The 72089-nt window shown below is 40.6% G+C and overlaps 1 protein-coding gene across 3 annotated transcripts; it reads right to left on the bottom strand.

Annotated features, from left to right (window-relative positions):
• Positions 1 to 28359: 28359 nt before the first annotated feature.
• FAM204A (family with sequence similarity 204 member A) lies at positions 28360 to 60424 on the bottom strand. Of its 3 annotated transcripts, none has more exons than XM_036829435.1 (8): positions 60355 to 60424; positions 53930 to 54168; positions 53294 to 53381; positions 53132 to 53162; positions 52843 to 52942; positions 42686 to 42775; positions 28864 to 28970; positions 28360 to 28561 (listed from the first exon to the last, which is right to left on the bottom strand). In XM_036829435.1, the coding sequence occupies exons 2-8, from the start codon at positions 54161 to 54163 to the stop codon at positions 28510 to 28512; spliced, it is 702 nt and encodes a 233-aa protein (XP_036685330.1). In that variant the 5' UTR covers positions 54164 to 54168; positions 60355 to 60424; the 3' UTR covers positions 28360 to 28509. The 3 variants fall into 3 exon arrangements, with proteins under 3 accessions (XP_036685330.1, XP_036685329.1, XP_036685331.1); XM_036829434.1 differs by having other exon boundaries at positions 53930 to 54171; positions 60355 to 60406; XM_036829436.1 differs by lacking the exon at positions 60355 to 60424 and adding an exon at positions 59824 to 59961 and having other exon boundaries at positions 53930 to 54171.
• Positions 60425 to 72089: the final 11665 nt, after the last annotated feature.

Raw genomic sequence — 72089 nt, 5'->3', positions numbered from 1 at the left:
ATCCATGTTTGCTTCTAACACAGTAGGTGGACTTGTCCTGACCCTTCATTTAACAGCTCTCTTGCTTTCTGATAGACCCTTTCTTCCAGAGCTTGTGGGAGGTTGGTATCAGTTAGTTCTGCTGTGTAACAAACCACCCAACTTTCAGTGGCTTAAAGTATCAATGATTTATAATTGCTCACATCTGTGGATCTACTTGGATTTGGCTGATCTAGGCTGGGCTCAGCTGAGGCCTCTGCTTCAGACATCTTGGCAGCTCTCATTGCAGGACTGTTGGTTGGTTAGAGCAACCCCACTCCATATGTCTCTCATCCTCCTTTGACCTCCTGCCTAATGTAGGCATGTTTTTCTTACAGTGATGGTAGAGGTACCAAACAACATGTAGGAACACAAGCTCAGGATCAGAGCTGTCACACTGTCCTCTCACCTATATATAACAAAAACAGGTCACATGGCCAAACCAAACTTCAAGGAGCATGAAACTATATTTCCCCACTCTGTTCTTGGAGATGGCAGGAGAACTACAAAGTCACTAGGAAAGGATGAATGCAGGGAAGGGTAAGGAATCGGGGCCAACAGTGCAATCACCCACAGTGGTTCAAAGATAAACAAGAGATCTCTGGACTTGGGGTCCACCTTTAAGGATTCAACAGAAAAGACTAAAAAAGGATGGTCTGAGAGGAGGAAGGGTATCAAGGGGAAGACATCAGTGAAGAGCAGTCCAGCTGAGCTCCACCAATTCTCTCCTTGCTCGGGGCTTCATCCCATCCTCCCAGGATTGCTCAAGCCTGCTATTACCACAGCCTCTCATGGAACCAACCTGGTTCCAACCTACTGATTCTTTCTCTTGGAGTCTGCAAGGAAAAACCATGCAGTGTTGATTTCCAAGCCAGTCCAACCAAGCCCATTAGACCCTTCCATCTGCATGTGGATCAGCTCTTACACGTCTGAGCACATTTCTTGACTGTGACTTCCTGGAAGCTTCATTGTTTTTAATTGCAAATACGTGCTCCCCAACTGGTACAGTGAGCAACTCCCTAATGGGCTTCATTATGGCAATGGGCAGAATTTTTTGTACAGAAGAAAAATCATTTCCCTGGAGGACAGAGCTCAGCCTACATTCTGTATTCCAAGGATTTGGTCTCCACTCCCCATCATCCCAGAGAATGGCACTCACTGTCTGCTTGGGACACGCAGACTTTCGGCCTAGTTCTTCAAAGAAAACCACATCTAATGCGACTTGTGTGTTCTACCTGCTCAGGAAATCACGGAGAAAAATACAACGTTATCTAATCCAGGAGTCAGCAAACTTTTCTATAGGAGGCCAGGTAGTACATATTTCATGTTTTGTGGGCCATCCGGGCTCTGCTGCAACCTCTCAACTCTGCCCTTGTAGCATGAAAGCAGCTATGGACAACAGGTAAACAAGTGGGCATGGCTGTGTTCAATAAAAGTTTGTTTACACAAACAGATGGCTGGTCAAGCTAGCACTGGCTGACCTCTGCTCGAATCTAAGCCCTCATTTTATGTATGTGGAAACTGAGACCTTGGGGCTACTTTTTCCGTCATCACTGAATCTTGCGCATATCTACACCATGGCTGTGGGCTTTTGGTGCCATGCTTCTTGGAGGGGCGACACTCAGCTGGGATGCCCCCCTATGAGTGTGCTGAGTGGTGGATGCCCATACCTTCCTGGTGGTTAAATAGCTTAAATATCATGCTTGCTTGTGTTTTCTTTGTTTGTTTGTTTGTTTATAGTCAAGACTTCCTACAAAAGCAACCTGAGACTGGAGACCTTGAGTCACCCATCTTGTAACCCCAGTGACTTCCCAGCTCAGTCCTTGGTACAACAGAAAAGCAGTTGTAATAAATGAATGAGGCCCAGAGAACAGAAGTGACTTGACCAAGGTCATACAGTCTAATACAGAGGTCCAGTTCTCTCCCATTATGCTTGCAGTTCAGTGGAGGAGACAGACACAGAGCAAGGAATGACAGCAGAATATGCTAAGGCTCATGGTGGAGGTGGTGCAGGACCACATGGTGCACAGGACAGGGCACCCGGTCAGGACACTGAGTCAGGGAAGGCTTCTCAAGGGAGGGACATCTAATCTGAGTTCTGGAGGATGAGTAGGAGGAACCTAAGTCCCTGTGATTCCTTGGACCTTGTCATTGAGAAGGAAAGTGGAGAGAAGATGTTCAGGATAATAGGGTCTGAGCTCAAAAGGGTGAGGTCTGAGCGAAAGGTAGTGAGTTGGGCATCAGAAGCATGTAACAGGTAAATTAGGGAATTTTCCCTGGGCAAGGAGGCTTTCCCAAGGAACACTCACACCCTGGCCTTCCCCCACCCCAGATCAGATGCCGTTGCATGCCTCGAGGCCAGGGTTGCTATCTCTAAGGCTGGTGGTTGGACTCATGACCTAGAAGCTGCAGCTGCCCCTCCACTGTCTGACCACCCAATTCCGAGGGGATCTGGATGGAATCTCTCTACCCACACCCACCAGTGTGCAAGAGGTTCATCCCAGAGCCTCATGACTAGGGGACAGAGCCATTCTACATGACCTACACAGAGTCAGACCATGGCCTTGGCTGCTCTGGAGGCCCCGTAGTCCCAGGACGAGAAGAACAATTGCTGTGTCCTGCTGCACTTCCCACGGCATCAGTGCCCTGACATGATGCTGTCTTCTGGATCACACACCAGCAAACACTGTGGTGGTGCAGGTACCAACAGTTCAAGAGGCCTGAGTGAAGGGAAGAACATTCGCTGGCTGTAACAACAGGCACAGAACAGAGCCAGTCCTGACCAGATCCTAGAAGCCCTTTCAATCCTGAGATCCTTTTCTTGCTCTTGACCTGAAACATCATGTGAATAGCTTTTTTCTTGGGGCTAGAGAGGAGCAGTGGAGATGCAGAGGGTTCTGAACCACTTCTGACTTGGAAGATGGGAGTATTAACCTTCAACACTTGCTAGAACAGGAAGCAAGACGACCATATATATCCACATGGAAACAATCAAAGGCCAGTGGTATTTTTCCCTTAGGGTGAATCCAGCTTTAAGAGACACAGATCTGAGACAGGGGCAGATGAAAAAAACTTACCTGGCCTGGAAGAGAGAGGAAATGCTCTGCTGGACCATTTCTAGAAAATATACTGGAAATCTAATAAATATATATATATATATTTTTAAATCAGTCTATAACTGAGCTAGAACTCTTAATGTAATTTGGTTTTTAACAAGAGGAGTTGGAGTTCTGCTATTTGACCATACTTTTGGAATTCGCTTTTAAAGTTAGACATTAGCCCGTGTAGGGAATATGTCAGGATCCCCAGGGACACTAACACATTTCGAATTAACACCCTGATTGGGAAATCCCTAACTCCAGGTCAGTCCTTGACGGAGGGTCACAATTCTGTTTTCACATTCCATTTTGGCTTGCCGCGTGCAGAGCCACGGCTGTGTCCATAGTAATGACCCCTCGGCTGCTTCTCCAAAATGAGGAATCTGGCCATCTCTGACCCCAAGAGCCTGTGCTGCCGCTGTCCACCCAAGAGTTCAGACCCTCCCTTGGGAATCAGGCCACTGCTGTCAAAGTCTATGTAAAGAGAACAAGGTTCACAGACTCTGGACCACAGAGGAAAAGTTTCAACATACGCACTGCAAACATTGCAAACAGCACCGGGAGACAAAGCAGTGTGGGGCTGTCTCCCTCTACTACTGCACTCTGTGTTTGAAACTTTTCAAACAAGTGTTATTTTCTAGAGTATCCAAGTATATCAGAAAACTCAGCCAACATGGTCTCAAACATATGAGGATTTATGTGCCCCATGGAGCAACAGGTGTGGAGGAAATTCCTGGTGTAACTGCTCAAGGAATTCATCAAGGACCCACATCCCTCTGTCGTTCTGCTCCTTGGTCCTGTGGACATCAAACCAGCCATCGCTGTCACAAGATAGCCATGGCACTTTCCACATATAGGAGGAGAAGGATGAGAGGCTGAAGACCAAAAGCCTTCTCCATGGGAGGTGTGTTTCCCAACATTTTCTTTTGAAAAAAAAATTCTAACATATGGCAAAGTTGGAAATATTTTACAGGAAGCATTTGTATATCCAGCAGCTAGATTCCACCATTAACATTTTCCCATATTTGCTTTATCACATATCTTTCCAGCTCTCCAGCTCTCTAACCATCCATCAACTCACAGGATTGATTTTTGAGGCATTTCAAAGTAAACTACAGACATTGGTACACCTCCCTCTGATGAGGTTTTTCCCTGTCCATTCGTTGGCCAGAAATGCATCACACGGCCACCTGGCTGCAATGAAGGCTGGGAGATGATGTATTTAAAATCAGGTTATATAAGTAAGAAAGAAATGGCACTAGACATTGGGCAGGCAACTAGCAATGTCTGCACAGAAGGCACAGCTCTTTATATGGTTTGGCTTCACTAGAATTTTTACCTCTCTTACCTGAAGATGCACCCAGAGCTGAACACTGATGTGGAAGAACCGATGGGGAGCCCCTGGGGCTGAGCTCACACGATTTGATGGCTTAACCTCTGGCACATTCAGCAGCTGTCCTCTTTAGGGACACAGATGGACTGAGAAACAGCCTCTTTCCCCCTTTGACAGCTGTTGGTCCTGTTCTCAATCTTGTTATCTCAAAAAGTTCATTGGAAGGTGGCGAGATCCATATTGGTGAATATTTACATGATCAAATTACACCTATCCGATGGTGATGCTTCCAGAAACTCAGTCACCCAAAATGGAGGTATAAACCAGAGTAGAATTGTGTAACTCTACGTTATGTAAATAAATTGTGCAGAAAGAGTGAATCCTGGGACAAGAGTTAGGGAGCTTGGGTTCTGGTCTCAGCTCTGTAGCTAACCATCATGTCATCTCCATCAGTTCACTCCTTTCTGGGCCTCCTTTCCTTTGTTGGGGACGTAATCTATGTAAACTAACAAACAGCTCTCACTGCTGAGCCATTCTCTATTCTATGCCTGGGATGATTTTATTACAACCACATGATCGCCATCTTTAAGGACTGATAAGTCTATGCAGTGGAACAGACCCCATTTCTTTACCCTGCAGGCTATCATGTTGGTAATTACAAGTAACATAAGGCAGCAACTAGACAGTGTGTGGTAAGAAATGACAGCCTAATGGAGAAAGGAAATAAAAGTACAAAAGTGCAGCCATATGGGGACATTTAGTGAAGGTGTGAAAGCTCTATACACAGCTGCCCCGTGGACATCCTGCACCACCATACGAATCTATAAATGATGATTCTAGTGATTACTCTGAACCATTACAAGGTCTCAATTATGTTCAGTTAAATCTGGTTAAGAAGACAGAGGCGTTTGTAACTCATTTGAGAAATATTTCCATAAAATGTTTATTTTCAACGTTAATTACACTTAGGTCACCTGGATAACTCGTATGTTTTGTTTCATCTCCACGTGATGCAGGATACACCGCATCCTGTCGACTATGTCCTACATACAGAGTTATAAATGCACTCACTTGTTTACTCAGTAGGTAGAATGCCACCTCCGTGTGAAGTGCTGTGAGCCCATGAGAGGTATATAAAGGGTCATGGAGAATTAAAGGAGGGATAAACGGCCAACCTGAATTTCATGAAGGCAATGGCCCATCCTCCATACTTGTAATAGCTGCAGAGCAACTCATGAGCAGTGATGGGTGAGGCTCTCCTGGAAGAATAGGGGGAAGGTCCAGGAGTCCAGGAGTGTGAAGGGGGTTTCCGGATGAGAGTGGGTTTGGTGTGGCCAGAGGAAAGGTGGATTATGAGTGATGTGAAAAGATATGTGAATGTTCTTGGCAATAAAAGAATACTGACTTTTACTTATAGACTGTGAGACATCATGAAAGGTATGACAGGATCAGAGTTGTGCCTTGAGAAGAATGTTCTGGAAGCAATGTGTAGGCTGTACTGGCACAGGGAAAGGTTGGGACAGCAAGACCCAGTATGTGGCTATTGAAATAGTTAAATTAAAAATGAATGAGAGGGCTTCCCTGGTGGCGCAGTGGTTGAGAATCTGCCTGCCAATGCAGGGGACACGGGTTCGAGCCCTGATCTGGGAAGATCCCACATGCCGCGGAGCAACTGGGCCCGTGAGCAACAATTACTGAGCCTGCGCGTCTGGAGCCTGTGCTCTGCAACAAGAGAGGCCGCGATAGTGAGAGGCCCGCGCACCGCGATGAAGAGTGGCCCCCACTTGCCACAACTGGAGAAAGCCCTCGCACAGAAACGAAGACCCAACACAGCCATAAATAAATAAATAAAATTAAAAAAAAAAAATGAATGAGAGGTTCCATGCAAAGACTTGTGCAAAAATTTCATAGCAGTTTTAGTCACAATAGCCCCAAACTAGAAACGAAGCCCTTCAGCCGGAGAATGGTTAAACAAATTGTGGTATATCCACACAATGGAACACTACTTAGTAATACAAAGGAACAACAGTATGTGCAAAACATTTATGAATCTCAAAATCATTATGCTGAGCAAAAGAAGCCAGACAAAAAGAGTAAATTTTGTTTTTTAATAAATTTTTATTTATTTATTTTTGGCTGCATTGGGCCTTCATTGCTGCGCACGGGCTTCTCATTGTGGTGGCTTCTCTTGTTGCGGAGCACGGGCTCTAGGCACACAGCCTTCAGTAGTTGTGGCGCACGGGCTTAGTTGCTCTGCAGCATGTGGGATCTTCCCGAACCAGGGATCGAACCCATATCCCCTGCATTGGCAGGCAGATTCTTAACCATTGCACCACCAGGGAAGCCCAAAAAGAGTAAATATTGTATGATCCCATTTATATAAAGTTCTAGAAAATGCAAACTAATTTGTAGTGCTTTAAAACAAACTGGTGGTTGTTTGGGACGCTAGAAGGAGGCTTGGACTGCAAATGGAGCACAAGGAATATTGGGGGTAATGGAAATGTTTCGTATCTTAATTGTGGTCGAGGTTTCACAGGCATATACTTCTGTTAAAACTAATGGATGGCACATTTTAAACGGGTGCAGTTTATTATACATATATCACATTTCGTGAAGTTGATTTAAAAAACTAAGGGAGATTTCTGGACAAAAATGGTGGATGGAACTTATCTACTTTCGTTCCTTCCACCATAATACTAAAACCATCTTTTAAAGGCACATATCTACAAGGACAGTAAATAGAAAAAGAGTCATTAGCAACCAAGTTAATAGAAGCTGGAAACAATGAAGAAACCTGAGATGACTGGATCCTTAGGGGCTGATGGGAAAAGCCAAGACCCACTCACTGCACAAAGGGTAAGAAATTCTAATGGCTCCAGTTACCTCTAGATGTGGGGGTGAAGGGAGGTTGGAAAAGTAAGGAGAATTGATCGAAAATCTGTTTATAAGCATTTGGCTTTTAAGCTGATATCCTTCCCCACCCTCTCCCTGGAGAAGACGAACAGGATGTCTTTGGACTGAGAGATATTAGACATCGTAGAGGGAGGGAAAACATACCAGGCCAGGGTGATAAGGGAAGGTACACACACTGGAAGTTGAGATGCCCACCCATTTACTCATTTAGGTCCCAGAAAGCTGGTAGCCAAGACTTCAACCTTTAAGGAGAAAGTGGTGGCATCTTTGGAGAATTTGACTGGTCTGAAAGGCAAGACCTAAAACACTGTCATTGAAATCACAGCCCAGTTAGGTCATCCTACCATAGATAAGGCTGTGGTGTTTGAGCTCCCCTCATGCTTTCAGAGCTTTAAATCAGCATGTCATCTCTCCACTCTTAAATATAACCAGACAACCAAGGATTATAATGCAAAAGAAGAAAAGCAAACAAATGAACATAAATAAGCAATTTGATGGAAACAGATAATTTGCAATTAGAAGTAAACCTCTGAGACCTAAGATATTGCAACCATAAAACAAAAACAGATTACTATAAAAAGGGAAATTCTGAGAATTGTAAAAAGAGCTCCAAGAATTTAAAATAAAGCAGAAATGAAACCCTCAACTGAAAACTTCGAAGATAAGAATATTATCTTAAAAATAGAATGAAAGCAAAAACAAGAGATTCTAGAAAGAGAGGTGGATTTTTTCTGTAAGAAAGGGGAAAAAATCAATAAAATATTTTAAGAAAGTTTCCCATAATTGACAAACATTAGTTGGTAAAATTGAAAGGGCCCAGGACAATGAATGAAAAAGACCTTGCAAAGACATATCAACATGAGCTTCCAGAACACAGGAGACAGAGAGAAGAGATTACAAGCTTCCAGAGAGAATGAAAAAAGAAGAAAAATAAAAGCAGTTCACCCACAAGGAATCAAGAATCATGATGCCTTCAGATTTCTCAACAGCAATACCAGAAGATAGAAAGTAATGGAATAAGGCCTTCAAAATTCAGAAGGAAAATTAATACCAACTTATAATTTCAAACTCAGTCTATTATTCAATTACAGGGTAGAATAAGGCAATTTCAATCAGGCAAGTTCTCAGAAAAATTTTTCTTCTCTGCACCCTTTCTTAGAAATGTCTCGAAGATGAGTGCCACGAAAACAAGAGATTAAGAAAGAGGAAGATGTGGAGTACAGGTAATAAGAGCTCAACATGGGAGGGAGATAAGGGAAATTCCTAGGATGACGATGTGGGGAGAGTTCAGAATGATACCTCTGGTCTGCAATTAATAGTTGTTTTTCCTATTCGGAGCTTAGAGCCCAAATGGTATCTCTTGTTTATTAAAAGATCTTTTAAAAGCCCAACTCCAAAATCCTAACCTCTGAGGCATTTTTTGTGCAAAAAAAAATTACCCAAGAGCTTATTAGAAATGCAGATTCTATTGCTTCCATTCCAATGGGGCGCCAGGGAAATGCAGTTTGACCAGTTAACTTCAGTAAAGTACAGGTGGTCCATGACCACATCTGCAGAACACTTCTCTAAACAATAACACTAACAGCTGAGTACATGTAAACATGGTTATGGCCTGCCAGTATATCTACTCTTTTTTAAATTGAGATATAATTCACATAAATGAATTTCACCATTTTAAAGTTTAGAGAGAGTTCCGCGGTTTTTAGTGTATCCACAGAGTTGTACAACCATCACCACTGCCTAAATCCAGAACCTTGTCATCACCCCCAAAAGAAACCCTGTATCTCTTAGCAATTACTCCCCATACCCCCCTCCCTCCTTGGCAATTACTAATCTACTCTCTGTCTCCATGGATTTTCCTCTTGTGGATATTTCATATGAATGGAATCATATGTGGCCTTTTGTGTCTTGCTCCTTTGACTTAGCATAATGTTTTCAAGGTTCATCTATGTTGTTGCATGTATTAGTACTTGGCTGCCTTTTATAGCTGAATAATATTCCATTGTGTGGATCTATGACCTTTTGCTTATCCATTCATCAGTTGCTGGACATTTGGGCTGTTTCGTCTTTTGGCTATTGTGAATAATGCTGCAAGGAACATTCAATATTGATCTTCAGTGCCAAATTCTCAGGCTGCAAGATGTATTTACTGGCATTCTATTGTTTGGGTTATTATCCCCCTAAAATTCCCCTGGTCAAAAATGCTTTATCCTTTCCTAACAAAATATTATTTAATGAGATTATTATGACAATGTATCAAAGTTCTAAAACACCAAAAAATGACAGGGATTTGTGTTTAGATGTTTTTCATAGCAATGACTTTTTGATTAGAAGTTGAAACCAGAGGAAAATCTCAGCTCTAATGAAATGGCTCGATAGATACCCATGATCTGGGTGGTTTACTGTAGTGACCAAATTAATAATTTTTATATTTGCTGACAAGTATCATATTATTCTAAAATAATTTTGCTAATGGATCATCAACTGAACCATGCTTATAAAATACTGGGTTGGCCAAAAAGTGCCTTCATTTTTTTTTTTTTTTAATTTACTTATTTATTTATTTTTGGCTGCATTGGGTCTTCGTTGCTGTGCGGGGGCTTTCTCTAGTTGTGGCAAGCAGGGGCTACTCTTCATTGTGGTGCGCGGGCTTCTCATTGCGGTGGCTTCGCTTGTTGAAGAGCATGGGCTCTAGGCACGCGGGCTTCAGTAGTTGTGGCTCACGGGCTCTAGAGCACAGGGTCAGTAGTTGTGGCACACGGGCTTAGTTGCTCCACAGCATGTGGGATCTTCCTGGACCAGGGATCGAACCCACGTCCCCTGCATTGGCAGGCGGATTCTGAACCACTGTGCCACCAGGGAAGTCCCAATGCCTTTGGTTTTTTAAATAAAAATAAAAGACACATTCTTCATTTTCACCAAGAACTTTATTGAATAACGTATTCACCATTTTGTTCCACTACCTTCTGCCATTTTTCAGGCAACTTCTTAATTCCATCTTCCCAAAACTTTTTTATCTTTTTGAGCAAAGAACTGTTCCAGGTGCCTTTTACAGTCTTTCAGGGAATTGAAATTTTTTCCATTAAGAGAATTTTGTAAAGACTGAAATAAATGGAAATCTGAAGGTGCAATGTCTGGTGAATACGGCAGATGAATCAGAACTTCCCAGGCAAGGTGTAACAGTTTTCGCCTGGTCATCAAAGAAACATGCGATCTTGCCTTATCCTGATGGAAGATTATGCATTTTCTGTTGACTAATTCTGGATGCTTTTTGCCGAGTGCTGCCTTCAGTAGGTCTAACTGGGAGCAGTACTTGGAACTGTTAGGTTTCCGGAAGGAGCTCATAATCGAGGACTCCCTTCCAATCCCACCATATACACATCACCTTCTTTCACTGAAGACCGGCCTTTGGTGTGGTTGGTGGGGGTTCATTTCGCTTGCCCCACGATCTCTTCCGTTCCACATTATTGTACGGTATCCACTTTTCATTGCCTGTCACAATTTGTTTTAAAAACAGCAAGTTTTCATTATGTTTCAGTAGAGAATCGCATGTGGAAATACGGTCAAGAAGGTTTTTTTCGCTTAACTTATGTGGAACCCAAACATCAAAGCGATTCACATAACCAAGCTGGTGCAAATGATTTTCAACGCTTGATTTGGATATTTTGAGTATGTCGGCTATCTCCCGCGTGGTATAACATTGATTGTTCTCAATTATTGTTTCAATTTGATCGCTATCAACTTCAACTGGTCTACCCGACCGTGGAGCATCGTCCGGCAAGAAATCTCCAGCACGAAACTTCACAGACCACTTTTGACAGGTTCGATCAGTCACAGCACCTTCTCCATACACTGCATAAATCTCTTTTTGCATTTCGGTTGTGTTTTTACCTTTCTGGAAATAATAAAGTATAATATGCTGAAAATGTTGCTTTTTTTCTTCCATCTTCAATATTAAAATGGCTACACAAAAATTCACCAATTTTGATTAAGTCTTTTTTTAAACGCACGCTGATATGACAGCTGTCACAAACAATCTAACAAAACTGTCTTGAATGAAGTTAAAGACAACTAAGTGCTACTGGAGCCATCTTACAGAAGAAACCGAACGAACCTTTTGGCCCACCCAATAATCACTCAGGAGGTACCTAGAGTACCTCCTTTTAAATAACTGATGATCATAAAAACATGTATGTGGTGACAGTGGGGGTTATTTTGTAGCATGGTGTTTCCCGGAGCTCTGTTGATGTTCTCCTAAAGTGTTGCGTGTCTGCATGGCACCAAAGGACAAGGAACAATCATCCTCCCAAAGAGCCCAGGAGGAGGGTGGCGAGGCTGTGGGGAGCCCAGTCGTCCTGAGATGGAAAGGGCCAGCTTCTCTGGACGGCCAGAGGTCCAGCTGCTGCATTCCTAAGCACAGTTTTCCCACCCACTACAGCCTCTTCCAGAACCATTATCCCCTTGGGGACAACGGGGGATCACAGCAGGTGTAAAAGCACCAAGTAAAACTTCTTCAACCATAGAGGGAAAGGCTATGACTAAGTGCAGCTCCTAAGAGTGGATGGTGGATCTGCAGAAAGGCAGAGGGCCACCAGCAATGGTCCCAGAGGCTGAGACCACGGCGGAGGGGGCTGCCGCGGGGAGCAGGGGCAGGCTGGGTCCAGAGGTGGCCCCTGCAGCTGGCAGCCCCTGAGATCTCTGGGCCTCCACAGCAAGTGGGCTTGACCAATGTTAGTGATCGCGGGAGTGCTTGGGTCTTCAACACGCTGTGTGGCTGGCCTGGGCTTATTCTACTCCTGACCTGCAGCTTCGCCCCTGACCTCCCCACTCCTGGATTCCTCTTATCCACCCCCAATCCTCTTAAGCCTCTAAGGGTGTCACCTCCCCCTCACCAGAGGGCCTTGGGCTGTTCCCCGGTGTGGAGCATGCTTCCACGCTCTCGCCTTTTCAGAGCTGAGCTCCATTCTCCCATCCTCAGGGAAGTCTCCCTGGTCCTCCTGCATCTTGACCCGGTCACGTGCACTTATCGTGGCCTCTCCTGGAATTGAGAACTCCTTTACACCGTTTACCCCAGTTACTTTTATCTCTTTGGGTGACTCCGATGACATCTTTCTCCTACACTGGACTTTAAGAGGAAAGTGACTGCAACAGGGAAGCCTACATTCTTTTCTTTTCTTTTTTTAACATAAAAACAAATTTTTTAGAGCAGTTTTAGGTTTACAACAAAATTGAGAAGACGGTACAGAGCTACCTCATATACCCTGCTCCCACACGTGCATAGTCTCCTCCCTTATCAATATCACTCACCAGAGTGGTACATTTGTTACCAAGGATGAACCTATATTGTCACATCATAATCACCCAAAGTCCACTGTTTACCTTAGGGTTCACTCTCGGTGTTGTCCATTCAAATGTATAATGGCATACATCCGTCATTATAACATCATACAGAGTGTGTTCACTGCCCCCCAAATCCTCTGTGCTCCACCTTTTTGTCTCTCCTCTGCCCCCCAGCCCCAGCCCTGGTAACCCGTGATCTTTTTCACTGTCTCCAAAGTTTGGCCTTTTCCAGAAGGTCACATAGTTGGCATCATACAGTGTATACACTCTTCTAGTCCAGATGGAGTTGCATTTAGAACACTCAATGCAGCCTGGAGGAATAACAGACATCTGAAAGGGGCAGCGTGAAGCCATGTTTCTCTACTGTAGAGGAACAGTGTTGGTAGTGAGGTGGTGTTAGTAGCAACAATAAAGTAATAATAATAATAATGGTGGCTGCCATTTACCATCCATTATATTGTTTAATTCTCATAACAGCCCGGATGAAGTGGATATTATTCCCCTCACTTGCAAACAAAGAACACAGGAAAGTTGCCGAAGGTCACACAACTTGTGAGCAAGAGAACCAGGCTTGGAACCTAGTGATTTGCATATTTGACTCTCCCAGGCCCTACACCCATTCTCATCTCCTTACCTTGGGTGTGTATGGAAGTGAGAGAACTAACTTTATATGTGCGGCTTTAAGTGTTTGAGCCCCAGTCCATGGAATCAGCCCATCTTCTTTCCCTGAATCCCTTCCCAGATGGGTCCCCTGAGCCAGACAGTGAACCCACTGGAATTTTTAAAAAAGACCCTATGTGCGTAGTGCATGGCAGGCCGCCAGTAACTCTCCTAATCCTGACTTTATACCCTTTTGCTAGGTACCGCCTCATCCTCTTGTAAAAGTCACAAATGTACCTCTAAACCTTGAAGGCATGTGGGTTTCTGAACAAAGACTCATACTGTCTCCTTTCAGGTACTTTTCATTTTTATGTTCCAGAAATTGTTCCTTACATAAACAGGAGGTATTTCCCTGTCTCTGCTCAGATACTGTGAATAATATGCTTTCAGCTGTCTGCAAAGCTGATCAGAGACAGAACTCCATTTCACCACCTCTAACAACCATTCTTTTCCGGTAGAGAAACTTGCCATAGGACAAGCTCTAGCTTGGGGTAGGTCATAGCAGAGCACTGAGAGGATTATTCAGACTGGATCAATGTAAAAATCTCTGACCTTAAGTTTTACAACGTTCAGAGATTATTGTTATGTCTCCAGTGTTATTTTTGGCATCGGGAAACATGAGGTCAAGTGATGAAACATTTGGGGGAAGAGGTTTCAGTCAACGGTCACTATTTTTAACATCCCACCCAGGAGTGATCTAACCTTTGCAAAAACCTTTACCTCAAATGCGTTTTTATTGTTAGGTCACACTGATAATTCTCTGTTGCATTACCTTTCCTGTTTAAAAAAATAAATTAAAACAATCTAAGAAGGGAGATAATGTTTAATGGAAAAGGGCAGCGATGAGCTAATGGTTGCCTAGCAACTACTAGACATTGTTTTGCTGCTTCACTCTAGAGAAGCCAAAATGGCGGCTATAATCCTTCTCTAGCCCCCTGGACAGTGTAGGTATGAGTGACAGCTCCCTCTGGGCCCAAATCATTTTCTTCTTTGTCTTGGGCAGCAGATCATTCTTTTTTTTAGCTTCCCAAAGGAGAAAACTTGCTGCCTAATTCTTGAGTACGCTAAAGCCTATACTTTCATCTTTGCAGAAAATCTATGCCTGAACTTTTCAGGTTCTTTCTCTGGGCAGTTTTACTTAAGTATTTTCATCCATTCCCCATTTCTCCCTTTGAGTTTCCCTGTCAATCAATTACTAACCCTGGTGAAGTATGTTTTGAGGTCAAACAAGGCACTTGACATGATTTAGTTTTAGAAAGTCTTCTTCTGTCCAGTCCTCCTAGGGCCCAGAGAAGGTAGGTAAATCTTTGACCATTGGGTATTTTCACAACTAGAGAATGGAGGGAGAGAAGAAACATAGTTACAGAAAGTATGTTAAGACTTTTCAGGATGATAAGCATGATCAGTAAGACTGAATGAACCTATTTTTACAATAACATTTCCCTGTGCTTATTCAAAAACCACAAATCTATTCTAAGGAACCCAAACTATCTGAAGTGCTTTCAGGTTTGCCCTTCTAAAACACAAGTAATTGGAAGTAGGTCTTATGTGGCCTTGACTAAAGGGATGAAATAGCCACTGTGTTATAGGTTGTCCATACTAGCTTGCTGATTTGGGACAGATAGAGGGGACGGGATCTCTTGGCCTTCTTATCTTAGTGGGCTGGGTACTCTAGAACAGGAGTTTTAAGTAGGGTCCTCTAGATAGGAAGTGTTTAGGAGATCCAAGAACCACCGGAATCATATCAGAATACAGTGTATATGTTCACATGTGTGTCTTTTCAGAGAGAGGGTCTGTCTGTGGCCTCCAGAAGTTTAAAAGCCAGTGGCAGAGAGGAAGCTGAGGATCTTTGTCAAGGATCGCTTGGTTTCAGAAAAATATACTGAGGACGTTTTAAAGCAAAAATGTCTCCAAAGGAAGGGAATATAAGAATTTATTGGGGGCTTCCCTGGTGGCGCAGTTGTTGAGAATCTGCCTGCTAATGCAGGGGGCACGGGTTCGAGCCCTGGTCTGGGAAGATCCCACATGCCGCGGAGCAACTAGGCCCGTGAGCCACAACTACTGAGCCTGCGCGTCTGGAGCCTGTGCTCCGCAACAAGAGAGGCCGCGATAGTGAGAGGCCCGCGCACCGCGATGAAGAGTGGCCCCCACTTGCCACAACTAGAGAAAGCCCTCGCACAGAAACAAAGACCCAACACAGCCCAAAATAAATAAATAAATAAATAAACATTAAATGCTAAAGATAAAACATTATTTAAAAAAAAGAATTTATTAATTAGCAGGTACTTCGGTTCATTCAGTCAGTCAAAATTTTTTATTGAACATCTATTATGTGCTAGTCATTGTGAAAAGTCCTAGGGATGCGGTCATGAAAAAGGAATGGTCCATTAAACCATGCTGTTGCAGCCAAGGGGACTGAATAACATTGGTTGAATATATATTATGTGCTAGAGTCTTATGTACAGTAATAAAATCTTTACAAACAACCATATAAACTTCAAATTATTATCATATTAAACCTCAAATTATATATGAACTGAGAGCTTTCTGACTAAAGTCAGTCCTTTATCCACCCCACCTATAGGAGCTTAATTTGGAGAATTTTGGGGGCAGAATCCAGGAATACACTGAGTTGGGGTTTGGGTAGTTGAAAAGCAGCTTCTGCCTGGAATACGGTACAGTATTGGGTCTGGCTTCCCTAAAGATCCAGGGAGAGGATAGAAAATGCTCTGACCATATTTTACACACAAAATTAATACAGTAATACGAGCCAATGGTAATTGAGTGCTTACTGAATGCCAGGTCTCAGGTTAAACTTTCTACGTGCATGATCTTAACGTCCACAACAAGTTCACAAGGTAAGCATTACTACTAACGCCACTTGACAACTAAGATATTGAGGCTTAGAGAGTTCCCATAGAGTGAGAGTCCAGAGCCTAGATTCAAACCCATTTTACTGTCTTTCTTGCCATCTTTATACAGATATTTAACCTCTTTGGGTCATTAGGAAGCTCTTTGAAGGCTGGAGTCACCAGCTGTATTTTTGTTTCTTCCAGAAATTTGGCACATGTGGGGAGTAATAACAGTAATACTAACACACACCCAAACATTCATACAAGTATCATCAAGAACTATGAAGGGGCTGAGATTTCGCCCTACTTAAAGTCAGCAAGTCAGCCTGCCACTGTTTCATGGATGCTGGTAGAGGATACTAGACTCCTGGATCAGAGACAAAGGACAATTTATTACTCACAAGCAGTAGCCATTGTCTCAGCACTTTTTGCACTGATTCCAATAGTGCGATACTAAGAGGGCCAGACGACACCTGCCCCAGATCTTTATAATGGGAATAGGCATGGCTGCCTTAGCTCCAAAGGAAGACATTCTTTTTTTTTTTTTTTTTTACAACACTGAATTTTTTTAAATTTTTTATCTATTTATTTATTTTTAGGTGTGTTGGGTCTTCGTTTCTGTGCGAGGGCTTTCTCTAGTTGTGGCAAGTGGGGGCCGCTCTTCATTGCGGTGTGCGGGCCTTTCAGTGTCGCGGCCTCTCTCGTTGCGGAGCACGGGCTCCAGACGCGCAGGCTCTGCAGCTGTGGCTCACGCGCCTAGTTGCTCCGCGGCATGTGGGATCTTCCCAGCCCAGGGCTCGAACCCGTGTCCCCTGCACTGGCAGGCAGATTCTCAACCACTGCACCACCAGGGAAGCCCGGAAGACATTCTTTATCATACTGGACAGTAAGCAAGGCTGCTCTTTGATCCAGAGGGAGACACGATCTCAATCTGCCAAAGCTGTTTATACATAAATGTCCTCGCAAAGATAGTTTGCAACAAAAGGGTAGTTCCGCCTTGCTTGCAAGATGTGAGTAATGCAAGAAACCCCAGAGAACTGTCTCCCCATGAGGATATTACTTGCTACGTATCAGGATCTGCGCACTTTCATATTCATCAATTCCTTTAATCCTCACAGCCCTGTCACATAGGTACTATTAGTAGCTCCACTGTTCAGTAGGAGAACCAAGATACAGAGAGGTTAAGTGACCTGCTTGAGGTGACACAGTTCATAGTGGTAGTGCTGGCATTTGAATCTGGGCTGCTCCAGAGTCCAGGGTGTAACTGCTTCCCTATTTTAACGTTTGCTGGTATCAGCAACACCCGCTCTGGACACTGCCTTTTTCTCCATAGCTTCTCACCACACGAGAGCACAGTGGTTCTCAAACTGAGTGTACATGAGAGTCACCTGCAGGGTTTGTTATACCAATTTCTGACTCGGGTCTGGCCTGGAACTTGAGAACATGCATTTCTCCATCTCCCAGGTGCTGCTGGTCCAGGATCTCACTTTGGGAACCACTGTGATGTTGTTTAGTTTGTTTAGGATCTGTCTTTCCCACTAAAATATGGGCTCCATGAAGTTCAGGATTTTTCTGTTTTGCTCACTGCTGTATCCTCAGTGCTTACAATTGTACCTGGAGCATAACAAGCCCTCAACACATATTTATTGAAAGACTCAGGAAAGAAAATGCAGGGAAGTCCATTTCTTCCGGATTCTGTCATTTGACTGTAACTGTGGAAAACACTCTAGTGCCATCCTGGAGCAGTCAGTGCTTCCCACCACGAGACTCGAGGGAAAGGAACCAGGACAGGAATCCTGAAGAGGGCGGCATGCTCCTGATGGCAGCGAGGCCATTTACAAAGCTTTTGACCTCGAGAATTGTTGGAGCCACTTCCAGTAATATGTGAATTTCATAAAAATGCCTTCCAAGCTGCAGAGAAACATCTGAGGACATTAATTAAGCCTTCCGCCATGGGGAATGGAACTTTTATGCACATGGACTTTGGATTTTCTCCTTTTCTTTTTGAGCACTGCTGGTAAGGAAGCGAGTCCCAAGTGAGGATTCCAGTTGAGTTCTTTGACACGGAACTTTTCTTTTTCTGTTCCTTTTTTTTTTTATTAATGAATATGGTTTATGAGTAGAGCTAGGCTTTTTGGGAATATGAGCATATATATTAATGGAATTAGACTCAGTATTTATACTGAGGTATCCCTCCCTCCCTATGGTTTGTGATAAGACGTGCAAGTTTCGCTGGTTTGTTTTTGTCTTTCCCGTCCCAGCTTACCTGTAGAGGAAGGAGGTGTTACTCCAAGACAACAATCCTTCAGAATTAATGTGCATTAATCACAGAGGAGCTTATTAAAATGCAGAATCCCAGGCCCCACCCCCAGAGAGGGACCCTGGAGTTCACATTTTTAACGAGTGATTCTTCTGCTTGCTGGAAGTGCATGGATCACACTCTAAGAATCATTGGAACAGGGATAAAGAGCCAAGGCCTGGCCTGGGCCCTAATCCCAGCTCTTGTATGCTAGAGAGGGGGACAGATTTAGAGCGCTCTCTTAACCTCCCGGCATCTCAGTTTCCTCATCTATAAAAAAGTGTAACATGGCGCTTCCTTGGTGGCACAGTGGTTGAGAATCTGTCTGCCAATGCAGGGGACACGGGTTCGAGCCCTGGTCTGGGAAGATCCCACATGCTGTGGAGCAACTGGGCCCGTGAGCCACAATTACTGAGCCTGCGCGTCTGGAGCCTGTGCTCCGCAACAAGAGAGGCCGCCATAGTGAGAGGCCCGCGCACCGCGATGAAGAGTGGCCCCCACTTGCCGCAACTAGAGAAAGCCCTCGCACAGAAACGAAGACCCAACACAGCCATAAATAAATAAATAAATAAAATTTTAAAAATAAATAAATAAATAAAGCAAATAATTTTTTTTTTAAAAAAAGTATAATATGTATTGTCTTCCTTAGAGGGATGCTTCCAAGAGTATGGAACGTGTAATGAAAACTTTTTAGCTTCTCAACCGGCAAGACTTTTATATGATGTATGTAGAATTAAGGTGTTTCTTTGAGGCAGGAGCACATACAATACTGATTCTCAGCATGTTTAAAAGTTTTTTTCGGTAGAACAATACCAATAGTTCCAAGGCTTATATTCTCAATGAGTCATGAATATTTAATACAGACATCAAGACTTCAAATGGTTCAACTGGAAGGACCAGGTATGTATATATTCACCCATCCACCCATCCATCCAACCACCATCCTTCCATTCACATAAAATGTTGGCCTGTAATCCTGTGCCAGTCTAGCTGCATTAGAATCACTGGAAACCTTGAAAATCAAACAAAACAGTTCCAAACCACATGCTCAGAGATCCAGTAGGTCTGGGTTGAACTCAGAAATCTACATAATATAAGCGTTCAGAGGATGTGATTTCCACACCCTGAGGGGAGATGCCAATGAAAGCTTGAGAGAATGAGGATATAAGATGAGCCTCAAATAAAGGATGGATTTGGCTAGACAGGGGGGAGGGGAGGGGCTCAGCACAAACACAGAGGGGGAAAGCACAGAGGCCCTTCCCAGACAGGGTTCCCGGAAGCAAAAGCAGTGTTAGATAGTCTAAAATGTTACCATTCTAGATGTTGTACAGTTACGTTTGTGTTTCCCAGAGCATTAAATATGCGGATTCATTCACGTGGATTGTTAATAAGTGGTAGGTGAAAAAGAAAAAACATCACATTGTTAAACAAATTTGAGAAGCATTGTGATAAACAGCAGGAGGTTACTGACTTCTCAGAGGCCTTGATGTGCTGATGATGTGCACTGTCAAGGTCACAGTGGCGTTAACATGCAGTGTTTCCCAAATGTATTTAACCACAGAAACCTGTTTTTCTAAATGGGCCAAGATTCCACGGAACTTCCTATGGGAGCTCCTCCTCTCTATATCTATATGTACGTATCAATATATGTACATACATTTATCTACATATTGATATTTAAGCACATTTCTTATAGTAGTAGATGGTTTCAATTTCTACCGTGTACTCACGGTTGCAGGCGCTCACGAGTTTCTTAAATCTTTAAGCGGCTCAGTTTTCATACTATCTCAGGGAGGGTTATTAAGGGGTTTCACTTATTATTGGAATCAATAATCACAACACTTATGATTTCAAATCCAGCAGGCTTCTACCCAACATTATCAGGCATCTCTATTTCTCATGTAATCAAGACACCAGGCAAGGTGGGGATGATTTAAACCCTTCTGACCTCAAGTTTACCACCCCACACTGTTTGTCCAAATAGTCTCCCCCGGATAGAGCTGGGCCCAACTGCCATCATGAGGGCTGCCCGTCCTGTCCCGCACACACATCCACACTCCCCGCATCTCCCCTTACTGGGTGGGCCTATCCATCCCCCAGCTGCCGCTTCAGCTGTTAACAGTGCCCGGCTGTCCCTCTTTGAGAGGACTGCCCTCCACTGAGGGAGGCCACTTTGCCCAGGGAAGTGACGCCCCAGGGAAGGCCCACAGCCACTGGCCGACTGGGATAAGGGCAGGAGAGGCTGGCTCCTTTGCCATGAGGCGCCAAGGCTTGACCAGCTCTTTCCCTTCCTCATCGGCTTCACTCTCTCCCTTACAGGTTTTTCCAGACATGTACACCTTTATACATCACTTTCAGAAGACATCTGAGACGTTGCTTCTCAGAAACCTGACCTGAGGTACCACTTATTGTGATCCAGATTTAAATCTCTGATTTGGCCAAGACGAGCAGGGCCTTCTGAAGCCGCTGTCATCTTACTCGACGGCTCAGCAGTGTTTGTTGCTGTTGACACTCCACCTTTTAAATAAGTCTCTTTCCTTTTAAATAAGCCTCTTTCCTGTCTTCTGCAACAACCTTCTCTTCTGACCTTCCAGAAGGAAATTCCACATGAACCTTGCCACAGTGAGTCTAGGTATCACCAGCATTGCTAAAAATGACCTATTACTAAATGTCTGATTTCACACGACGAAATTCGACTAAATTACTAAATACGACCTACATTTCCTGCTCTCTGCTACCTGCCTCACTCATCCCACGTCACCGTCCATAGGCACCCAACCCTCCCGCACCCCTGTGCAAACAGTCAGCAAGTCTCGTCAAGTCTCCCCCCGAACACCCCCGACATTCATGCTCTCCCCTCAATTCCCACAGCCTTGGTTTAGGTTCTCATCAGTTCTTCCCTGGGCTATTGAAATACCCTAACTGCCCTACCTCCAGGTTTGCCTCCCAACCCATTTCTCATCATGCGAACATGCATTTCTTGCTTGCTTAATATGAGTTGATGTGTCGTCACTCCCTAGAGACACAAGTCCAAACTCCCCCACGCGGCTCACTGTCTGTGTGCCAGGGGGCTCCAGCACCGTCGTTCTCCGGCTTGGCCTCCATCCTCCCACACTACCCCATTGCTAAACTCCTCGCTGGGCCTCCAATGTGTCAGGCTGCTCCTTCCGCCTGGGATGATCTTGCTTTAGCTGGTCTCACGTATGAAGTCCCAGTTTTACCCTTTTCGACTTAAACTAAGCATCGCCTCTGCCGTGACCTTGACTGACTTTCCACGGGTGGCAACTACATTCTCATTTGAGCCTTGTTGAAATGTGATTCTACTTCAGCACTTATCATACACTGCGGGAGATGCTCGGGACCTCTGCCATGCGCATTACCTGGCAATATGAGCGGCTCTTTTGATCAGCTCTGTCAACGCATCCAAGTAAAATGCTTACATCAAACCACAAATAGCAGTTTGTGGTATTCAACATCATGCCTCAGTAACACCTGGCTACTACAAGTCAAGGTCACATGTGATGGTCACATGTGGCAGACACGGCTAGCTCTTTACTAAATGTATTTCCTCCCCTTCCTGGGAAACAGGCTACATTTCCCAGCCTCCCTTGCAGTTAGGTGAAGTAATGAGGTTCTAGGTGGTACAAAGTGAGCAGAAGTAATGTATTCCCCTTCCAGGCTAGGCCCATCACCTCCCCTGAGTGCTACTCTATGGTTACTTCCCTTCCAGTTGACTGGGATGGTGACCCCACAGGGTTACTAGGAAGAGGAAGTCAGAGAGCTGCTGTCAGCCTGGATCTCTGAATGACTGCATGGAGCAGAGCCCCCTGGTGACAGGAATATCCTCCTTTGTCCCATGAGCAGGAAATAAACTTCTATTGTGTTTGAGTCATTGTAGTTTGGGGACACATTTCTTGTAGTAGTTAACATTTCCCTAACATAGGCAGGCACTGTGACACAGCCATTGTAGTACAAAGGACGTGTTGGTACAGCCTAAGAAAAACTTTAAGCTTAAAATTAGGGCGTATTGTGCAAAACAGTTGCATTCACCCCCTAGTCTCACCCCATCAGTGACCCTCACCTCTGCATGAGTCTAAGAAACAAGGTGAAAGTCAGGGTGTCAATCCCACTCACTGTGAGGTGAGTGCTAAGCTAGTGAGTGACCGTAAGCAGCTGCCCAGCGAGGAGACTTCACACCCTGGAGAGAACGTATACCCACAGAACTAAAAATTTTACGTCTAAGTTATTTAATTTATTACATGTAGGTTATTCCTTTGTGTTAACAGCCTACCTAAAAATCAAGTTGTCCAAAACATGCTTTATATATGTTTCCCATATGTTTCCCAATCACACTGTGCTTATTCATTTTTGCATCAGCACGAGTTAGTGTCTAACATTGAGTAGGTGTTCAGTGAATGTCTCTCAGATATCAAGTAGGGAGGAATTCAAAGAAACGCAAGGCTTCATTGTTTCACTACTCCTTGTGACATTCATAATTACTTCTAGTATCACTCACATTACAAATGAAAACACTTTTTATTCTGGACAGTCATAATTGGATACTATCCATCAAAAAATAAAACGTTTATAGCTGAGGCATATGCAGCCTGAAGATGAAGTGATATATTAACTTCTTGATCAAATGTCAGAACTTACAGATGAATATGAAACAGACATCAATAATTACAGCTTGTACCGTAGATGTTGGTTTCTAAACCTTTCAGTTCAATGAACAAGTAATAACTGGACAGACATACCTTTCAGAAATTAGAAGTGGGAAAAGATTACCTCATTCCATACCCATCACATAGCTGGCCCCCTGCAGCAATTCAGCAAGAGGCAGCTCATGGGCCCTGGAGGAGACGGGGGCTGGGCCTTCTAGAATGACACCAGTAAGGACACAGGAGGAACCCCAGGCAGGAACACCCAGGAGCCAAGGCTTCTCTTGGACACTAACCCCCGTTCCCATCTCAGTCCCTTTTATTCTCTGTTTCCTTAAGAAACCTGGTCTGGATACAAAAGGCATGTACCGAAATTCAATTTTTTTTTCTAAATTCCCTCCTACTTGGAAAATTCTTATGTTTTACTTGAATCTAAAAAGGGAGTTACTAATATTAATAAAAAGATAATTATGCCTCAGCTAATTCTTGATTTTACAAGCACATCTAAAAACCCAGCGTACTGCATGGCATTTAATAGATAGTCCCACCAAAGGCCTGTAGTTGTGTTCCAGGGATCAAGGTCACAAGAGCTAGCATGGCACCACTGCTGTATCTGAAGAAATTCTAGCAAAATGAACACATATCTCCAGAATACTCACAGGAGAGTAGGAGGAGATGCTGTTGAAGAAACTACACACGAGAGCACAATAGTTTGACTCCTTTCTAAGTTTCTTCACGGCATCTAGATCTTTTACACGCTGCCATGTTCTCGACTGGAGTTGAGAACCCCTTTCCCAGTATGTCTTCGTGCTGATTACAGCTACAACACTGAATGTGTGTGTGCGCGCGTGTGTGTCTTTTAAGGTGAGTAGAGTGGAGGAAGGATAAAATAATAAAAACTAAAGAATGCAGCTCTACTCATTTTAACAAAACCTACAGAGCACCCCAACCTCAAAAATGGAAAAATGGATCTCATTGTCTCAGTATGCTACTAAGGTCAAGAATAAATAAATTGGGCTTCCCTGGTGGCGCAGTGGTTGAGAGTCTGCCTGCCAATGCAGGGGACACGGGTTCGAGCCCTGGTCTGGGAAGATCCCACATGCCGCGGAGCAACTAAGCCCGTGCACCACAACTACTGAGCCTGCGCTCTAGAGCCCACAAACCACAACTACTGGGCCCGTGAGCCACAATTACTGAGCCTGCGCATCTGGAGCCTGTGCTCCGCAACAAGAGAGGCCGTGACAGTGAGAGGCCCGCGCACCGCGATGAAGAGTGGCCCCCGCTTGCCGCAGCTGGAGAAGGCCCTCGCACAGAAACGAAGACCCAACACAGCCCAAAATAAATAAATAAATAAATAATTTTTAAAAAATAAATAAATAAATTGATAAAAGAATCTTCTGATAGTTCATTGAAATTTACTCCATATAGATTCTACTTTCTAGCAGAAAGTCTCTCACTAATTTAAATCTGAAAACCTAGAAAGATGCTCTGATTATTTCATAATAAAAATTAATTCCTTGAAATGCATGTCCTGGGTTTATAAGGACTTGGACTTTTCAAAGCATTTTCAGATCCATTACCATGTTAGAAGGCACTGATGCCACAAACACCAATCTACATTTGGTCTTGGAAAAAGATTTTCGTGTACATATTTTGTCCAAATATTACTATTTGTTTCATGAAAGTCAAGGCTAAGACTTTACTAGAGTGTAAATTTTAAGCCAATGAATAAACAGTTGGCTTCAAAAAACATTCAACTGACATGCAAAGCATTTGTTGCTCTGCCACATACTAAAAATAAAAGCGACTTCTGCCAACATGGAAAAACTTGAATTATTTCGGTTGTTCTGAATTTGACTACCAGGTTTCACTAAGTTAATCTTCCAAAATGGGGCCTGACGTTAATGTTATATTCTTGTTTCCTCAAACGTTACCTCTTAAAACAAACTACTCACAATTGGCATCTTATTTAAATATTAACCTCATATATTTTTTATAGTTTAGCAGGACATACCTTTCTAAAAATGTGATATCTTTACCTGACAAATGAAAATCTGAACATTTGAAAATCAACCTTCATATTTTAAAAATTAAGCTCAAACCTGTCTTACCAAAGAATAAGCTAAGTTACTAAAATATTTAGATAACATTTTAGACAATAGGTATCAGGGAAATCAGTAGATTTTAAAGGTGAGGTTTTAAGCTGTTAGTCAAGTTCAGGTAACATTTTATTCCTGTCCTTGGACTGCTCCTCACTTAGCTGTCTCTCTAAAAAAAAATAAGCATGTTTAAAATATGGAGTTTTGAGATTTATGATCAGTTGCAAAAACCTGCTTAACTACTGATTTACAGTTTTGGCCAAGGTATTTAAGTCTGTCATCAGAACTAATTATAGCAAACCTGAGATTATATATTCAAACTCTTCTTTTGGTGAAAGAATAGAATGTTCTGCTGAAAATCAGAAACATCCTGAGGGCTCCCAAAGAAGAATGCACTATCAACTTTACTTCTCAGAACCAGTGCTGCAAAGCTCAAAATTACTGTTCTTTAGTAAAGTGTTTTAGCCTGAAGTACTCAAACAGTAAACTGTAGTTACATTAATGCCATACCCATGGCCTGAAACATATTAATCTCGGTTAACAATACCTGACATTTACATTACTAATCTAATTCAGGCGTTCTGGTGGTAGTAAATGCACATGTTAAACCTTCAGGAACTGAAGTTATTACTGATCCAAAAAGAACCTTTCTTTCACTGTGACCAGACAGAGAGGACAAATGACTACACTTTGGGGGCAACCTGGGTTTTCTAAGAATAATGTCCCCATTTTAATGCTTTAATGAGTAAAATGTCTAATTCAAATTAAAACAGATTAAAAGTAAAGTGTTCCCAAATGACATGCCAGCAGGGTTAACCCAAGAAAACCAGTCCCTTCCTCTCCCTCAAATCCTCTTCCCCTCCCACCCCCTCTTCGGCTGCACTGTTTCAGAGCCTTTCACAACCCAGGCCCCGAAGAGTGGGGCCTTAGGCGTCATGGCTCCTCTTATCAAAAGAATCCCCTGCTACCTGATTCCCCCATAATGCCATCTACTCAGGGAAAAAGCTCCCATCCACGTGGGACCTCTGAGTCGGGGAAGTAGGCAACCGCTGGCCCCGGAGCAGGCGGAAGAAGGGTCAGGGGAACTTTGGGTTCAGGGGCTCCCAAATCAGACCCTAAGGGAGGCCACTCTGGCAAGGCCTCAGCACGATCAGAGTGGGGATGTGCCTGCAGGGGTCACTCACTGCTCTAAGGAAGTGGATCCAGGGGGAAAGGGGGGCAGAGACTGCAGGGAGATGCCTGTGCTGGGGTCCTATGCATGAGAATACTCATACTACCTGCCTGCTCAAAGCCAACATCTTTCATGTTTCAGGCAAAACCACTGGATTGTGTAGTGGCTATTTCCCCCATGAAGGATTTTTTTTTAGAGGAAAATTTCCTATACTCTAAGTCTGTATTCACCTATAAGGAGTTTGAAATAAGATGCTGTAGCTAAGCAGTGTACGATTATATCCACAGAACCCAACAGGGAATATTAAATCATAAAATGTTAGATTTTCCAATATTTAGTCTGACTATCTTTCCATTATGAATTCTATAAGAAGGTACACAATCTCCTAAAATCTTGCTTTCTCTATTATACTGGCTTTTGTCACCTAAGTGGAAGCAAGATATTATTTTTGTTCTCGTAAATAGCTATTAGTTGCTCACTTATTCCAGAACACAGAAAAAAAAATATGCCACCATAAATAAGTAAAATTTGATTACTGTTTGTAAGTCTAAAAATAACAAAATAATACTACTAATAATATCATCATGACTCATTTTCTATGTTCCTGAATTTATATTATCAACCTAGAGAAAGTTTGTATCGGACAGCTAGAAACCTCTGATGAAGGCTGAAGAAGGGAAGAGACCTGATGAAAGCCACAATAAGCAGTTCTTCACCCCCACTGAGCACCAAGAAGAGGTGCCAAAATACCTAGGCCTACCCAAAAAATCACAACATCCAGCTGTGGTCTTGTCCATCAGCTTGTGACAATTTCTCAAAGCCCCTTCCAGTTAGGACTACGAAACACACTTTCAGTGAAAACCACCTCCCAGGGCACCAATTCCCTTTATCCTCATTCATTCACTCAATCTCTCCAGGAGTAATGAGGAAGAGGAGTAAAAATAATCAAACCATGTTTGTTCTTAGAAGGTTCAGAGTTACACTGTCTTGAGTTATAACTGTCTAATACTATTATACCAATTTCTCTTCTAAGAACTAACTCATAATTTAAAGAATGACATGGCTGAGAGAGAGATTTAGGAAGACACTTCCAGGCAGAGAACTTGAATTTAAATCATCCTCTAAATACTACATTCTGTCCTTTTTAAAAACTGTGATATTTAATCCGAAGGTACATAAAAATTAATCAATTGCTTTTATTATGTGACTGTGAAATATCAACTCTACTGCCTCCAATAAAGAACCAATAATTACTTTTATAACATTAAGATAAAGTCATTTGTAAAGACAGTATCTTTCTTGCACTTATGACTAATCCATTATAAACAAATGCCAGTCTTAAAAACACAGCTCCAGGGCTTCCCTGGTGGCGCAGTGGTTGAGAATCTGCCTGCTAATGCAGGGGACACGGGTTCAAGCCCTGGTCTGGGAAGATCCCACGTGCCGCGGAGCAGCTAGGCCCGTGAGCCACAACTACTGAGCCTGCACGTCTGGAGCCTGTGCTCCGCAACAAGAGAGGCCGCGATAGTGAGAGGCCTGCGCACCGCAATGAAGAGTGGCCCCCACTCGCCGCAGCTAGAGAAAGCCCTCGCACAGAAACGAAGACCCAACACAGCCAAAAATAAATAAATAAATAAATATATATTTAAAAAAAAAAAAAAAAAAAAAACACAGCTCCAGAATAAGTGCAGTTACACTGAGCACAGATAAGAAAGTACAAGGAGCTCATTGGCTATGCTACACCAAGTGTATGAAAAGTAAAATTGATTTTATACTGGAGGTCTATATAAATAAATAAATTAAATCCTATCTTTTTTTTCCTGTACGTATGCTTAGATTTCCTATACAAATAACAGAATGCTCCATATCATTCACTTCAGCAGGACGAGCTCTTTAGAAAAAGACTGAAAAAAGATTTGATAATCAACTTCCAAATTTTATGCTTATTTTTTTCTATTTCCATCAATTTCCCGACATAGTCAACACGAACAGGAAAATCTTTTCAGTAAATTAAGCAACTGAAGACTCAAGTGAAGTCTCAAAGGTCTTGAAGAACTCTGGCACGTCACATATATCCCATGTTGCTTTTGGTTTCCCACCTCTTCTTTGCTTCAAACCTAAAATGAAGAATATGAAAATCCCAATTTATTTCTAAATACTTTCCTGAAGTAACATGTTTACTAAGCGCCAAAGTAAAATAAACTTAAAAACTTTTCACATGCTCCATCAATTACAAAATAAACATCAAACAGGAGGAAGAAATGCCTCCATATTTATAAACTGATAAACATTCAGCAAAGATACAAAGAATAAAATGAATAACAATTACACACAAACTGGATTCACCAAATGTATCACAGGATGTCTGTAATTTCTATGAATTTAGTAGAATTACTAATTTAAAAAATCTTGAACTCACCCCCAGGCAAGTTTCTTCTTTTTTCGAGCAACCTGTGAATTTTCAGCATCCTTTTTTGCTTTTACAAAGTTGTGGCAGGCAATCGCTTTGGCAATTTTTACACCAAGCTAAGAATTACAAAGGAGGAAAAGTGAAAATAAATATTCCAGCTGATACAAGAATTACAGTGATACAAATACTCGAGAATTTGTGGGTACGAAAGCCATGTCAGCGTTGCTTTAGACATGCTAAGAATAGAAATTCTTATGCTCGGCCCCCGAAACCACCAAATTACAACAAGTGCGAAGATGTAGCCCCTATTCTCCTAACCTCCCACAGACCTTTATCCCAGCTGTACCAGCTGCCCAGTCTCTCAGATGGAGCTCCTTCCCACACTATGGCCCCTCGAGGGTCCATGAGGGCCGTGGATGAAGATCTTGAAGCGCTTTCAGCATTTCAGTAGGCCAGACAGGAATTTACCCCGATAAGCCTGCACAGGCTGACAGAGACATCCAGTTTCTTTGCTCTGGGCTAGAATTACAGAAACTCAGTATGGGTGTACCCGTTATCTCACGCTGATCAGAAGCTCAGATTGGCAGTCATAGATGTGATTAATAAAACACAGGAAAGCTAATTACTACTTCATAAACACAGTTTGTGTGATGGGCAATCGCTTGTCACTCACTGATAGAAAAAGGAATACAAGGGGAGCCAAGAGGCAAGAAGGCGGGGCACCAGGACCACAGTGCCGAAGCGTTCCCCTGCCAGCCACCTGTGCGTGCTCCTCCTTACACCCATCTGCCCCAGTGCTAGAAGGCTGAAGCAGAACAAAGCCTCCTCTCGGCCCCACCCCCAGAAGACTTCTCTAACTCAACCCAACAAAGGCTTTGTTTCTGTATTTCTCTAGCCCTTCAGCTTCTATGCCATAACCTATGGTACAGCTCTCTGGCCACAGAGCTGTTCCTCGGCGAGCGTCTCCAGGACAGGCATGGTAATCCCCTAGTTTTGGTGGGCTCTGATTTTAAAAACGCCCACCTATGCGGATGGCTCAAAAGTATCTGTTAAGAACCCAGGTTAAACAACAAAGGCTAAAAATCTCTTCCTGGTATTTCTTTCCTTTTCTCTCTCTGTACACAGCCTACTGCATTTCAGTAGCCAGCAGACTTGTGGACGAGAGGCAAGGACCCAGAAGCTACTCTCAAGTCAAAGTATTACAGCCCAAGGTTTAGGGACCTGCTGGCCAACAGTGAGGCACGGCAGGCGGTCAGGGGCTCGTGTGTAAGGAGAGAAGCCGACTTAGGAAAGTGAGGTTTGACATGCCCGACACTCCTTTCAGCTCATCTTGGAGAACAGTTTCCTTTAGAATGAAACAAACAAGCAGTCATCAAGCACTGACTGGGGTTTATAAATGAGAATAAAAATAGATCTGATTTTTCAGTCTAGGAAAGAATACACACACAGAAGGTAAGTAAATGGAAGCAATATGACAATCAAGCCAGCGTGCTGAGGTAGGCGACACCTTCAGTGGTAGGAAAGCCACTGAAGGAAGGAGGGGCGATTGTGGCTGTGAGCCCACCTGGGAAAGCAGACCAACTCAGAGCCTTCCTGACACTCAAGCCGACACTCGCAGCAGCATATTTTTTCGCAAGGACGACATTCATTCAACCAATATCACGAGGGCACAAATGCATTATTTTGCCAGGCACTGTTGCAGGCGCTGCAGATACAGCTGTTAAAAAGAGGGCTTCGGGGCTTCCCTGGTGGCGCAGTGGTTAAGAATCTGCCTGCCAATGCGGGGACACGGGTTCGAGCCCTGGTCTGGGAGGATCCCACATGCCGCGGAGCAACTAGGCCCGTGAGCCACAATTACTGAGGCTGCGCGTCTGGAGCCTGTGCTCCGCAACAAAAGAGGCCGCGATAGTGAGAGGCCCGCGCACCGCGATGAAGAGTGGCTTCCGCTTGCCGCAACTGGAGAAAGCCCTCGCACAGAAACGTAGACCCAACACAGCCAAAAATAAATTTAAAAAAAAAAAAAAAAAGAGGGCTTCGGGGGCAGGCTGGGGGGTGGGGTGGTGGGCAGCTGGGGAGAAGGGGTTGCCAGTTACATCCGACCGCTTCAAACCCAGACCTGTTCTTTTGGCTCTCTTTCAAAGAATTTCCAGTTCTTTATTATAGAAAAGTTCATATAAGTCAACTAAAAAGAAGGTTAAGAATCAAAGGGCTGTAGCATCATCATCTAAGGAGAAAACGAAGCTCTGGAAGAATGCTCTGGAATCATTAATCACGAAGATGGATTTCCTATCGACTGAAACACCATCCACTTGTCATAAGTGTAAAAACATCAAGTCACGCCTGTCTGGTTAGGCTAGTCAAAACTGCAGTAACAAACCAACGCCCGAATCTCAGCGGCTGAGCTTTTATTTCTTGTTTCACTTAATGTCAGCTGTGGACTGGCAGGTCTCTCCACCTTGTGGTGCCAGCATCTCAACACGAGGCTTTCAAGGCGCTGTGGCAGAGGAAGAGACGGCCGGAGGGTCTCACACTGGCTCTTTAATGCTTTAGTCCAGAAGCGACACACAGCGTTTCTGCTCAAAGCCGTCTGGTCAGAACTACTCACAATTCCACCTGGCTGCGAGGCGGCTGGCCACAGGGGTGCTGGGGGACATCAGGGGAACACTAAATGCACCTAATGAACTGTCTACTGTCATAACATGCAGCTTGCCGCCTGGGTTTAAGATGTACGCTGGGTCTCTCCACACTCGTGTAGGCTACTTAGTCTCTTCTCTGTCCCCCACCTCCAAAAGCTAAAACACAGAACTCAGTATTTGTCTGTCTAATTATATTCCTATGTTTTAGATAGCATATGCAAATTTGAAATATGATATAGTTTTGCCAGGATCACCCCCTAACAAAAGTTCCGCTCAGCTAGTTTATCTTAGATTTAAATTGAGCCTATACTTTTGAGCATGAAACAAAAATGACCTGAACTATATTTGCCATGTACCATTAACCCCGTGACAAAATTATTCCCTAAAACTGTTGTAAATTAAGATGCAGCTTACATTTTTAGCTTATTGAAATGTCCCAGTATGGATTTTCTGGTTTGGGGATAGACAAACCAAAGAGCGTCTCAGTGTGTCTGGACACTGACCGCGGTCATGTGATTTAAATGGGGCCTCTTCAACATGGTCATATACTCTTACAATGTAAAAGATTTTAGTTTTCTAGCAACACGAAGGACAAACCCAGCACAATCAGCATCACAGTAAAGACTGAGAGCACATATGCCACATAAGACATAGTATAAACTTGTTAAAAAGAATTCATTACAATGTAAGAAACATGTATTTACATGCGAGGGCTCCATCGTTTTGTAGACTAATTAAGTATAGTAAACGATTAGGTACGTAGGCAATACGTTCAAGCAGACCTGTTTGTAGGAAAGGTATATTTTCTAACTGTATTTTGCCTGGGGTTAGGTTCAGTGAAATGTTCTTTAACTGATAAACATTAAACAAGCCTGGTCTATGCATTTTACAGAAAGGATCTTTTAGCTTGTAATGATGATGAAAAGTCTTATCAATGTTGTGCCCTTCCCATGCTTAAAGTGAATGTTTCACTTATTCCTGTGGAGAAAGTAAAAAGAATGGAAATATTCGGAAATATGAAAGGATCATGAGATCTTCTATAGAAGAGACAGTTGAGAAGAAACATGTTTTCTCAGGCAAGATGACCAGCCCAAGTTCCAGAAGATAAAAGAATACCGTGCTATGTTTCCGTATTACAAACAAACAATATAGGCCCACAAGAATCCCCCTTTCGCGTCTCTAAAAAGAAAAATGCATCTTCGTGCCCAATGTAAACATCACAAAAGCTTGGTCAATGGTTTTTATATTAAAAAACTGTTTCAGGTCATCAGATAACTATAGCAACACAATGTGGGAAGAAATTTTTTTAACCGAACAAAAATATATACAGAATTTCTTGTATGTGTAGCCAAAGTATCAGCATTTTCCATATAGAACATCCAATATTTTGCTGCATTTTAATTAAGGTGTCTAAACATTATCACAAAGAACTGCAAATTGGTCAGAGCAAACGGTAAGGAAAATTAAGCTCTAAAGGCTTTTTATCACCATATTTCAGGAACCAAGGGTGTAAAATGTTCTAATTTGGGATATATTAAAAGCCATAAAAGGTCTTTCAAAAAGATTAATGGTACTTTGCTTGGATTTAAGATAAGGGCTTTAGCTGGTTGGAAAAGCAGGGCCCTGGCTGGACCCTTGAGGCATTCATCTTTACAGCCACTTGGAAGATTTGTAAAAGCGTCTGCATAACCTCAAGCAAATGCACGGGCGACATTTTTTTAATTCCTTTCAATTTTACAGGTTTAGCATGTGTAAATCATATTGGGTTGTAAAATAGATATAATGGCACATCTTGTAACACAGTAGAGGTTTTTAAAAGACAAACTTGCAGAATAAAGTTCATTTTTCTCACTAAACCTTGCCCTACTAAAGTTCGCCGATAATCATTTGAAGCATCTGATTCAAACAGCTTAATCTAGCATCACTGTAAACTTCTTATCCATTTCATAAAATACTTCACTCATCTTCGAATTACTAGCTTGTAACAGATTTATGAAGTTTTCCTCCCTTCTGAACACTTTCAAGGCACTTATTTAAAAATACCAATTATCATACTTTAACTTTTGATGGAATAATGGGTCTCTATGAAAAATATTTATGCCATTCTCTTTTGTTCTTTAATTAAATGAAAACAGATGTTTTCTGAAGTAAAGCGGAACCATTACTGGAGCACTTAAAGTGTTAAGGTCTTTAATTTCTATATCAGTTTGGTCGACAATTCCTGATTGTCTTTACTCGAGCTCAACATTAATGTCAAGCAAGTTACCTAGGAGACGAAAGAGATCAAAGAGACAAAAACCCCTCCAATGTCTGATTAATCAAGCCTGCAAACAGCTTATTTCTTTTCGCCTGCATGCAAGTATGAAAATGAGATTCTGGGAGCCGCACACTGTGCAGATTTGTTCATTCTTATCAGAACAAAGCCAGCGGCAGCTTATTTCATGGATCGTTGGCACCGTCATCAGCGCCACACGGAACGGGCGACAGCTCCTCATTCTGAGGCTTGAGCAAAATTAGCAAAAAGTCGGCGCAAATTAGCCTCTCATCTTTCTGGTAATATGACATTATTCATTTACTTTTTATCCAATTTTTAATTTTTTCCTTGTCAGCTATCCCTTTCTAGTGTCTCCTGCATGGCATCTTAAAATGCCTTCTTAAAAACAAGCAGGGAAATAGCCAAAGTTGAAATAACACGCAAAGTTCAAAAAGCAAAGAAGAAAAAGCGCTTCCAAGGGCTGATGATGCTTTATTTTTTTTTTTTTTAGTAACTTTCAAAACTTTGCAAAAATATTAACAGCTCAGAACACCATGCAGTTAAGGAGTTTTATGAAATCGCTAGTATATTTCAATAAAAAAGATGATGTGGCTAATGTATTTTACTCAAACCACAATTTAACATGGCAGGTGCTATAGTAAATTCAGGACGTCTCCACTCGGATTGGTACCTTTCTCTCCACGGTCATACCTGAGATGCCAAAGCTCTGAGGACAGCAAATAAGCTCTGCCATATCTAGTCATTTAAACACTGACTGTAAATCAAGTCTTTTTCTCTCTGTTAGAGGAAACAGCTCAATTTCACTGTCATCTTAAAATGTGCACACACAGGTTTGCATGTTTGTGTACCACTTACATCTATGTTGTGTGCACAACTGTACAAACACCTGTTATTTATTTTTATACCTACAACTTCATTATCAGTTAAATCCAAATGGTTTTTATTTCAAAGCATAACCCAACAAACCCTGTTTTTAAAATACGTTATAAGATATATTTGTATAGACATATTACATATATATGTGCGTGTGTGTGTATATATATATGATTCACCTTGCAATTTATAAAAAGATTTTGTATTTGGTCCATGAGGTATGAGAAGATAGACTTTGATTCATATCCTCAACTCTGATTTCATAGTGGAATATTTTATATAACACCTGGTTTAATGATGACTATTAAGGCTTCAAATTATATGTAGATTACAGTATTCCAATGGGGGGAGAAAAGATGTTATACTGCTGAAATCACTCCTGGATAGAGACATTTATATTTGAGCAACTTATTCCATTCATAAGGGGAAAAAGCATTAAAAAATTAACCATAAGCTGTTAGATGCTTTACACAGTCCCCATCAGAAAGACAGTTTTTTTAAAGAACTGTAGTACTGTTTTCAGCAATTTCTTTATCTCTGTTCTTCTAAGTAAGAAAGCTTATTAACAAGCTTTGAACTTAAAATCACATTTACAATAATGTGCCATCAACAGTTTTATAAGCTAATTAGAAAAAGATTAATTAATGACTGGCTGCTAATAAAATGGCAATCATGAAGAAAGAAACCATGGGTGCTAAGCTTCAACTACCACCAATTAAGAGCTAATTACAAACAAATTATATATGTGTTTTGCTGTGGGCTTTAATTTACTAAAATGGTTTTAATTAAAAGAGAAAACATGCTGATTAATTGAACTGCAGAAAAAATCTACAGTATAAACTGTGCTTTGTCTGTCTCTTTAATTAGACTTGTAACATCTGAAATTTTTTTTTAAGGTTTGTTAAAAGCACAGATAAACATAATTAAAAGAGAGCATAAGGAACACCATTCTAGGTGATCACCCAATCATACCCCAGAGGTTAAAAGAAAATGTCCTCAGTGCAATGAGATCTAAAAAGCATACCTAAAAGCCTGAGAGGAAAACCCATCCCTCAGTGCCATTTTTATTTTTCTCTTGAAGTTGGGGCATTTCTAAAATGCCCCAACTTCAAGGCTGTACGCCATTTTTTATAGGAAAGAACATATCTTTAGGTTCCAAGTAAAGGAATTCAACTAGGCCTTCCCTCACCTGCATAGGCATAGCTTATTTTCCATACGTTGTGCTAATTGTTCATCTATATGAAATAACTGAATTACTTTTAAGAACTAAGGAGAACAAGGCTTCAAAGAATTCAAATCACCATTTAAAGGTCCCGCATACTATGCACAGACTACAAAATGACACACAGAGGAACATCTAAATTAAAAAACCACTGAGAAATGACCAAGTTAATGAAAGTGAGTCAGGTCTAGATGATCCTAAATGGAAGCGCACACCCCTCCCTCCGCGGCAGGCAGAGCGCAGCCGGCTTCCCCAGGCGGCTGATCACTGCCAACTAGCAAGAGCCTGTTCAGTGAGGCTTTCTCTCCCTAGTGTCCTAGATTCCCTCCCAATGCTAATCAGGGAAATATACCACAAAGAAACTGGTCCTACACTCTGCTAACTGGAAAGAGAAAAAGAAAGAAAGAAGGAAAAACTAAGGGATGGAAGTCAGCATAGGAAAATTTCAAATAGGGGCATAAAACAAACTTTGCCAGAGAGTTTGCAGGCATTGGATGACTTTGTATGAAATAATATATTCTTCATATACACTCCCGGTACTAGCAAAAAGGGAAATCTCCTTTCTGTAAAAATAAAATGTTGAAATGGAGATATTTAATTTTAAATTCTTAATATGTACAAATGAGTACTATTTAATGCATTTTTACTTTGTTTACCTTACCTTCAGTGGCTAGAAAACACAATAATTAAGAAAATAGAAAGTACCTGCCAGCCTTCTTAGAGTCATGGGTTCTAATGATAAATTCTTACAATAGCTAATTGGAATATATGTTCAGCTTCATACCTGAACAAATCGTTTTACCTTTGCTATCATGCTTGTTAAGATAGTTCTAAAAGTAGTCACAAAAACAGGAAGAAAATAATTTTGCTCTCTGGAATACAGAACAAAGAGTTTAGAACCACAAGACCTGCTTCACTATAATGTCTTTCAATTTAGCCTTTTTTTTGTATGTGATGCAAACACCTTTCCTAAAATATCGAAGCTCTGAAAATAGCACTGATGAGAAGTAACTTCAAACTGATCAAGTCTGGCAGCATCTCGATCTCAAAAATGTAAACAAATGTTTCAATTCTGAACTTTAGATATGAGAATGCTCCAGGTACTTTGATGGATAAATCTGTCAAAATTGTACTATCTGGGGCAGGGTTTTTTTTGGGGGGGGAGCAGTGAATTCAAGCTCTTATTCCATCAGACAACACAGCATGTACGTCGACATAAAATTAATAACCAAAATGAAAAGGGTGAATTGTAGCCAGAATCCTCCCAGGGAAGCTAAAGCCTAACAACGAATGGTACTGGAAAAGTTCTGAATGCTAGGGCCAAGCGTTGTAGTATCTGAAGTATTTCTGAGAGAGGACCACTTCTCACATGTTAACACAAAATACAGACGCTATCTCCTCAAATGTGTGTGTGTATATATATATATATCCCTCGCCAATGAGAATGCCTTCAGATTTTCTAGAAATGGCTCTAAAAATAGAACTTAGGCAACAAATTAATAATCTGCCCAAATTTAGAGAGTATTTAATGTATTGAGCTAGGAAAGAATACAACTCAATCAATTCAAACATTAGTTTCTAAAAAGGCCATTCCTACCTTTGTTATTTAAATATTAACAAACTATTACTATTTCAACAGTATTAAGTTTACCTATGTTTGGAATCCAAAAATCTAGGTAGTCTATTTAATAAATTTAATAAAGTTAAAATTAAATTCTCAGTTTAATTCATACTGCCAATGTAATATTTATCTATATCTATAAAAAGAATACTATCAAAGTGAGATACTCTTTTTTATCATTTTATACTTGTGATACCTTGGTTAGGTTCTAAATAAATACTATACTTAACAGCACTAAAGGCTGAAGTCATTGCCTTAGGCCTCCATTCAGAAGTTGGAGCAAAAGAGCTTTAAAATGTGAAACGTTTTATATCATTACTCCAAACTGAAAGGTTTTGGCCTTAGCAAAGAAGGTAGCAGATTATAACCAAAATATCTCCGATGTGAATATTAAAACCTTGCAAATTATTTTTTAAAATGACTATTCTAAGTTATACAAAATGGTTATAACATTACAACATGAAGTATGTACTGACGTTTTCAAGGAATTAAGTTTAGCTGGTGCTGCCGAAGGCCATCCTATTTGAGTCACTTACAGAAAAGGCAACCTTTAAGGGCATGAGGTATACAAAGCGCAAACCAAATTCACAGGCCACCTCCCTTCCCCGCTCATTTCTGCCTGACATTGTACAGCTATAATTGAAAGCAATGTATCTAGCTAACGTAGATGTGACTCATTCGATGGGAGAAACTCACTGTCTGCTGCCAAACCAAGCTGGTTTTTATCTACAGCAGGCTAACACGAAGATGCCTAGAGAAAAATTCTCTTTCCAAAATGTGAGATTCAGCTGAAGTGCAGCTTACTTTATTAAATCTAGGCTTTAGCACTTAATTTTGAAATACTTGTTTCTCCTGGTTTCTAAAAATTGGTATGATCTGGATTGTAACAAAGATAGTGTGCCAGAAAAGGCAAGTACCAAAGGATGGCATTTTCGAGGATCACTATCAATGAATGGAATGTTCTTCCAATTCAGGCCTGAGGTTAACAAGCTACAAATGCGCTCAAACACCTGTGTGCATGTGCGTGTGTGAATGTACACGTATGATATATATACATAAATAGTATTGTTCAGAAAAAGAACTTTTGTTTTCAAATTAGAACAGTTGCATCAGTATGACACAAACCCAAGTGTACTTTTCCACTTTAGCTCTCCTCCAAGATTGTTAACAACAAAGAAGGATTTAATCAACAGGACTTTTCCACTTTAGCTCTCCTCCAAGACTGTTAACAACAAAGAAGGATTTAATCAACAGGAGGGACAGTCCCAAAGCAACCACATTACTACACGGCAAAACCAAACTTGATAGCACAATCTAGGTTTCCAACATGTGAACTTGAGCCATCCCCCAAACCAGATTAAATACATCTTTAATGTCATCATTAATTTAAGGGAATATGATTCTCGAAAAATATGTGCTTGCTGTGTCATAATGCTAGTGCACTGACAGCTTTGTTCTGGCATGCCAGTTTGTTCTGTTTTGTTTTGTTTTGTCCTGTTTTGAGGAACTGTTTTCAAGGCCCATTCTCAGACATGGTTCTTCTTTTGGCTTCATTTTTCTCAATACTGATGCTGCCCTATTGGTTTCACAGGCTTATAAATGTTAAACATCAAAAATTAGTTTCACTTATTATGGTTGGAAAAGGCTTTAAGAACTCTGGGGTCTGTGCCTCTGAGCAAAGGCTTTATCAGCAAGTCCCAGTCACTGCTTCTTAAAAAAAAGAAAACGGTACTGATTAAAAACCCATATACCTGATTTCCAAAAGGACACCTGCCATGCACATATACATTTAATTCATAAAGGGTTTCTGCCCCAAACTCACAATTACTTACTTCGCAAAATCCCATCTTTCATATCCACAGTGATTGGCACCAAGGAGATAAACATGAAAAACTAAACCTCAAACTAAACTATTTATTCAAGAATTCCATCTTGATTACTTTAGTTATTCTTCGCGGGTGTTTAATTAACACGGCATCAGTATCTCTCCAACGTCTGTGTCTGACCAGCAAAAACTTTCCAGGTGTTTTTCCACTTATACAAGTAAAACAATAGGGCCCAAATTATTGTTTTTCCTTTTAATCAGAATTCTTTAACCCCACACTAAATAAATTTCTTTTACTAGAACAAAGCATTATACTTGTATGGAAGTAAAAAGAACACTTGGGAAAAATGTTTACTATCCTTACAAGTGCTAAAAATAGTATAAATTTCTAAAGCAATCTCATATGCCATGAAGTGTGACAGGAAATAACAACTCTTAAAATGGAAAATACCTAGTCAGTATTATGCAATTCCCATTTCTAAAATAGCAGTCTGACAAAACAAAACACAGAAACTTAATATTCTCAAAGGAAACACAGATTTCTGAGGCCTCGGAGGCACTACTTCTGTTCCCTCTGACAAGCAGCTTCCTGCGGCAGGGAAAGGAGAAGCTCACGCGTGGCCACTGATGAGGCAGACAAGGAGGGAGTGAACATGCAACCCTGGTGGACACAAGGCCACTGCAACCCCAGCCCTCCCAGTGCATCACTTAGGGAAACTATATCCAATTCCCAATTGACCAGGTTACTGAGAGATTTAACATAGATACATAAAAGATTCTAGAATCCGGTATCTCACTGAAGGCACATTTTAGATCTGATTTGCCAGGTAAAGATGAAAAGTACAATCAAATAATGTTTTCAAGATCTTACTGTAATAATAATTGTCTCAAGCAGGAAAACAATCAGCAGTGAATACTAAAACTAGCAAGTAAAGAACAGTGAGGAAAAGCATATTTACAGAGTCTCAAATCATCTCCCACCTCTCCATGCGATACTCATTAATTATATAGGGAAGAACAGTAACGTTACAGAGGGGAAACCTGGAGACACCACCTTACCCAAATAATCAAAGGAAATAAGCAATAAATTGGACAAATAGATATCACATGCCTCCTGACATCCTGCACTGAGAAGGACACAGTATCATTTCTGTGATCTTCCTGCCAAAAAATGCATAACCTGAATCTAATCATGAGGAAGCATCAGACAAACAAAAACTGAGGGGCATCCTACAAGATAAGTGGCCTCTACTCTCCAAAAATACCAAGGTCCTGAGAAACAAAGACAGACTGAGGAAACATTCCAGATTAAAGAAGACTAAAAAGACATGACCAGAAAAAAGAAAATTTTCTTTTGCTATAAAGGAAATCAGTGACATATTTGGTAAATCTAAATAAGGTACATAAACTAGAAAGAATGGTAAAGCAAATGTTAACTGTTAACATTTTGCAAATTTTGCAACTTTCTGAAAGTTTGAAATTATTTCAAGATAAAAGATTTTTTTTAAAAAAATCAAAGTGTTCAACTCTTAAAATTTTAGCATTACTAACTTTACCTAAAAGGAACACAGTGCCTGCAGTAAAGTAAATGCTTCTCTCTGAATTCCCCTGGCCTCTGGTATGGGTGCTAAAAAACAGAAAAAAGACAAAAAGAAAAATAGCCAGCCATGGATGGATCACGGGGAGCCCACATTCTAACGTCATAGACCAGGGCTTGCATTACTCTTTCTTCCTTTAGCAAGGCAAAGATCTGAGGAAACTTAGTGACTGAAGAAGCCACTACAATAACCAACAACCAACACTGAAATCCTACTGAGTTTGTGGTACCATTCAACACACCATCAGCAGTGAATACTAATACACCATCAGCAGTGAATTTGATAATTCACTGCGTTCAAATGTAATACCTGAATCTTTCTACTTGGAAAGAGAATAATAAAATGCTATTATACTCAATGAATGCTATAATCAATGAAATCAAAATATGGTTATTTTAAAGATGAAAAGAGCAATTTTCAAACTGAAAGCACAAGAATATCATAGGCTAGGAGGGATGAATGAATCTTACCAAAAAAAAACACCTTTTTTAAAACCTCACATTTTTGAAAGGCCACATAACTGCCATTTATGCTGCTTCTTACCTAGGTCCCAAACTCAAGCTCACAGCTTCCTAATTTTCTTTAGATTAGCCATTAATAAATGCACATACATATACATAAACATTATAAATGGAAGTATCAATATCTAATGTGACAACTGATTTTAAGGCTTAGGGGGAAAAAAAAGACAACCTGTGAATCCCTAAGCCTTGCTTCTCATCTGGTTTTCTCCCCTACATGAAAGTATAAATCCCACAAGATACCTGTGGCCAGCAACCAAAAAGAGAAAACAAACAAGCCAACAAACAGCCACCAATGGTAGATGTTTTGACATCAGAGGATGTAACAGTGGAATGGTGTTTCCATAAAAGAATTTACTGAAATAGTAATTTTACCACTAGTCTCAGTTTAGAAAAAATGTTCACCAGCAGCTGAGTAAGAAAGACCAGTGCACATGCCAAGAGTTTACACAGATGACCGATGATGTTCTCTACGTAATTAAACACCATGGAGTAGTTATAGTTTAAGAATGAGGCGAAGAAGGTAGGGATATATTAAAAAAGAAAGCTTTGATAGAGCTTTCTTCCTAGAAACTAGGACAAAAAAGACTTACAAAACAATGACAAAAAAACATATGCCAATTATGAGCTCTTTATGTGTGACTTTACCTAGCAATACCTGGCAGTCATTCCCAAATGGAGGAACATTCCTCCCAGAGGGTGCAAGTGAGAACTTTCTGATGCCTTGGTACTTGGAAAAAGAATATTCAGTATACCTATTAGTTTTATACTATAGACTATAGGTTTAAAAAAAAGGCTAAAAATTCTTTAGGGTTGAGGGAACTACTTAGAATATGCAGTAAGAAAGCATTCTGGGGAGCAAGGGTTAGGAACACGTTGAGAGATGTGACATTAGAACACACAGCTGCCCTCAGGGAGAGTTAAACTGAGTTAAAGATGCAAATGGAAAAAGAAAGCTAGCCTTTTAATCATAACTGGCAAAAAGCTCTCTGAACTAGATGAAATCTAGGGGTTGAATATTAATCATGGATTATTTCCAGCATAAGAGTTACATCAGAATAATTTAATAACACTAAAGACACAAATAAAACCCAGCATTTTGAAATAAAAGGTGGATTTAAGAGGGAAGAAAATGGACAGAAAGGAAAATCTTAGGTCAAATATTTGAATACTGAACGTACTCATTATCATAGAAAGAACATACGTTCATTTTAGAAGATCTGGAAGCACACAAGAGTGTCATCAGTTGGGCTGACTCACCTCTCGAGTAGCTAGCTGATTGCTGAGCTCCTCAGCCTTCTCAACGTTCCACTCTTCCACAGCCTGGTCTATGCTCTTTTCAAGGCCCGACTAGAAAGAAAAGAAAAGTAAAATTTAGAGGCAAGAAAGAAAGGCAAACATTTGCTACTAAGACTATGTCACAGGACCACACCAAACACATTACATACTTAGACTATTTAATTTTCACGATGATCGTATATGGTAGTTGGTACCACCCCCATTTACTGATGAGAAGGTGGTTCAGAGGTATTAAATGACTTATCCAAGGTCATTATCACTTCTTGAACTAAGAAAAAGGAGATGCAAATCCAAACTTTTGTGACCCTAAGGACTACGCTTTCCCTTAATAACAATGTAATGCTAATGATAATAAGTTAGAAATTATGGCATGCTTATTATGTGGTACATCCTGTGCTTAGTACTATAAGAGAGCTCATTTAATCCACATAACAACTCAATGAAATTATACTGTTATCCTGTTTTGAACATGAGGAAACAGAAGCTTAGACTCACTAATTTGGCCAAGGTCACAGGGTCTGTAAATGTTAAAGCCACCATCACATGAATCTAGGTTTGCCCAGAGCCTGTATTCTAAACCACCATTTTCCTCTGCCTCCTTTCACTATGGCCTATTCCTGTAACTTGAGACTTTCATTTAACAGCCCCTCTTAGTCTCTGACGATGGGATGGGTATTAAGTTGGATATTAAACATGGGAAGAAAGTTATATATAAGAATGATTGTACTCTCCTATGGAAATGTTATTTACTAGTTGAAGATACTTCAGGAAATCACAATTAAAATTTTCATAGGATCACCAAACAGACTGTGTAGGATACATTATACATTATAGAAAGATGCTTCTTAGAGTTAAATAACTGAGTTTTAGCTTACGGAAATAGTTACTAAAGAAAATATAAATTTTTTAGAATAGTCTAATATATGCTTCTTAGAAGAAAATTTTATCCCAACAATGGCTTATCTAGTGTATCTTCCACATTTTCAGTTAATGGACTTCTCCCTCCTTAGCCTAATAAAAGAAGCCCAGGGGAGGATCCCGCATGCCGCGGAGCGGCTGGGCCCGTGGGCCGCGATTGCTGAGCCTGCGCGTCTGGAGCCTGTGCTCCACAGCGGGAGAGGCCGCGACAGTGGGAGGCCCGCGCACCGTGATGAAGAGTGGCCTCCGCTTGCCGCAACTGGAGAAGCCCTCGCACAGAAACGAAGACCCAACACAGCCATAAATAAATTAATTAATTAAAAAAAAAAAAAAGTGGGACTCCTGATATTCATCCCACTTTAAAAAAAAAAAAAAAGAAGCCCAGGGAATGTTTCTTCCAGCAGTGTACTGCTTGATTATACCAGTCAACTAAGAGAAACTTTGCTCCCATGTAGCCTTTATTGAAACAAGATTTTTAAAATGCCCACACAAAATTTGTCTAAAACGATTACGGAAACAAAGACCAGCAAGGTTGTCACTGATGTCTGTGTTAAAGTGAAGACTGTTCCTTCTCACGATCCCTCACTCGACAACCCAAGGGCCTGGAGGATGATTAGGCTTCTTTTACTTGCTCCTGACTGGAGTCTGAGACTGGCATTCAATAGCCTCTCAGAGCCTCAGAGCCCAGGCCATGCTGCTCTACTGTCCTTTTCCCATTCTGGTCCTGTGATCATCCACCAGTCTCCAGAAATTTCTCTGTTTTGTATTTCTGCAGAATTCTTCTCCTGATAGTCCAAACAACATCCTGGCCTCACTCTTCCAACATCCTTCATTTTCAGGGCCTGCTAGATAACACCCCACCCCAGAATCTATACTCAAGGCCAGGGATTCTCCAAGTGCGGTCTGTGTACCAGTTGAGGTCTGCGAGTGATGCCAGTCTAGGAACTGAGCTTGTGCCAGTATGCAAATCAATTACATGACTACGCACAGGTTTGTCTAGCTGACCTTTTTTAGGGGAGGAAGGGTATGGGATGGGGACAACAAGACTTTCTCAAAGAAGGAAGTAGTACACTGAGTTACACTCAGGCACAAGTTCTTTATTTCCTGGAAGCCCAATACTTTGAATACGCTTGCCCTAGGCCACGTAAGAGCTTTACAATCTAGGATTCTCTCTAAACACAAGATTCTGTCCTTCCACTTACTCCAAGTCCTCGGAGCCAGTGAACCTGCCTTGTCTTCATTCGGAACCCCATACTCTGTCACCGTTGTATTTATTCTCACAGTCCTTCAGCCCCTTCCTGGAGTCTCCTATCCTGCCTCTCTGGCCTGCAACCCACGATGAACCTTTTCAAACCAGACTCTGAGCCGAAAGTTCTCAAAGCCTGAGTCTGGACCAGCAGCGTTAGCACTACTTGAAAACTTGTTAAAAACGCAAATTTGAATCAGAAACTCTGGGGTTGGGGCCCAGAAATTCATTGATTCTAACCAGGCTAAAGTTTGAGAACCACTGACCTAAGCAATACCTTAGGCAACTAAGCAACTTTCTCCAACATCACATCTTGTTTTGGTTGTTCCCAACCACTTGTTTCCACTACTTTAACATCTAGGTGTCCCACCCAGCAATGTCAGAGAAAATCAAATGACTCAATTCACTGGCTTTACTAAATGCTCTTTTTCAAACTCAGCTGGGTGGGCTCTCAATTCTGCCCTTGAAAGTTCCCACACTCCTTTAAGAAGTTGTCGCATGTCTTTTTCATTTTTTCAAATACCCTCAACCCTACCTCCTTCCTTTTCAGCAGATTATAACTCTACCCCTACTTCATGAGAGGCTGAGGTGGTGGGAGAGAGGGAAGAGGATAACCAAGGGTACGTATGTACCTTCTATAATCTTCCTCTCACCCGCTTCTCACTTACTCTGTTCTTCCATCCTTATTGCCTCCAGGAAAGAATCATCTCTCTTCCCAAGACTTATCCCACATCCTGTGCCCATCATAATTCCACCTGCTTACGTGTTATCCAGAACCCTTCTCTTTAAATTTTCTCCTCTCTCTCTTTTCTCCATCTTTCTCTCATCCTATAAATAAGCTTGTCCTCCCCAATCTGGACCAGGGGCTGGATGAGATGACACAGCTCACCTCCCTCAAACTGATTTCTTCTTATGTCGGTACTTCATCTCTCTCGAAAGCAGTGTATCAGTTGTCCCGTGTCATCTCCCATTCTTCTCTATTCCTTCTGTCCTCATCATTCCTCTGAAACTGCTCCCTCTACAGTCATAAATGATACCATCTGTCCTCCCATCATCTCTTATGTCAACTACATCCTCATTCTTAAAGCTATCTCCCCAAATGTCTATCTTCATTCTCCTTTGATGCCCCTTATCTCCTCCTGCTGCCCCCTCATAGTAGTCCTCAAGGTTCTGTGCTTGGCCCCCTTGTCTTCTTACTCTTCCCTCTCCTCAGTATTATACTCAATCCTAGGGCTTCAATTATTTCTTACAAGCTGCTTTATATCTCTAAATAATTCAAAACATCTGACCTCTCCCCTGTACTAAGACCTGTGTCTCCAGCTACTTGCTAGTTATCTTCATATTGAAGGCCTTGCAGAGGTAGGGTCTTCAATTTCTATCATGTGGACAAACAAGCCCATCAATTCCTGCCCTGACTCTCCTTCAGAGGTGACCACCCCCTTAGTCACCCCGGAGAGAATCCTCTGCTATAGTCAATGCCTCCGATCCTTGGCTCTTATTTTCACTCCGTTTCTGTAGTGTTTCTCATATCTCCCCTTCTGTGCTTCTTCAGGGCCTCATCATCTCCTGTCTGTAAGATTTAAACCCTCGTCAAACTAGTCTTCTGTTTTTCTAAAGGAGATAGATAGCATGTCACTACCCAGCTCAAAACACTATCACTTCTTTACTCGTTTTGAATAGCACCCAAATCCCTTCACAACAGGGTCCCCAAATGCTTTCTCAGCCCCATCTTGGGCAAGGCTGTACTTCCTATTCTCTGGCCACATTTACCAGTCTCTTCATACTCCCTGTGCCTCCGGATGTGTTTCTCTTTGAAAAATCTTAACCACCCTGTAAGTCTCATGTCGAATGTTACCTTCTCTATCTCTGCAGGTGCCCTCATGCCTATACACCCGCTGACCCCACTGCACCCTCCCCGATGCCCAGTACCTAACCGCTCCCTGCTTGCTGCCGTGCCTGCACACCACGTCTCTCTCCAGCACTTCCAGCTCGGCAACCTAACAGCACCCATTCTCAAGCCTGTCCTGCTTATTCCACATAATAGCTCTGTTTGTTTCCCTCTAATTATTTAGGCTTCCTGAGATTATTTAAGACCTGGGTGCTGTACGCCTTTACTCCAGGACCTAGGATAATGCAGATCTCTTTTTACCACCAATGCCCAGGAATTAAACCAGTGGTCTGCTTATTTAGCAAGGCATTTTGCTGCATCAACTGGCTAACTTAACTCCCTTTGGTTACCACAGAGCCACAGCTTACAGTTAATGTCACAAAGTGGAACACAAGAACATTCCCCTTTTCTGGAAACTTATATGAACTGCTGGGCTGATAGGTATAATTTTCACTTAAAAATAAATTAGCTAAAATTACAAATCTCTCTCTCCACCATCAACTAACTCCCATTCCCCCAGCCATTCCAAGCAGCATCTAATATAGTGGAAAGAGCGCTGGACCAGAAGTCAGAGGACATGGTCACAGCACCAGGTAAAGGAGGTACTTAACTCATAAGCCTCAGTTTCTTTAAAGAAAATGAGAGAATCAGCTTGGATGACCAAAATTCTCTCCTAGAAATAAAATCCGAGAATTCCACTTACATGGTCAACTTTGTTTTTAGCTCTTTTAAAAGTTTTTTTTTTTTTATTTCAACAAAGTTTTGCTACGCATGACTGGTTTTTTCCTCCCTTTTCTTTCTTCTTTCTTTCTTTTTTTTTTTTTTAGCAATTTATTTAAGTAAAATATAATAGTTCTTTTTGGCTCTGAAAAATTTCTGGTCCCATATGCACACCTAAACTCTCTGCTTCTATAAGAAGATACTAACATTCCAAATATTTTCAAAATGCTCATGTTAAAAAAAAAAAAAAAAAAAACCTGAGATAAAACATTTCCATCACCTTAAGACCAAAAGTTAATAATAGTTTACAAAGAACATGGTTGTTGAGGTCAGACCTGGGTTCAAATTACAGCTCCTCTACTTACTGGCCAAGAAACCCTGGGTTTTGTTCCTAAACCTCTATAAGGTTGCAGTTATCTCACCTGTAAAATGAGAATAATACCACATTCTTTGCAAAGTTACGGTAAAGGTAAAAAAAGAAAAAAAAAAAAAAAAGTAAAATACCTAGCAAAGTTCTTAGATCATAGAAGTCATTCAATATATAAGCTATTTACATTATATCTATCAGGATACCATTAAAACAAAAAGAAGGTTCAGCTCTATATTACTACAGACCTCATTATAGTTTGTCAAGGGCTCAGACCCAAGTATAAGACCCAAGATTTCAACTTTGAGTCAGTAAGTAGTCTCATGAAATAAGATTTGAGTATTAAAGCTTTCTAAAAGTCTTAAGTTGGACCCCAGAGTAACGTTTATTGGAATTATCTAGGGCATCTTTCATACCACAGGAGTGGCAGGGGGCACAGAAGCACTGCTGATACTCGGCAGGTCCTCAGCATGCTCCTAAGACGCCTTCTGGCAGGAATCGAAATTCAGCTTAAGATATACCTCAATACAGACAAACTTAGGGATGGCAATTTGGTCCCAGGTGGAAAATCATCTAAGGCCAGTATCTGACAGGTTCCCATGAGGCAATAAGTAAGCTCTAATTAACAGTTTTGTTGCAGATGTCAAGGCAGTACTATAAATATCTAAGAAATTTATGGGTATTAGGTTTAACATTAAGGACTAACCATCCATATGTGTGTAGTAAAATCTCTTTTAACATACCGATTAAAGCTCTTTAAGTCAAAGTGTAACAACACATTTCTACAGAAATTTTGCTACTAAATATTTATTCAGATAATATATTCAATTTTCAAACCTTAATACAAATGAAGTGTCCACTCAAGTTTGCTGTTCTATGATTAGACCTAAATACCTAGGGGAAAAAAATCAGGTAATCTCTCCATAAAGGAGGAAGAAAAAAAAGAACTAAGAATTAAGTGCTACTACTTTTACATAAAAATCACGCCTACCTAAATTATTTGAATTAGGTAAGTAAAAAACTAAGTTGGACTGTTACTTCAGAAAAATCTAGATTTGGGACTATTTTACTTTTCAACCTGCTCTGTTTTCTTAGACAAATCATGCTAGGCTTCAGTTTCTTCATCTGTATTGTGAGAATAATACTGGCCATACTACCCACCCAACGGGGATCACATAAGGATGAAGAGAGAATGCTTCGTACCTGACACCAGGGGAACAACATGGTACCTCTACAACCCACCCCACCATCCACCTTACCCACCCGACACCCGCCCACTCAAGGCAACCAGCCTGTGATCTTTGTATTGGCGCTCCGTGTAAGATTCTAGTAAGAAAGAGTATTCTGCTAAAAAAATAAGTTTGAAAAAAGCCGTACTATACAATAGCAGCTTCCTCTCATAAACAACTAAAAATTATCAAAGACATTGTGCAGTTACTCTCAAAATTATTAAAAGTACCTCTGGTTTTTCTTGCCAAAAAGTATCCATTAAGTATACATAAAACTACTTTCAAAAATGACTGCTGACTAATCAAATTGATTCAACTAAAGAATACTTTAGACATTTATAGTGAAATTAATAAGTAAAATTTATTCTAAAGAAATTCCCACATAGACACAAAATAATTGTCATGATTACAAAATTACTGATAAGTGCCAGAACTGCTGCCAGAAACACAATTATAGCTGTATTTAATACAAAGAACACTGTAAAACAGCTTTGGATATTAGGAAGATTACATTTTAAAAATATAAGTCTCTGCACTGTCAGGGAAGCAGGTGACAGTAGTGTTGTAAATACACATCCTTGGCTGAGCAACAGTTTTGGCTTGGCAGTGAAGAAAGAAAGAGAGAGAGAGACAGAGGAGAGAGAGAGAGAGAGAGAGAAAAGGAAGGAAGGAAGGAAAGGAGGGAGGGAGGGAGGAAGGAAGGAGAGAGAGAGAGAAAGAAGGAAGGAAGGAAGGAAGGAAGGAAGAGAAAAGAAGGAAAAGAATAAAAAAGAAAAAGGACTACACGATAGACAAAAGAAGTTTGTTTTGTTTTACCATTCTTGAGAGTTGAGTAATTGAGTGAAAAGAAACTAAAAAGGGTCTCTGAGATATGGTAACAGATCAGCCTCTGCTCCAGAGAAGTAAAATAATGGACTAGAAATCCATGCTAGTTTTGTCCATACTGCATCACGGATTTTCATGATCCTCTCTAGATTTCTTGGGCAGTGCTATTATCTGCTGAACTTACATTTATTCTTAGCATTTATCTTGGTGCCCCCAGTGTGGACATTCTTTAATGTCTATTTATTCTGTTGGATTCACAGTAGAGACTTTAGCATGACAGCAAAAGGGGTGCATGTGAAACAGTGATCCCAAACCAAAGAATGAGTGTGAACCTGCTGGCATGCAATTAAGCTGAACTACCAAGAGAATATGAGATAATCTGGCTTCACCAAATCCTTCCTTTCCTCTTATGCTTGCACTTATTTATAGAATATTAAGTGCTGGCAACATACTGGGCAGATACAAGCCTGGCCAGCATCAGTTTCCTTGTTTAGGTGATGCCATGACTTTCTTAGGCAGATGTCATTCATACAGAGGAATGCCTACCATCAGGAAAAGCCGAACTTATAAAACAGATCAACAGGTGATTACAAAAGGATTTAGAGCGGTCTTCCCTTAAACAGAAATTCCTTTTTAAAATGGTGTTTGACTTATAATTCTTTCTAGAATTTGTCTAATGTACAATGCGAAACAGAACACTAGTTCCTAAAACTGAGTTGTTTAAAAGATTTTGCACATGGAATCCTAGTATCCTTGAATAAAGTTACTCTTCACAAATTCCAAATTTTAGACAAAGAATAAGTTGGCCTTATCTTGCCAGTATCAAGAAGGTACAATTTCATATATGTAGGGCAATAAAAATATTCTAATACAGATAGATTGCAAACAAATGCCCTCAGAATTTCTACTTTTTAGAAAGGCTAAAATCTGAATTTTATAGCTTTAACTTCACTAAGAAATAATTCAGACATTCTAAAGTCAATACAGTTATGAGAAAACACAACAAATACTGTAAACAGTTGAAGATCAAAATTCACAAATAAAACTTTAAAAAATATTTCCTATGAGAACCAACATTTAACCATTTCTTCCCTCAAAAGAACAATGCAGTCAGAGGCTGGGACTCTCGAGCAGGTGGGCCAGAGGTGGCCCGTGGACCACTGCCATCAGCGTAAGCCCCCTCCCACGTGCTCTGCAACAGGTGCGGTACAGCCAAGCGCATCCTCCTCACAAGATCCCTCCTCCCAGCGCACCAGAATCGCAGGAGCCAAGAGCACAGCAATCACACTTTACCATGCTTACCAGCCCCCTGGGCAGTGAAGCTGGAGAACTGAGAATGGTGCAATAAAGCCTGGGTTTTAGTTTCACCTCTACCAGTGCTCTTTCTGTGTAAGAAATTTAGCATTTCTGCACCTGCTTGAACACTTGGAAAAAGGAGATTGCTCAGTAGCTCCAACTATTTGCAGCAGAAGGTGATCCTGGTTCCAATTCCCCAGTGTTCTAGGGATTAGGTGACAGGCATTCTTGGCAAACTTGGAATCAAAAGGTTCGCATGTAAAACTCTGTTGTATCAGTTTCTTAATGCATGTGCCCTCAATGAGGCAATTCCACCCAATGACGGGTTTAAAAATCAGAGGTTTTTCGTAAGAAATACTGATTAACCAGAAAATGGTAGTCATCTCTATACACAGTAGTATACAGCGATGTCCCCGTCTATACACGCAGGATGCAGTACCCTTGGGCTCCAACCAGCAGGCCTCTGGGCCTCTATCCCTATGGCCCAGAGCTCAGTTTTCATGCTCCTGGAGTCTGTCAACATTCCCCTATGTGAATGTGTAAGTTATTCATTCATTCAAGCCTCTACTAAATATTAACGCCATCTATAGACTGACAACTCCCAAGCACGCATCTCAAGCTCAGACTCTCCTCGAAGCTCCTGCCTCGTTTTACCAACAATCTACTCTATTTCTGCTTGCTGATATTACCCATGCCCCAGAATTAACTTTGGATAGGCCCCACTCTAAATCTTCTCCCCTCCAAAGCTATCCCATCTTTGTAATTCACATGACTAGTCACACCATTGCTTAAGTAAAACCCTGAATGGTTCTCTCCCTGTCCTCATAATCCTAAATCTCCCCACCACCTCTTAAGCAATCAGGAGGCAAATACTGTTGATCCTACTTCTACAGTGTACCTCAACTCTATCCACTTTTCTATCTTCAGCAGCACCCTTCTTGTTCAAGCCACCATCACCTCATGCCTAGAAGAGTCTCTTAACTGTCCTCTTCTCATCTGCTTTTGCTGCCCCAAGGTCCATCTTCCATGTAAGATGCAGTTTTTTCAAACATAACTTAGATCCCATCACTCCCTTAACTTAAAACCCTTGAATGGCTCTCAACTGCACTGTGACTAAAACCCAATTCCTTACCTTGTCCTCTAAGGTCCTACAGAGTTTGGTCCCTGCCTGCCTTCCCGCCTGCCTCTCCAATCTTACCTTGGGCCACCCACCCTCCTCCTCACTGACCCCATCCAGCCAGGCTGACCTTCTTACGGCTACTCAAATGTTCTATGATGACTCTTCCACCCCTAGGATCTTTACCCAGGTTATCACCTCTACACTAGCATTCCTTATCAGATGGTTCCTTCCCATCCTTCGGTCTCAGTGAGACGGCACCCTCTAAGAAAGGCCTTCCCTGACCACTCAGCTAAAGTGGGGCTTCCATTTTAATTTCTTCACAATACCCTGTTCGTTTCTTTCTTAACAGCTTTTTTAACGATTTGTAACTATATATTTACTTGTTTATCTAGCACCTTGAACACATTAACTTCTTCACTGAACGAATTAATGAGGAGAAACACCTTAGGCAAGGTTAATTACAAACATTTCCCACTGGCTAATATAAGATGCAATAAAAAAGATCTTACCTTTTCAATTTTTTTCCTTTTAACAGGGGGGTCAAACCTATCGTTGACTCCAAAATACTGAGTAAGCTCCTTCCACTGGGTTTCACTTGAGGACTGTTCACTGTAAGAAGAGAGACAATAACTTATGTTTTACACAAAATGTACTCATTTTTACATTTACTGTTTTTAATTGGTTACTACAATTATATTACATCTACTAGTTCTTACGTTTCACAGGTAAGTAGTTCAACTATTTGTACAAGTTCTACAATACTATCTAGGACAGACAGATATTTTAAATTCCACCTACCTTTGAGATTCTTCTTCATTCTTCAATTTACCTGAAAAAGAATTCACAGTGTCAATACCTAAGTATTCGGTTATTTCAAAATTATGGTTATTAAAAATTGTTGCGCTCAATTGGTCACAATTTAATATTAGCACTATTGACAATTAACCTAAATTAAAACACCTTTTCTGGAGCGTTTTCTTTTTTTCTTTCTGGATCTTGAAGTTGAGGTTTTCTGTTCAGAATGTTTTGTATGCAGTTCTTGAAATTTCTACATAAAAGTAAAAACAAAAAAGAAAGAGAAGCAAATATGCTTTGAAGCAAAGCATACATCTGAAAAATAACATGTTAAGTAATAAAAAACTATAACATTTATAAAACTACAAATTTAATGAAACTAGTTCAGTTCTTCTTGAGATACTCTATTGTCTGAGACTTTCACAACCTGAGTCTTTATCTTCATTTATTTCCAAATAAGTCAATGTGATAATCTGAGGGTAAAAGTCAATGGCTCACAGACAACAAAGAGATTAAGACTGAAACTCCTCATGTATTATGTTAGGCCAAGTAGCTAACCCTACTAAATATTTTTTTCCCTTCCTCTTTTTATGAAAAACAAAACAAAAATGAATATAAGTATCTGAGTGGCCAGTGAGTTGGCCACAGACCCACAGAGTAACAAAATTATTCTGAGTCAATCTTCCGTACCTATTTACCTCCCAAGAACATATACATTCTGACCACAGCAGAGACACACACAGGACCATGCACAAACACACAGGTACAGGCTTTAATAAGAACACATCAGAGAAAACCTACATTCCACATATTTAAGGGAATTCCAGAGGGACACTCTTCATATGCATTTACATTTGCCTCTGCTTCAGTTTTTGGTCCGTCTGTAGGGATATCTGAGATCTCTGTGTTTGTAATGGTCCCATCTTCTTTACCTTCCTGTAAGTTAAGTTCAGAGCTCTCTACTGTGGCTTCATCATCAGAATTCAACTCAACATCACTTTCATTTAGGCCAGGAGGTAGCAGCCCACTCCACATCTTTTCTGCTAAAGGGAAAAGAATGAATTAAGACATATAAAGTAGACATGGAAAGAATTTTAAAACCATTAAAAGATACCCCAGGAACCTAATAATTATACCAATGGTTTGGGAACACTCTAAACTTTTTTTTTTAATTGGTATAAAGTGGGATGTACCCTCCATATTAAAATAATTTAAATATTTTGCTTGTATAAATTTTTAAAAAGTGTATTTTCAGCAAGTTTGTTACAAGACACACCTACAGATGAATGACTTAACGACAACAGAACCTCGATTCTCTAATATATGGATAATCTTGTCCAAAGAAAAGAGGAAATTCAGTAAAAGCATTCACTGCTCAAGAATGTTAAGAGCCTAACAATATACACTGCAGGTAATTTAAGAATTATAATACTATATTTCAAGCTGTAACAGTTAGAGAAGAAAATAAAATTGGATGTTTCGCCTGTATTTGAACGTACAAAACTTCAGGGGACTTATTACCTACAGAGTAGGAAAAGTATTACTCAAAGAAAAATTTTTAAGCTGTGCAGGTAGTTTGAGAAAAGTATGGTGGTAAAAAGGATGTCCTATTTTTACATTTTATACTGCTTGCTAAAGTAATACTAAATGGAGTATAATCCTAACAATTTAACAAAAACATACAGCTTTTTAAAATAACACTGTATTTGGGAAACAAGTTAAAGTTCAGGGTAATTCTTATCATTAGTTATACAGCCCATTGGTAGAGAGAACCATTAACTACTGTTAAGTCTAATAAAAATGATTTTTAAAAATTGAGGTTGTAATCATTTGCTAAAATTATAATTGAGTACATTTTCACTATTAATCTCCATGACACAGTCTATTTTAGCATATGTAATAAGCCAAATCCAGTTCATTCAAAAGATGCCTAGAATAGAGAAGTTGGCTGTACTGCTCAAGATTTACTATCAACTTAAAGGAATAAAATAGAAGGATGGAAATCTTTTTTGCTAACCTTTCTGCCCCCTATTGCGTTAACCTAGTAAGAACCACCAGCACTGTCTCTGAGACAAAGTATGACGGGATTTTGCATTACTCTGAATAATGGATGCCTGATAACTTTTAAGGACTTCCTCCCAAGTCCAAAGAATCAGCTCTCACTTTTCACAGTTTGGGTCCAGCCTCATAGTTGCTGGCCCTCTGAAACACCCTCACCAAAACATTCTCTTGGCTTTTTAAGAGGAAGGGTTCTAACATCTAATTACTCCAACTGTAATCCTGACTCCACCATATATTAGTGGTATGAGGAAATCATTTTTAACACCTCTGACCCTCAGTTTTTTCATCTGTTTTACAGGAGTAACTACATTGCACACAGGGTTATTCTGAGGATGAAACGAGATAAGCTACTGAAACACTCAACACAGTGTTTAGGAGGTTCTGGGGACTTGATCAATGCTAAGTTCTTTTTGCCATTATCATTATTACTTCTGTGGCCGTGTACTGCATTTTTATCATTTCTATCATGGGTGGCAGCATCCATAAGGTAGCTCTGAAGTTTCTAATGTTTTAGGCGCATTCACTTAGCAATTGATGCAAGTCATTTACTTCCTTGATTTCCACAGTCTGACTGAAGTTTCAATTAAAAATGTTGATGCCTTTTTCTGAATGGAGCAATAAAACCAGAAGCAAATTACCAGCAAGATAATGGAACCTAAGCTTCAAGGCTCTTCTTTTTCACAGGTCCTTCCAAAGCACTATACCTGATTTTCTATATTTTTAATCTGTATTCTTTTTTTTTTTTTTTTTTTTTTTATTTATTTTTTTTGGCTGTGTTGGGTCTTCGGTTCGCGCGAGGGCCCTCTCCAGCTGTGGCAAGCGGGGGCCACTCTTCATCACGGTGCGCGGGCCCCCCACCACCGCGGCCCCCCCCGCCGCGGGGCACAGGCTCCAGACGCGCAGGCTCAGCAGCTGTGGCCCACGGGCCCAGCCACTCCGTGGCATGCGGGATCCTCCCAGACCAGGGCTCGAACCCGTGTCCCCCGCACTAGCAGGCAGACTCTCAACCACTGCGCCACCAGGGAAGCCCCTCTGTATTCCTTTTTTGAAAGAGGAGACCTCAAATTACATAAGCTCCAAGCCGTATAAAACCTGGATCCATCCCTAAATCTGGCCTGAGGATTTTAAAAGTTGGAATGGAGGTTATGTTGAGATATTCTGCTAGCACAAAGGACATAGTGTAAAACATGCCAATATTGAAAAACAGGTGTTGTGCTATTAATAGAAATATTTCTACTGTTCTGAGAAGCAGGGGGAGGGGAGTGATAATCAGCTCCATCATGACTTTGCCACTGGCATATAATATACCTTCAGGCTCGCTATCCCATTTCAGGACTTAGGACAGTAACAAGTTTCAGAGTTCGCTTTCTTAGCACCAACTGGGGCTCTACGTTTGAAGCCACTGTTTCTCTTCCCTGTCCATAGCATCTTCTGCATGCCCACTGTGTGCCAGGCACTCTTCAAGACATAGGAACAGCAGTACACAAAACGGGCAAAGATGCCTAACCTCATGGAACCAACATTCTATACAAATGGCAAGCTTCTGTCCATCAGCAGCCAAGTATCACTCAGCCCAGACTTCAGCTGTGCCTGCTCAGATGGGCACAGTTCCTCCACTGGGCCACTGCTTCAGTATCTCCACAGGGTGAGTCTGTGCTCTGGGCACCCAAATGGGTTTCACCTTGGGAAGCAGTGCCAGTTGCCGTGGACAGGGCATGCCTTTCCTCATCAGCCCTCAGTCATTTTTGATCACTTTTGGACTTTCTCCAAATCATCTATTTTTAATAAGTTCTTGCTGATGTGGCATTAAGAACTGTCCTCAGGATGCCACTGACCGGTATGATAATTTCTTGTGTGTGCCCATAGGGGAAAAAAATTAAAAATAACTTTTAAAAAGTGGACTCTATGTCCAAATCCATAAAACAAGGCAAAGTTCAAATAAGGTGTGTTTCTGAACTTAATTCCTAAATATCTGTAAAGTGATGTGCCATTCTCCTCTGACCATAAAACACATACACACACACAAATACCAGGGCAACTTGGTGGCCACGGACAAGCCCAGATTATTCACTGAGGAGCCTGCAAAGTGCAGCTGCCCACCTGAACAGCAGCTTGGCTGCAAATCAGCCAGTATGGAGTGGCTGCTTCGTGACTTGTTTCAGGCTTACGTTCCAAAACGCTGTCTTTCTATTCAAAGCACATACATGTTATTTATACATTTCTAATTGTACTATGGTACCAACTGGTCCTATTAGGCCCCCTGTTACTTCTGTTGGGTTCCTCTGGATTGCGATTCTCTAGTTCTTTGAAGTGTCGCTCACCTCACACCTTTCAGAGTGCATTCCTTCATTTTAAAGCAGATCGCTCCAAATTACCCTTCACATGTGAAAATTACTCAGCCATTCTCAAGAGACGTGGCATACCAGGGAACAAGAAACAAGTTTTTTAGCGTAGATTACAGCCAGGTCTATATAACAGTCCGTGTATCAATACATAAATTTTCACGTTTTTAGCCTGCACGTCAAATATTTTAGTTTTATCATTTAGCCCCAAAGAAGATGTAAATCATTCAGAATCCCTTTTTTCTCTACGGTTTTGAGTATCAGCCTCTCCATTTCATATTGGAGAGATTTTTCCAATTCCACAATTATTCTACAGAAAAAATTCTGTGTATGCTATGCAGAACACATCTTTAGTCCAGGGCTGACATGATTTATAATGAACAAAAAATATTTACGTATCATCCTCGTCTCAATGGCTGGGCTTTCTTTTGCCCGTGGAAACCAAACACAGTCACTACACTTAGCACACATAGGCAGATAGCAATGCACCTAGAAGAACACGACACAGCTCAGCAGTTCCTCAGCTTAGGTTTTCTCAAAGTTTTATGAAGACAGTAATGGAGGTCTCTAAGCTAATTTCAATATTCAAAAAGTCCAATATCTTTTATTATCCCTCAAACAATATCATCCATCTTTAGATCAGGAGACTTAAATTCAATGAAACATTATTCTTCACCACACATTCATTCATCAGAGACTCTGATTGGTAGCTCTGATTTTTATTTTTTAAAAAAAAGAACAAAAATTAATGAATATAGTGTAGTGGACACAATCTTTCGAAACATAGCATCCATGGAGATATCAAATTATAATAAAAGGGGTTCTAGGTTGTGAAAGGATTGGGAACCAGTGGTAGAGCAGCGGAAAAAACACTGTTTTGAAAGTCAGAAGATGGGTTCCTGGTCCTGAACAACAAAATTGTGGGGAAGCCACTGCATCTGTCTGGGTCTTCATTCTTAAGCTATAACATGAAGGGTTTGATCAGATCTTTGGGATGTCTTGCTGCTCTAAAATGTTTCTTTATGGATCTCAATATTATACGTGCCCAAATGCCCAGAATCACCTCATTCTTTGCTGTAACACTCCATCCTCTCGCAGTCAGAACAATACTAATTAAACCTCAACACCCCAGAAGATAAGGGTTCTCTCCTAACCCAGCCACCACAGGCAAGCCTGCTAGTTTTCAGTAAGACTCTGCACTTCAGACAGAACACCTAAAAGATGCTCTGGAGAAAGGGAAAGAAACCCCAATTATGACAGAAGAAACAGAAACAAAAAGAAAAACAAAGCAGGTCACTGCTACAGTGGCATACAAACAATGTGACAGGCACTGTTTTACCCTTAATCCTCACCAATGACCCTTCCACTAGGAATTATTATCTAAACCCCTTTTACAGATGAGGTAACAAACTCACCTAATGCACTGTAATCCACTTATCTTAGAAAAATAGAACTCTATGGCTTGAAAACTCTATAGAGCACAGACTTCAAGTAGTAATATATTCTTGGTGACACAGATTAGAGAATGGGTCTGAAGAATGTCTCCAGCCTGTAATTCTGTTAACATTTGATTAAGAAGAATTTTCTTCTCACTTTCTAAGGGCAGAAAGCTATGTAAAATGCTAGGCTAAATCGCATACATCGAAGTCACATTCAGAGGTCTGGGTAATAATGTCACATTTTCTGGAAGTCCAGGCAACTGTGTACAACCAAAACTCAATCTGAGCAGTTTACTGGGTAAATGTCTACTGCCTCTAATATTCCAGAATTTCAATTCCATTTTTACCAAATGAAGCTGTCTTATTTCCCAGATTTTATATTCAATTAGAAATAAAGAAATCTGAATCTTGTCTGATCTGAACTTTATCTTACTTGTATGACAGTCACAAGCCACCACCCACCAATCTGAAGATTGTGTTAAATAATTTACACAATAATCAGTTTCTGTGACTGGGAATTAGTTACTTAACTGAAATACTTTCAAGCATGCTGTCATCAACATTAATGTAAATGTCCTATTCATGTTTATGAAATAAATACGCTCCCTTTTCTCAAAAAGGTAGAGAAAGTACAACTGAATCACAGGCCTGACTTCGGATTTAAGTTACCAATCTGATTACCCAGATAAACTGTTTAGCAGGATTTTGCACGTATGCATATGTTTTCATCAAAGTGAGTGTTTTGTTTAGCCAACACTTCCCCAGACTCAAAACCCTACACGGAAAGATTTACAAGTAACCAATAACACTTCGAGGCTCATTTCAAATTGGATGCCGCTGTGAGAATACTTACAGGGTGCAAGACAGCAACAGAGTGGCTCTAGAAAGGTACACCTTTTCCTGTTTGGCTGCACAACCCGTAACTCCGCAGGCTTTCCGGCAACAGGGTCACACTCCGATTCCCAAGCGGGAAGAATCCCCTCCCGGCACAGAACTAAGCGCTGCAGATTCTGATGTAGGACGTCTAGCTTGCTGACACTCCCATTGACTGCAGCTCTCTTCCGGGTAAAGCAATTGTAAACAAGAGACTGTTTCCCGGATCGAAAGTCTGTCTCCTCATCCCCTCTCACTCTGGCTGGGGTGGGACGGAGAACCCCTCTCCCACCAACAGGATGGGAAAGGCGCTGCGACGCCGGGTACGAGCAAAGCGGAGGCCAGCTCCGCCGACTCTCCCGCAGGCCCGGCCAAAGGGTTTGAAGGCTCCGCGGAGAGGCTGTGAGGCCACCCACGCTGGCTCCCTCGCTCCCCGCACCCGGCCTTCCCAAATCCGTCACACCGGAGCCCGGGCCGCCCGGGAGCCAGCCCAGCCACCAGCTCTACTCACCGGTCCGCAGCCAGGCGTCCAGCAGCCATCTTAAGACCCGTCAACATCGCGCCTTCTCATTGGCTCTGGCAACTCAGCCAATGGGCTAAGGCCGTTCTGGCCTGGGGTCGCCATGGAAACCGGCCGCGCTCAGCTATGCTTCTAAATAGGCCGGAAGGGGTTGATTCCTTTCTTTCTACTTCTTTTCTCCCAGCTTTTCTCGCGCGTTTTCTTCTTTCTTCTGGACGTTTTTAAAGACTGTTCTTTCTCCCTTCCTTCCCGTACTCCGTGGTGAGGAAAGTGCTGGCTTACACCTTGAACTGAGTTCATTCCCCAAGGACGGAAAGTCACTGCAGAAGCTCTCTAGACCCTTCTGGGAACGTTTCCATTCATACACCCTTTTCCCCTCGCTCCCTTCCTTACTTTTTTTTTTTCTGTACATATTTATTGAGCAGGCACCCTGCCAGCCTATGTTTAGAGCTGCCCTACTCCTGCTCTAGTGGCGCTTACCGTTTGTTGATCGTGGCAGCTGCTTCACTGACCAGCTGTGTGGCCTTGGCCAAAAGCTCACTGAGCTCCTTTTCCGTGGCAGCCACTGTCTTAGGCTCTGAGAAGGGGCTTAGGGAAGCATAGAAAATAAGGGGAAAAAAAAACAGGGGGGAAAAAAAAGCTCTATGAGGAAAATAAAACAGCATAATATGACCGTGATGGGAGTGGAGCTATTTTAGAAATGCTTCCATTTTCTGAAATAACGTTCTGTAATAATAATAATAAGAATACATTCTTATTGTCTAGTGTTGTAACATTATGTAACAAAATACACATAAACCCCTTAAGGCATTACCTTGCCCACAGTAATTTTCAGTTGGTATTGGCATTAACCTTATCAATAATGCCTTTCTTTGAAGCATTCTAAAAATGTGAAAGAATTTTGTATTGCACTCAATAACATATCACAATTTAGTATAAACCGATGTTTAAATGTAATACTTAACTATCAACTACCTCACCCCCATTGTTTTCCAGAAGATGTGCCAGGTGTATGGAGTAGTTTTCTATGACCCCAGAACCATAGCAAAACCTGAAATGACAAGCTTGGGTTACTAAAATCCTTTCTCACATTCACATTCTCTGATGCTCAATTAGAAGCAGGGCTGAGTGGTGTAAGGATCTGTATGAAACTCTCCTGGCCAAATGCGTCCAGCCCCTCAATAGTGTTTTTCCGTGAATCCAATCCATAAAAAGTAGTTAAAGAGAGGACGTGTAGGAAAATGCTGTTGTGACTGTTACATTGAGCCTCTTAATTGCTATCTTAGTCTGCTGGGGCTGCCATAACAAAATGCCACAGACTAAGTAGCTTATGCAACAAAAATTTATTTCTCACAGTTCTGGAGGTTGGGACGCCTAAGATCAAGGTGTCAGCAAAGTAGGTTTCATTCTGAGGCCTCTTCTCTTGGTTTGTAGGCAGCATCCATCTTGCTGTGCGCTCATAAAATCTTTTTTGTGCAGTTGTGTAAGGAGAGGGAGAAGGAGAGAGAGAGAATGGGTGGGTGGGGGCAGGAAGGGCTCTCTGGTGTTTGTTTCTTCTTAAGAGGACACTAATCCTATTGGATCAGGGCCCTACCCTTATGACCTCTTTTAACCTTAATTCCTTAAAGGCCCCATTTCCAAATACAGCCACCCTGAGGTTAGGATTTCAACGTATGAATTTTAGGGGTACATGAACATTCAGTCCATAACAAATGCTGATGGTGGAGGTGTAACCAAAATGGGGAAAGAGAGCACAGAAGGGGAAGAACTGAGACATGGGGTAGGAAGGAAATATTGTTGGCCTGTTTCAGAACTATCTGGATTGTTTCTACATGTGTTCCATCAAAGAATACTCATTGTTTAGTGCATATAAATGTGCAAAGGATAGAGGGGGAATATAATTATAAGTACTCCAAAGACTTAACAGCCACCAGATTTCACATCAAAGGTTTCTGGAAAGTCCTACTCCAAAAATATGTAGTTTAAAATGTTCTCAATGTTAACTTGCGAATTCTCAAATATCTGATTATTTACTCTTATGACATTATTGGATTCCTATAATAAACGTAAATAGCTCAGACCTTTCTTTCAGTTTTGCTTGTAAGACTTTCAGTCTCTGAATATTATTATTTTGCCAGTTTTCTGGAGGAAATGTCAGTCATTTGATTTATTTTAGTCAATAAATTTACCTTCCCTCCAGCAAATTCCTGCCCTGGAACCCTGCCAAACCATGCATTTTGTGAATGAAATGCTTGTATTTGTGAGATTTCTATGAAACATAGAATTATTGAATATCTTTTACTAAATCATAGTGAATGTGATGCAGCTAGTGAATTGTGCTTGAATTGTGTTGCATCTGGCACTAATTTCAAACATGTAAGTCTCATTTAAATTTTCAAATATCTTAAAAAGCATAAAGCAGTTTTTCTTTGCCAAGAAATATTATAGTTTATGAATCATTTTTCCTTATATTTAGTAATTTTTATCCTTAGTGTAGAGATTACAAGTCACACTCATATTATAAAAGATTAATTGTGGAGGTCTTTTTTGACAGTTGCTAAATCTCTGATTGTTGAAAATTTCCCCAAATATAATGAAATCCCTTAAATATTTCTCAGTTGGAAAAAGTGAATATGACTTTGTTGAACAAATGATAAATGTGCTTCTTGCTGAAACTGAGAAAGAGAAGAGTTATTTCCATCTGTACAAAACGCCTCATTGAAGAAAAAGTAGTCTAGTGACTTATGCGAAAGAATAGAAACAAGAGAGTTCTGAACTTTAGGAATTGTGTGACAAATCCTCTATCTGAATTTTTTTTTAATTTGCAAATTGAAACATCGATAACAATGTTAATCTTCCAAGAATATGTTGAACAGCTAACACTATGACATCAGCAACTGTTGATATTGGAGGAAACAAAATTTCTGTAATATAGGATGTTGCCAAAGAAAAGTACTTTTTCTTTATTCATCATGTCTGGTACTTTCAAATTCTTCAGGTCCAATAGGTTGTACATAGGACAATAGGAGAGGAAGCATTTCTGGGTGCTAGGTATTTTGCAACTAATGTCATATAAACCATTAGTTGCAAATAAACTATATGTCATATGGTGTAGTTATTATTGTATCCATTTGACAGACAAGGAAATTAAGGCTTCAAGAGTTTTAAGAAACTTGCCTAATGTCACACAGCTAGTAACACGCAAAACTAAGGTGGGGACGTTTCACTGCACGCTGAAGCTCCTGCTCTTTCTGCTGTCACACACTGCCCCTCTTACAGTGAAGTTCCTGATAAATCCCAGCATAGTGCAGTCAATAAAGTGTAGACATCATTAATACCCAGTGAGATGTGTACCGGATGGGAGCTCGTGAAAATAGAGGCTTCAGGAGCAAAATGTGTCTTCTCTCTCCATCTCTCTTAGTACCTAGTGAGTGATCAAATCCCATCAGAGGCATCCTCTTCAATCATTGCTGGATTGCTGCATTGAAATCTATGTTACTCTCCCTTTTCCTAACACCTTCATCCTCTGAAACAGCCCATTGCCTGATTAATCTCTCTAAATGAAGGAACACGTGTAAAGCTTTTAACACTCATCCTAGCATGTAGTCAATAGTCAATAAACATTAGTTCCCTTCCCTTACACATAAAAACTGTGTGTGTGTGTGTGTGTGTTGGGGCAAGGGGAATTGAACAGGCAGAACACAGAGGATTTTTAGGGCAGTGAAAATACTCTGTCTGATACCATGATGATAGATACATTTGTCCAAACTCATAGAGTGTACAACACCAAGAGCAAACTGTAATGCAGACTGTGGACTTTGGGTGATTACGATGTGCCAGTATAGGTTCATCAGTTGTAACAAACGTACCATTCTGGTGGGGGATATCAGTCGTGGGGGAGGAGCAATTCATATAAGAAAGAATCTCTATACCTTGCCTTCAATTTTGCTGTGAACTTAAAACTGCTCTAAAGATAATGTTTTAAAAAATCATAAGACGAATAACACTTCATTACTTGTGAAAATTACATAAAATCCAAATTTTAATGTCCATAAATAAAGTTCTATGGGAACAAATACACACAAAAAAACTGAGTACATAAATGTTGACAGATTATCAGATAAATCTGTCAACATCTTCGTGGTCTTTATTATGTGCCCAATGCTTAGCACTTTGCTAAGGTTTGAGGAGAATACAAATGAAGTATATGAACTGACCTGTCAAGAAGTTTGTAGTCCAAGACATGTAATGAGGTTATAAATGATACATTTTACACCATGAGTACCAAAATTATGAGGTCCATGATGTAAGTAGAAACTACAGAAGTCCCAGAATGGAATTCAGCATGTACTATTTCCTTGGCCTGGAATACCTTTCTCTTTTCTAGCTGTTGAACTTCTTTTCATTCTTCAAAACCTAGATCAAATATTACCTTCTAAGTTAAACCTTTCCTGACTCATACTGTTCATGCCTTTCTTCTCTGTGCATTCATAACAGTTGATACACAGCACAACTAGGGCTTCATCACACTGAAATAAAATTATTTGTCATAGGTGAGTCTTCCCTGATGGATTGTGAACTCCTTTGAAGGCACAGTCCTTGTCCTGCAGTAGGTGCTCAGTAAATGTTTGTGGAGAGGATGGATGGATGATGGAAGTGGAGATGTCAAGGCATGAGATGAAGAGAAATGGGGATGGAAGAAGAACTACAATCCTGCAGAGTGTGGAACAAAAACCACATTCACAGAAAGATAGACAAGATGAAAAGGCAGAGGGCTATGTACCAGATGAAGGAACAAGAAAAAACCCCAGAAAAACAACTAAATGAAGTTGAGATAGGCAACCTTCCAGAAAAAGAATTCAGAATAATGATAGTGAAGATGATCCAGGACCTCAGAAAAAGAATGGAGGCAAAGATTGAGAAGATGCAAGAAATGTTTAACAAAGACCTAGAATAATTAAAGAACAAACAAACAGAGATGAACAATACAATAACTGAAATGAAAAATACACTAGAAGGAATCAATAGCAGAATAACTGAGGCAGAAGAACGGATAAGTGACCTGGAACACAGAATGGTGGAATTCACTGCTATGGAACAGAATAAAGAAAAAAGAATGAAAAGAAATGAAGACAGCCTAAGATACCTCTGGGACAATATTAAATGCAACAACATTCACATTATAGGAGTCCCAGAAGTAGAAGAGAGAGAGAAAGGACCCAAGAAAATATTTGAAGAGATCATACTTGAAAACTTCCCTAACATGGGAAAAGATATAGCCACCCAAGTCCAGGAAGCACAGAGAGTCCCATACAAGATAAACCCAAGGAGAAACATACCAAGACACATAGTAATCAAATTGGCAAAAATTAAAGACAAAGAAAAATTGTTGAAAGCAGCAAGGGAAAAATGACAAATAACATACAAGGGAACTCCCATAAGGTTAACAGCTGATTTCTCAGCAGAAACTCTTCAAGCCAGAAGGGAGTGGCATGATATACTTGAAGTGATGAAAGGGAAGAACCTACAACCAAGATTATTCTACCCAGCAGGGATCTCATTCAGATTCAATGGAGAAATCAAAAGCTTTACAGACAAGCAAAAGCTAGGAGACTTCAGCACCACCAAACCAGCTCTATAACAAATGCTAAAGGAACTTCTCTAAGTGGGAAACACAAGAGAAGAAGAGGACCTACAAAAACAAACCCAAAACAATTAAGAAAATGGTCATAGGAACTTACATATCGATAATTACCTTAAACGTGAATCGATTAAATGCTCCAACCAAAAGACACAGGCTTGTTGAATGGATACAAAAACAAGACCCATATATATGCTGTCTACAAGAGACCCACTTCAGACCTAGGGACACATACAGACTGAAAGCGAGGGGATGGAAAAAGATATTCCATGCAAATGGAAATCAAAAGAAAGCTGGAGTAGCTATACTCATATCAGATAAAATGCACTTTAAAATAAAGAATGTTACAAGAGACAAGGAAGGACACTACATAATGATCAAGGGATCAATCCAAGAAGAAGATATAACAATTATAAATATATATGCACCCAACATAGGAGCACCTCAATACATAAGGCAACTGCTAACAGCTATAAAGGAGGAAATTGACAGTAACACAATAATAGTAGGGGATTTTAACACCTCACTGACACCAATGGACAGATCATCCAAAATGAAAATAAATAAGGAAACAGAAGCTTTAAATGACACAATAGACCAGATAGATTTAATTGATATTTATAGGACATTCCATCCAAAACCAGCAGATTACACTTTCTTCTCAAGTGCACACGGAACATTCTCCAGGATAGATCACATCTTGGGTCACAAATCAAGCCTCAGTAAATTTAAGAAAATTGAAATCATATCAAGCATCTTTTCTGACCACAACGCTATGAGATTAGAAATGAATTACAGGGGAAAAAACGTAAAAAGCACAAAGACATGGAAGCTAAACAATACGTTACTAAATAACCAAGAGATCACTGAAGAAATCAAAGAGGAAATCAAAAAATACCTAGAGACAAATGACAATGAAAACACGATGATCCAAAACCTATGGGATGCAGCAAAAGCAGTTCTAAGAGGGAACTTTATAGCTATACAAGCCTACCTCAAGAAACAAGAAAAATCTCAAATAAACAATCTAACCTTACACCTAAAGGAACTAGAGAAAGAAGAACAAACAAAACCCAAAGTTAGCAGAAGGAAAGAAATCATAAAGATCCGAGCGGAAATAAATGAAATAGAAACAAAGAAAACAATAGCAAGGATCAATAAAACTAAAAGCTGGTTCTTTGAGAAGATAAACAAAAATTGATAAACCATTAGCCAGACTCATCAAGAAAAAGAGGGAGAGGACTCAAATCAATAAAATTAGAAATGAAAAAGGAGAAGTTACAACAGACACCGCAGATACACAAAGCATCCTAAGAGACTACTACAAGCAACTCTATGCCAATAAAATGGACAACCTGGAAGAAATGGACAAATTCTTAGAAAAGTGTAACCTTCCAAGACTGAACCAGGAAGAAATAGAAAATATGAACAGATCAATCACAAGTAATGAAATTGAAACTGTGATTAAAAATCTTCCAACAAACAAAAGTCCAGGACCAGATGGCTTCACAGGTGAATTCTATCAAACATTTAGAGAAGAGCTAACACCCATCCTTCTCAAACTCTTCCAAAAAATTGCAGAGGAAGGAACACTCCCAAACTCATTCTATGAGGCCACCATCACCCTGATAACAAAACCAGACAAAGATACTACAAAAAAAGAAAATTACAGACCAATATCACTGATGAATATAGATGCAAAAATCCTCAACAAAATACTAGCAAACAGAATCCAACAACACATTAAAAGGATCATACACCATGATCAAGTGGGATTTAACCCAGGGATGCAAGGATTCTTCAATAAACGCAAATCAATCAATGTGATACACCATATTAACAAATTGAAGAATAAAAACCATATGATCATCTCAATAGAGACAGAAAAAGCTTTTGACAAAATTCAACACCCATTTATGATAAAAACTCTCCAGAAAGTGGGCATAGAGGGAACCTACCTCAACATAATAAAGGCCATATATGACAAACCCACAGCAAACATCATTCTCAATGGTGAAAAACTGAAAGCATTTCCTCTAAGATCAGGAACGAGAAAAGGATGTCCACTCTCACCACTATTATTCAACATAGTTTTGGAAGTCCTAGCCTTGGCAATCAGAGAAGAAAAAGAAATAAAAGGAATACAAATTGGAAAAGAAGAAGTAAAACTGTCACTGTTTGCAGATGACATGATACTATACATAGAGAATCCTAAAGACGCCACCAGAAAACTACTAGAGGTAATCAATGAATTTGGTAAAGTTGCACGATATGAAATTAATGCACAGAAATCTCTTGCATTCCTATACACTAATGATGAAAAATCTGAAAGAGAAATTAAGGAAACACTCCCATTTACCACTGCAACATAAAGAATAAAATAGCTAGGAATAAACCTACCTAGGGAGACAAAAGACCTATATGCACAAAACTATAAGACACTGTTGAAAGAAATTAAAGATGATACTAACAGATGGAGAGATATTCCATGTTCTTGGATTGGAAGAATCAATATTGTGAAAATGACTATACTACCCAAAGCAATCTACAGATTCAATGCCATCTCTATCAAATTACCAGTGGCATTTTTTACAGAACTAGAACAAAAAATCTTAAAATTTGTATGGAGACACAAAAGACCCCGAATAGCCAAAGCAGTCTTGAGGGAAAAAAACGGAGTGGGAGGATTCAGACTCCCTGACTTCAGACTATACTACAAAACGACAGTAATCAAGACAGTATGGTACTGGCACAAAAACAGAAACATAGGTCAATGGAACAAAATAGAAAGCCCAGCCCAAAGATAAACCCACACACCTATGGTCAACTAATCTATGACAAAGGAGGCAAGGATATACAATGGAGAAAAGACAGTCTCTTCAATAAGTGGTGCTGGGAAAACTGGACAGCTACATGTAAAAGAATGAAATTAACACTTCCTAACACCATACACAAAAATAAACTCAAAATGGATTAGAGACCTAAATGTAAGACCGGACACTATAAAACTCATAGAGGAAAACATAGGAAGAACACTCTTTGACATAAATCACAGCAAGATCTTTTTTGATCCACCTCTTAGAGTAAAAACAAAAATAAACAAATGGGACCTAATGAAACTTCAAAGCTTTTGCACAGCAAAGGAAACCATAAACAAGACGAAAAGACAACCCTCAGAATGGGAGAAAATATTTGCAAACGAATCAACGGACAAAGGATTAATCTCCAAAATATATAAACAGCTCATGCAGCTCAATATTAAAAAAACAAACAACCCAATCCAAAACTGGACAGGAGACCTAAATAGACATTTCTCCAAAGAAGACATACAGACGGCCAAGAAGCACGTGAAAAGCAGCTCAACATCACTAATTATTAGAGAAATGCAAATCAAAACTACAATGAGGTATCACCTCACACCAGTTAGAATGGGCATCATCAGAAAATCTACAAACAACAAATGCTGGAGAGGGTGTGGAGAAAAGGGAACCCTCTTGCACTGTTGGTGGGAATGTTAATTGATACAGCCACTATGGAGAACAGTATGGAGGTTCCTTAAGAAACTAAAAATAGAATTACCATATGATCCAGCAATCCCACTACTGGACATATACCCAGAGAAGACCATAATTCAAAAAGACACATGCACCCCAATGTTCATTGCAGCACTATTTACAATAGCCAGGTCATGGAAGCAACCTAAATGCCCATCGACAGATGAATGGATGAAGAAGATGTGGTATATATATACAATGGAATATTACTCAGCAATAAAAAGGAACGAAATTGGGTCATTTGTTGAGACGTGGATGGATCTAGAGACTGTCATACAGAGTGAAGTAAGTCAGAAGGAGAAAAACAAATATCGTATATTAACGCATATATGTGGAACCTAGAAAAATGGTACAGATGAACTGGTTTGCAGGGCAGAAACTGAGACACAGATGTAGAGAACAAATGTATGGACACCAAGGGGGGAAAGCCGCGGGGGGTTGGGTCTGGTGGTGTGATGAATTGGGCGATTGGGATTGACATGTATACACTGATGTGTATAAAATTGATGACTAATAAGAACCTGCTGTATAAAAAAATAAATAAAATTAAATTTAAAAAAATTTTTTTAAAAAGAAAGTATTTACAAAATGCCAAGATTGTCTTGGTACTTACTGTAAGTAAATTCAGTATATAACACGATTGTTATATATGAGAAATTGATGTAAAACATTGTATAATGTGGCAATCATAATTAATATCAATTTTATTAAGAACATAGAAAATATTAAAAACATGCACATAATTGTCTATTATCTATGTCAAGAAGTCCAAGCTGGACAAATTCTGTTTGCTTGGAATTGATGTTTTGTAATGATTTTATGGCCCTGGCAACAGTGGTTATTCATCCATTCAATAAAATGTTGTTGAAAACCTACTGCCAAATGCAGATCTGAATGCCACCCTCATGGTATGAGAAAACACATAGTTGGGCAACTTCAGTCCAGTGTGATGAGGACTGTATTAGAGGTAAGCAGGAGTGCTGTGTGAGTATGAGGAAGGAGGACCTCATGTGTGGAGAAGACAAGGCTTTGCTGAAGAAAGAGTGCCATCTCCAGTCCTGACATTTGTGTTTATGTGCTTTTGTGAATTCAGGTGGTCATTATGACTGGATTCCTTCTCTGTAATGACAGGCATAGTTTCTTTATGTGGTAGATTTGTGGAACTACAAGTTATTTGCAATTATGTTTTATTAGGAAATAATTATCTGTTGAAAACATTTATAATATAAGATTAAAACATATTTAAAAAAAAAAAGAGAGAAATGGGGACGGTAGTTTAGGAGTATCACGTCAACAAATGCAGAATGGCAGGAATGCTGTGCTTTAGGTAAGACATAAGAAACCAGCTTGGGTCAGACTCTGGGGGACTTCCCTAAGCCAAACACACAATTTCTACCTTGATACAATGGAGGGAATGAAAGGATTCTAATCAAGGGAGTAATTAGAAAAAGCAGGTGCTCCAGGGAGATTAATGTTATAGTCTTGTGAATATGAAAGATGTATTTGGAAGTAGTTGAGCCAACATGAAAGACACCTAGTTAGAAGACCATTATGGAATAAATGATTAGCATCTGTATAAAAGCAGTGGTAATGGAGGATAAGAGACAAATCTGATCGTCAAGTCTAATATTTTCTCCATTCATTCATTCATTCATTCATTCCCTTTCATTCTTGCTTTCATGCCTTTGCTCTTTTATTGGTCCCTGCTTTCTACCCATTCATATTCTGCATTCAGTTTTATGAATTCAACCCAGCCTTTGAGGATACCCTTCACTAGGAACTCCCTTAATCAAATCTGATTTTCAAATAACCCCCTCAAACAACCTGTTGTATGCCACCTCTCACCTCCCTTCTACCTTCAGCACAACATCCTCAGTTTATTCTAAAAAATAGCAAAGTTGTTCCAGATGAGCAGTGGTCATGTAGGTGGCCTCCTGGTGGTCTGCTTGGAGACTGACTTGACACATTTTCCTCTGGTGCAGAGAACGGAAAAAGTGTGCTCTGCCTCCCCTTTGATTCTTGCAGTTCACAGGATGGAAATTCCACGTCAGCTAATCTCTTCCTCGTAGATACAGGTACCCCATCTGGAAACCTCTTTTCCAGTTTTAGCCCAATAACTTTGATGTCTTATTCTTCATCGTCTTTTTTGTGTGTGTGACACATAAAACACCGCTACCCACCACGCTCATCCTGATTGCCAAGCAAAAGGTGATGATGTGCTGGCGAAGAAAAAGAAAGCTGGAAGTTTAAAGTGAAGTAACTAATTAAAGAACTAGCATCTCACCTTGAATGTGTCCAAAAGAACCCTTCAGAATGTTTTCCAAAGTTTCCACCATTCAAAGTAAGGGAGAATCATTTCTTATTCAGTATTATTATTTTCTTTGTTTGATTTTTTTATTACCATGTGGAATTATCTTTTATGACCTGGGAATCTAATTGGCATTTAGGATATTGTCTGTCTCTAATGAAATGACTATTCTGAATTTCCTGTAACTATTTGGAAATAAATACTTGAAACCACGTACTTGCTA

The sequence above is a fragment of the Balaenoptera musculus genome, chromosome 16, assembly GCF_009873245.2.
Source record: "Balaenoptera musculus isolate JJ_BM4_2016_0621 chromosome 16, mBalMus1.pri.v3, whole genome shotgun sequence".
NCBI classification, from domain to species: domain Eukaryota; kingdom Metazoa; phylum Chordata; class Mammalia; order Artiodactyla; family Balaenopteridae; genus Balaenoptera; species Balaenoptera musculus.
Note: the sequence above shows the minus strand (reverse complement) of the source record. Positions and strands in the feature narration are given on the sequence as shown.

Excerpts from the sequence above, each read along its gene's own strand:
- FAM204A (XM_036829435.1), bottom strand. The coding sequence starts at position 54,163 with ATGTGGAGTGGGCTGCTACCTCCTGGCCTAAATGAAAGTGATGTTGAG. Across the intron at positions 52,943-53,131 it reads AATGAAGAAGAATCTCAAAG|TGAACAGTCCTCAAGTGAAA; the intron begins GTAGGTGGAATT and ends CTCTTCTTACAG. Across the intron at positions 42,776-52,842 it reads AAAGGAAAAAAATTGAAAAG|TCGGGCCTTGAAAAGAGCAT; the intron begins GTAAGATCTTTT and ends TTTTCTTTCTAG.